Genomic DNA, 72,089 nt, shown 5'->3' with positions numbered 1-72,089 from the left:
CCATCGATGCATATGCCGAGTAGCGTCACCTTACATCTGCATCGGTGACCCTTTCCCCGCTCGGCAACTGCGTCGACATCGATGTAGATGCATAGCGACCCTTATCTTTCATCGTCGTTCTCCTCATCCACAATAGTCACCCGCGGCGTTGCCGTTTGCCACCACTGACGTTGTTTGCCATGACCAACTGGAACATTAAGAGTACATTTTTGCTCTTTATTTTTATGTTTATATCGGTAAAATTAATGGTGTATGGGTAAATTGACTTAGATGTTTCACTTTCGTAACTATAGGGATGCCAATAGTTTTCGCCTCTCTTAATTCACTAGATTCATTTTGCCTTTAGGTACAATTGCTCACACTTCAAGCAAAGACTATTTCCAAGTGACTTTAATGCCCCTAAGTCGGAGCTTAAAGATCATTTTTATCTTTATCTTTTTTGCTTTTTTTGCATGTTTCTTTCCTCTCACCTCAATTATGTGGATTGTATTATAATTATTTGAATTTATTATATTTGCACATTTAATATTTGGGATTTGCCACATGACGAAGATATGATTGAATGTTTCTGAGCCAATTAAGCTTTTACCTTATTGTTTGATGATTATACTCAGACGTCAATGATGGGAAATAATTCACATAATTGACCCTAAATAGTTGGATTATAGTGTTTTTGTTGGTATAATGTAGTTCAAATATTGATTTAATTGTGTCGAAATGTTTGTCTTGATAGCGCTAAACCATTTTGACCAAATTTCTGCATAGGACAAGTAGCACATTTAACATTAATATCCTGTGGAACTTTATTTTGTTAAGGGGAAAGGATTTTTGGTTACATGAAAACATCATGAGGTAAATCTAAAACTGATATTCCTGTAAAGTTAGGAGTTTAACAATGCAAGCATGCTACGTGGTTCTGTTCTTGGATATTTGGAATCTACATATTCATATAGCAGTAGTAAGATCTTATGATAAATTACCATTTCTGAAATTATATCTAATTAGCCCTCATTTTCCATGAGACTGGGTGTATACCCCATCAGTAGAAAGAGTTTTGGTTTGTACTCATGATATGCATGACTTTAGTTCAATTGATATCAAAGAAAGATGTAGAATGTCAAAAACTAGCAGAATGGACTATAAGATTTCTTGTGGGTTAATTTATGGGATGTTGTTTTGTTTAGACCGGTATGAGATGGGCGATGTTTAGCAGTCTCTGAATAGATACGCGGACCCCCCTTGTTTTGGGTGTTTAGATCTAACTTATTAAAAAAAAAAACTATTTATTAAATGGTTTAGAATGCGAGCCCTCTTTGCCCACGAGCTGCCTGCTATCAGTTGTCGTCGCGCATATGCTGCTCATAGTGCGCACCATGTGCCACTAATTCTGGGTATGCTTCCTCCTCTTTGCTTTCATCTTCCTTCCAGTGATTTAAAAAGCGCTAGGCGCCAAGGTCCAAAAACGCCCGAGGCGCTAGGCGCTCGTCCGAGCGAAGCGAGGGCTAAAATATAAAAATATATAATATAATTAATAAATATAATTATTTAAAATTTTAAATAAAAATATGTTATTAAATTAAGACAATCTAAGATACAAAATCACAATGTCACATTAACAAAAAGTTTTAACATTCAAAATAATAAAATTTTACATCAAAGTCATTCATCATAATCAATATTATCGTCATTTTCATACAAATAATCTTCATTAAATTCGTCTTTTTCCTCTTATCCTTCGACTTCTTCCTCTTCATCAAAATATGTTTAATTCTCTATGTCTTCAATAATAGCAGGAGCCGAGCTTGATGCTTTTGCACTCATTTTTCTCTTTGTCATATGTCTTATATATGTTTGTAATTCTCCAGCACCTGAAGCTCTTGCCACATCTCCTTATGTCAATCTATCATCTTCAAATACAAGCTCGTCTTCGGCATCTTGCAAGTTAGCACCCATTTCTCCTACCAACCACTCATTTGAATCATCAATATCTTACGATGAGATTGAATCGATTCTATTTTACAAATCATGATGAGCCTTCAAAGCTTAATTATACTTTATGTAAAAAAGATCGTGCAATCGTTGATGTCCAACCGATTTCTTCTCTTCGAGTGAATCTGTCATGTCATATAATTTAAAAATATATTAATATATCTATCTAAATAAATTAATTAATTAAAATAAAAATATTTAGTGATCCTTACATGCTCAAAGACACTCTAGTTTCGCTCACAACCCGAAGCACTACATGTCAAACTAAGTACTTTGATAGCAAATTGCTGTAAGTTCGGAGTGAAGTTTCCAAATAGACTCCACCATTCAGCTACAAAATTTATGTTATTATTAGCAATAACATAGTAACATAATATATATGAAATTAATTATATCAAATTATTAATACTTGGAGACGTAGTTGTCCTGGATCGAACGACCATTGGAATTCCAAAAAGACCTTCGGTATTTTTATATAAAGATAATTCATGAATAATCTTATCTTGAACCTCAAGGCTGGAAACTAATCTTGCAACGCACTGATATAACCGATCCAAAACTTATGCATCAAACCCAACAGATTTAATTTTATAAAAGAATTCAGGGTTCAAATAATATCCTGCTGCATGTAAGGGACGATGAAATTGATAATTCCATCTTTCATCAATTATTGTAAAAAATTTCTCATATTTTTCTTCATTTTCATTAAAAAACCTTTTAATCGTCTCCTTTGCTCTATCCATAGCCTCATAAATATATCCCATTACAGGCTTATTTTCATTATCCACCAACCGAATGACTTGAACAAAAGGGCTCATTACCTTTAATGTATAAACTACATGATTCCAAAAGGATGGCATTAAGATGATATCAGTAGCCCTCTTGCCTTTTGCTTCTTTTGCCCATTTGCTTGTCACCCATTTCTCAGAGGTAAACATGTTTCTCGGATTATGTTTTTGACGATGCACGCTTTGTAATGTCAAGAATGAAGTAGCAAATCGGGTGACACCATATCTCACTAATTCTTTATTCCCTATAAATTCTCTCATCATATTCAAAGCCCAAAAAAATCCAACAACAAAAATTGCCCTTTCTAGGGTTTTCTTGATGTCTAAGATCTTTCCAATATCCTCCAACATTAAATTAATATAATGTGCTGCACATGAAGTCCAATATAAGTGGTCTTTTTGTTTCAAGCAATTTACTTGAGACAAATGATAATAAAAATGATTAGACTTAAGAGTTTAACACATTTAATTGAAGATAAAATAATTAAAAATTTTAAAAGATTAATATTACCAGCTAATACATAGTTGCTTTCATTGTCGATTATTATTTGAACGATATTTTGTTCTCTAATTTCTTTCACGAAGTTGTCAAGTAAATCATATATCTTATCTCAAGATTTTACAAAAGATGAAGCATCTATTGACTTTACAAACATAGTCCCTGAAGAACAATTAACCATAAAATTAATTATACTCTTGCGCCTCCTGTCAATCCAAATATCTGACATAATAGAGCAACAATGTGTTGCCCATGATTCTTTATGACCCTTTAGTAAGTCATTTGTATAATTCAACTCTTTTTGCAACAATGGAACTCGCATCTCATAATATTAACTTGGAGGTTTTAATCCTGCACTATATCTTCTAATAGCTTCAATCATATCCTTAAAACTGTCTAAACGAGTTGTAATAAGGGGAAGACCAGCCTGATAGAAGAAGCGAGCAATGTGCTGAATTGTTCTTCCTCTTATTTTTTATCACAAGCATCACTTATATTTGTTTGTCTAAATTTTGAGCCTCCTACTTGGCCTTGTTGTTTCTGGGATCCTTGAAACATATATAGATCCATCGGTCCTTTTTTACCATTTTTAGTACTCAGAACTTCTTTTTCTCTTTTGTCGTATACTTTTTTTCCACTTGAGTTAATACTCATAAAATAATCTTCTTCTTCGTCCCTGAGATGTTCAACATTGTCTTCTGGTAAATTCTCATAAGATTCATTCTTTTGTGTCTTCTTTTCATTCATATAACTCAGCAACTCTTCTTTTACCTCAGGTGGACACTTTTTGCAAGCTACTGTATTCTTGAAATTTCCTACTAGGTGTTGTTTTGCACGAAAAATACCACCTCCAGTAGTCTTATCGCAGAATATGCAAGTCACTGCATTAGGATCTTTCGGATCCTTCAGATAATTATAACTCCATGCAGGATCTTTTTTTGATGCTATTGGAGACTCTATTGAGTTGCTCTGTATACTTGCCATTTATCTTGAAACCTAACAATAATTTCAAATAAATAAAAATTAATAGTATTAAAATCAAAATAATATATTATTAATCTAATAAATACAAATACTATTATTACTCTATTATTAACAGTATACAGTATACTGTTAACAGTATACAGAAGGAGAAGATGGAAGAGGAGTGTAAGGGGGTGCTGACTGAGAAAAGAGGAAGCGGCAACAGCGACAGCGGCAACGAGCAGCGGTGAGCAGCGGGAGCGGGAGTGGGAGTAGGAGCGGCGAGCAGTAGGAGCGGCGACAGCGGTAGCGGTAGCGAGCAGCGACAGCGGCGAGCAGCGAGAGCGGGAGCGGGAGCGGCAACGAGCAGGGTTAGGGTTGGGCAGCGACAACTGATATCGGTTTTAGTTGGTTTGATTGAACCAACTAAAGCACCAAGACCGAACCAGACCTAAAATCCTGGTTCGGTCGCCTGGTTTAACCCAAGCGCTGGGCGCTGGGTGCTTGGCTCGGGCGAGCGCCCAAGTAGCACCTCTTTGAAGCGCGCCGCCTGGAAGTGAAGTGAGGCTCTCGGGCCTCGCCTCGCCTCGCCCGAGCGCCTAGGTGAGCGCCCGAGCGCCTTTTTAAATCACTGCTTCCTTCACCACTTTCTCCACGTCTTTCTTGTTTCCCTTCCTCTTCCTCCACCATCTCATCTTCTTCCTTTCTCTTCCTCCTTTCTCCTTCTCTTATCCTTTTATCTTCTTCCTCTTCCTCCATCACCTCCTCTTCTTCCTACCTACTTCGTCTTCCTCCTCTTTCTCCACTGCCATCTGTGCCTTTCTTATCTCCTTTTTCCTCTTTGAGTCTTCTGTACATACTAGCGTACAATATGTCGATACACATACCAACTAGTACATATCGGTCTGGCTAGGGACCGATACCGGTGGTCATACGAGACAACAATCCTTGGGTTACTTAACAATGATGTTAATGTGAACAATTATTCTTGGGTTTCAATACAAACACATGCTTAAGAGTTAAGAAATTAAAAGCGTGAAGGATGTTGAGAATCAGGAGAGTGGAAAGATGGTCGCAATATTTTCTTTCATTGGTAATCTTTTAAAGTGCTAATAAGTAATAACTATATATTTCATGCGAGATGGTATTCTACTCTAGGATTTATTTGAAGCAAAAGTATCTTCTTTCTTCAAATCCTTGCTTGGCACTTGTATTTTTGCCAATCTAGCAACATCTTTGGAAAGAAGTTCTTAATTTATCTAGTTGTTTTGTGTCACCATTCAGTATTTTGTACTCTTTGCAGTGTGATTGTTGAAGCTTTGAAAATGGACAGTCTGCAGAAAATTTGCTCATCATTGGAGCCCATTCTTCGAAGAGTTGTAAGAGAGCTTAAAACTTATTCCACACCAGAGTTTTCTTAAAATCATTTTCCAGCATTCTATGATCTGCCAATTTAAGTTACTTAATTTCATTAAAGAATTTGCACTTGAAGAATCCACAACATGCCCATGTTATCATTTCTCACTTTGATTTTCCAGTGCGACATCTGATTATTGTATAAATACATCTTTGACACCATTATTTGAGATAATACATTTTTTAACTAGTTTGTTTGTGTACACAAGGAACTTATTCAATCAAATAATATAAGAAGATAAGCTCTATTTTTTTAATCTTGATTAGTATTTAAAGTTAAGTCATGTCGTGTTGACTTTCTATGTAAATGATGTTTGTTTGGAAGAATTTGAGTGACACCTCTAAATTACATGTGTAATATACTATAGTTAAATTGCTCATGTAGCAGATATTTCTCTCATCTTGAGATTCTATAGAGAGAAAGAGATCTGCAAAAGCGATTGCCTCTTGTTGGTGACTGACAACCAGACAACCTGAGTCCTTTCCTATTCATTGGGATGCTAAGTCTTCTCTATGAGTGGTTTTCAGTCTCTAAAAATTGCATTCGGCTAATTTGTAAATCTATCTATAGTTTGGTCAGATAATTAATGCTTAAGATTGTTTGAATCCTTTTATTCTTAAGTTAGTGTAAAGTATCTCTTTCTTTTTGTCTGATTGCTTTGGATATATGTTGTGATTTGTAAAACTTCATTTCTTTATTCCGTAATTGTGTTGTTTTCTCATTCTGTTGGATGTTGAAACATGGCCCCTAAAAATTATTCTCGATCTTTTTCTATGACATTGATAACTCACCTTCTATGAACTTTCAATTTTTTGGTCTCGAAGTTCTATATTCTGAATGGACCCTATTTATTAGTAATATCTGATGTTTCTTCTTGACAATCTGATGCTGTATGGTGCTTCATTAGGTCAGTGAAGAAGTTGAACGAGCCTTAGCAAAGCTAAGTCCTCCAAAAATTGGTGGAAGGTAAGACATATTATGACATCATACATCATGAATCAGATGGATTCTTTGAGAATGAACTTATTTTGGCTTTTTTTTCCTCTGCATGGAATTATAAGTGACTAAGATGTTATAACCAAATAATTATGTTGCCATGCTTTCTGATACAATCTTTCCGGTAAAATATCTGAAAGCATGTCAAGTTTCTTGTGAACTTGTTACAGGCTGCACAACAAGTGTTTAAATTTAATGAAATGAAGGATGGTTGAGACAGATAACAGCTGTATATTATGATTTTTAAATTGTTGTCCTAGAGTCTGATTGCTAGAATTTTAATTTATGGTCATTCTGCTTAACAGATTGTAGTCTATTTTTCAGAAGATACTATAGACATATATAGGCATGATGTTATTTTCCTACCGAGAATTTTATGTATCTTATATTAAAAGGAAAACAAAATTATTAACATTTGCTTGGTTTAGCAAAAAAAGTTGCAAAATGTCATGCAAACACACTATGATTATGATTTTCATACAATCTTTATGATTATACAAGCGGCACTGTTTCTTCATCCCTTTGTGACCAAGTAAGCTGTCTTTTTAATCTTGGACTTTTAGATTTTGTTTTGTGTGCCACTGTCAGTATCAGATTGCTTTGGGGAGACTATAGTAAATGAAGAGTGCATTACATCACAAACAGCAATATGAAGCAAAAGTCTGCAAGGTAATAAGTTATAAGAAAACAGGAACAAACTTTTCTGTTACAGCAGAAATAATGGAGTATGACGAAAGAAGTGAAACATGAGGAGAACAAAGAGTAAGTTATGACTGGGTTACCAAATTTGTTTGATGAAAATGCATTCTGTAAGAATGATCTTTGCTGCACATCTTTCTGTTTTAAGTCTAACCACATACTGTTCCTATAAAAGATAGGAGTCCTTAGGGATAAAAGTAGGTAATAAAGGTAGTTGACCAAATCGGATAAAGATCATAATCAGAAAGTGCCCAATCAATTACAAAAATTTCATAAGTGGAATACAACTAAATAAGCTCATGTCTAATGATATCTAGCTTTGTGAAGATGTTCTAAAGTTGTGATAATATTGCCTTGTAAATTGAGAATAGGCCAATTAATCTAATTAACTCAAACAAGAATTAATAGAACTCTGCACAAACCTAACTTTAAGACTTGCTTTATCATATTCAAGCCATTCAATTTCAGTCCATCTTGTTAGTCTTTGCTTGTTAGTTGTGATGTTTCCCAGTAATTGATGTGCACATCTAAGAAAGATTATTTCCTTCAGTTTGTTGCTTATTGTTTGAAGAAATATTAGCTTCATTTTTATCTTCCGATAGTAAAGAACTGATTCATCATCTAGCCTATAAGAAGTTCACCAATTCATCTTCTAGCCTATGAGAAGGTCATTGTTGCAGCATCATTTCTCTAAGGGGTAGATTTGGTAAATTTCCAGATTTAATAGTTTTAAGGGTATTCTTGGAATCATCAAATTTCAGAATTGGTACTGCAACTCAGCCCTGCCACTTGGACATATGAGTTATCCTATGCCTAATATGCATCTTTGACTATTTAGGCTTGTTTCGATTCCTGGATTAGGTGCTTTATGAATAAAGACTAGCATTATTCAAGAAGGCTTCTTGTTTTGCTTCCAAGACTAGCATTATCCTATGCCTAATATGCATCTTTGACTTTGCAAGAAAATGCTTGTTCTACATGGCTATGTCAACCAAAACCTTTAAAACACTATGCAATCATATAGAGTAGCATGATACGTGCGTGAGGCACAGAACAAATATGGAGGGATTGATGACCTACTATCTAAGCCTTCAGAGAAGCTAATAAAAAAATATGCGGATCGATGAAACAGAACTACTCAATTAGAAGCCGGTATGACTTGTAAGAAAATAATCATGTCTGTTGAAACAAGTCAAATATTTTCTCAGCATGTTCACTAGTTGGAGGATTGAACTCCAAAGCACCAAAAGCATCTATTTTCATTTTTGTTTAGATAGTATTATTTGGTCCTTTACTATCTCTTACCCATTATGCAAATTCTGCATACTAAAAGGTTAAGTCATGCTTAAAAATAATAACAACAATGGGTTACAAATCGTGGCAAGCATGTATACTATGTTGGAATATCGGATAATTGTTCAAAGTGATCGACTATGCAGTATTCCGAATAATGTTACTGTTGAAGCTATTAAATAATTGTTTAATGCCATCGACTGTAACAATCTGGTTAATTCATGCCGAATCATAACTAATACTACAAGAATTTCATTTTCTTTCCATGTTTGACTTGTATTTATCGTCACAAAATCTTTGCTGCTATCTGTTTTCAGCTAACAATTATACAACACAATCCGGAAGAGAAACTAATCACTCAAACTTGAGTACACCAAATCTGCTATTTAACTGTCCTTCCAGTGTTTTATAATCAAAGACCAACCTCAACAGTAGTATTGAGTTGTTTTTTGTTTATATCAATCATGTATTTATTTATTTATTTTGCAGAAAGTGGTGACAGCGAAACCTTGTTTGTGGAATGGAATGAAGAGACTTTGCTACTTGTTTGCTAGGAAATTTTATCCTGAAGCTCTTCACAACCTGATGCAGTTGTTCTCTAATGACACCCTCATATGAGACACATCAGCAGGAACACCATTGTTTGGTCTGGTTGTGCCTCCTGACATCACATTGTTGAGTCATTTGCTCCATGAAATCCCTGCCAATTCTTGAACTCAAGCCACCTCATTTTGACACCAAACTCCACCATGTAGCAGCAGAAGATTGTTGGAGGCAATTGGGATGACTTGAATCTATGTTTCTCTCTAAGTAGGGATGAGGTGGATACTACTTTATTTGATGGTGCACTCCACCCAGTACTGGTCTTCTCTCTGTTTTGTGTTTTCCTGGTTATTTGATCTCTTGAGCAGCAAAATTTTGTTAGTCCATTTAACTTTATAGAGTGCTCAATTCTTTTGTAGAGAGAGAGATTATAAAACACTTTCTTTGTGAAGTCTTTATGGCAAATCTCTTATTCTTTTTTTGAAAGAAAACTGAAGCACAAACAGAAGTGAATAATTTGGTTAGCAGATTCATAAAAGATGTCATTAAAAAAACTTAAACAATGGAGAACAACTTAAAAGTTCTGAACTTCTAAGATCTGATCTCAAACACAAGCTATATGGTATATTGTGAACATAGTGAATAACAATTATTATGTAATGGATGTTAATACGTACAACATACATATAATGTTATGATGTATAAATCAAATGTAATGTTCTATATCACATTAAAATATGACATAATTTATAAATCATACATAAAAATGATATAATAATGTTTAAAATAATAAAAATCTTCTTGGGTTTGGTCGGATACTATAGTAGATTTGTAGAAGACTTCAAAAATAGCAGCATCGTTGATCACACAAAAACATATATAAAGTTCATATGAAATAAAGTTCATATGAAATGATAAATGTCAACAAAGTTTTTAGGAATTGAAGAAGAAATTAACCGATGCTCTTATCTTAGTGAAGTCTCACAAGAAGAACTATCCTACTTATGACTTAGAGCTATGAGCTATCATTTTTACACTGAAAATTTGGAGGCATTATCTCTATAGACAGACTTTTAAAATCTTCACAGATCATAAGAGTCTCAAATATATTTTCGTACAGAAAGATTTAAATATGAGACAAAAAAGATGGTTGTATTTTCTAAAGAATTATGATTTTAATATCAACTATCATACTGGGAAGGCTAATGTAGTTGCTGATGCCTTAAGCAAAAATACCTATAGTCTTATAGCCTATATGAATATTTAAAGAAATTCTATGATGATGGAGTTAGCAGACTTAAAACTTAAACTTTTATCGGAGACAAATAAAGGTTTTCTTGCGTGTCTGATGACACATTCATATTTGGTGGAAAAGGTTAAATAATGTCAGAAGGAAGATACATATATTTAGATGATAATTAAGGAGATAGCTCAAGGATTTAGACCCAAATTCCTCCAAGCCGAAGATGGTTCTATTACATTCTACAATCGACTTTGTGTTTCCGAAAGCCATTTAGTAAAGATTTAATTATTGGAGGAGGCACATAGATCAAAATTTAATATCCATCCCGGGACTACTAAGATGTATCGAGATTTACGTCAAAACTATTGGTGCCGTGGTTTGAAGAGAGATATAGTAGAGTTTGTTTCTAAATGTTTGATATTCCAACAAGTGAAGATAGAACATCGAGTACCTATGGGGAAATTGCTTAGGATTTCGATTCCTGAATGGAAGTGGGAGCAAGTCATTATGGATTTTGTAACAGGATTACCCAAAACTGCGAAACGATATGACAGAATTTAGGTAGTAGTAGACAAACTTACTAAATCTGCTCACTTCCTCCCTTTTAATAAGAAGTATTCATTGGATAAACTAGCAAGCTTATATATTAAGGAAATTATTCGGGTGTCAATTAGCATTATCTCAGATAGAGATCTAAGGTTCACCTCTAAGTTTTGGGGAAGTTTACAAAAATCTTTGGTATATAGTTAAAGTTTAATACAACTTTTCACCCCCAAACTGATGGCTAATTTAAAAGGAGAATACAAACTCTTGAAGATCTCTTAAGAGCATGTACTTTGGATTTTGGTGGGAGTTAGGATATGCACTTATACCTAATTAAGATTTTTTATAATAATAGTTACCATTCTAGTATACAGATGGCTCCATTTGAAGCCCTTTATGGAAGAAAGTGTAGATCACCTATATATTGGGATGAGATAGGAGAACGGAAGCTTTTAGGACCTCAATTAATTCAAAAAGATACTGATAATGTTCGAATTATATGTCAAAGATTATTAACAGCTCAAAGTCATCAGAAAAGTTATACAGATCGAAGGCGAAGAGATCTAGAGTTTGAAGTTGGTGAGCACGTCTTCTTAAAAGTGTCGCCAACCAAGGGAGTTATGAGGTTTGGTCAAAGGGGGAAGTTAGCCCCAAGATTCATTGGCCCATTTGAGATCTTATAAAAGACCGGGTCTGTGGCGTATAGATTGGCATTGCCCCCAGCTTTGGCTAGTATCCATGATGTATTTCATGTGTGTATACTTCGAAGATATATCAGGGATCTATCACATGTCATATCTTACCAACCTCTATAATTAAGAGATGATGCTACTTTTAGAGAACGACCAACCCAGATCTTAGAAAGGAAAGAATATATTCTAAGGAATAAAATTATACCTTTGGTAAATATTTGTTGGCAACACCCAGACCAAGAGGCAATGAGGGAAAGAGAAGAAGATATGCGAGAGCAGTATCTTCATCTATTCTATTAAGGTGAGCTAAATTTGGGAACCAAATTTTTTTATAGGAGGGGAGAAATGTAATCAAATCAAATAATTAAGTTAGTAATTAATTTTTTTCCTTACTTGCCATTGTAATTTAGGAAATATTAATCTATTTCCTTATTTGTTAATACGAATTAGGAAATAACTATTAAATATTCCAAGTAGGGTGATATCATATTAGTATATTAAATAGAAATAATTTATATTAAATAAATATGAAAATAAAATAAATTTTCTTTAATGGAGACTCACCTCCTCCTATTTAAGGGGAGGGATTTCTCTCTTTTGTTTCTCTCTTAGCCAAACCTAGCAACGGTAGGAACGAGGAATTACACCCTATTGACGAGAGGTAGGTTTCTATACCTTTCTTGAAAATAAAAGTTTTAGTTTTTATTTTGATTCTTTAAATGTTGAATGTTTTGTAGTTTGAAAAATATTTATCAATTCTTTAAATATCAAAATTTTTATTATTGCATTAAAGTCTATTAACTAAAGTTTTTATAATGTTCTTTAGTTTATTTAATTTTAGATTTAAATAATTTAAAATTTTACATATTTCATGTATTAAATATATGATATTTCTTGGCATTACAACTTGCCTTTAATCTTATTTGGATTAAGATTTTTGTTAAATTAAAATATATTATTTAAAATTTTTGATATTCTTTGATCTGAAAATTCAAATTAAAATGTACTATTCTGAATTATTTAAAATTTATTTGACTAGAATATTTTAAAATTATACGTGTTAAAATTTTAATTTTTATTTGAATTTAGAAGGTTATTTTCTTGTATTAAAACTTATCTTACAATTTATCTTTTAATGAGTTATTATATTTTTTGTTTATATAGTTGTTAGTGAATATATGTTGCTGTATGAAATTTGATATGAATTGGATTGAAATTGCTCACAGGCCCAACCCATAGGTTAGGCCACAACCCACTAGTAGCCCGTAAGCCTAACACAACCCAATGGTCAGGCCTTGGCCCGTAGGCTAGCCCAGCCCAACCATCATGGGCGGTCACATGCGACGCACATGACTAGTCCATGGGCTTGGGCTAGGTCAATCTTGTGTGATGCATGTGCTAGTCATAGGTTCCCAGTAAGCCAATCACGTCAATGATGACACGTGTGACTTGACACGAAATTTTTTTTATTATTATATTTTTGGCATTTATCATTTTATATTGATTATTGCATATATGCATGTATATATTGTGATGTCCTTGGATCTGTGAAATGGGAATCGGATCGTGATGAGATCACGATAATGAGATCAATTCACCTTTAAACACAGATCCTAAATAATCTCGGTTATAGGTTACTCGAGAGAGACATCGAGATAACTAGATAGATTAGTGTACTGTATAGCCGTCCATATGATATATGTAGCTAGACTTATAGCTGCTCGTGTGGGGACACTAGGGATACAATACAAGTGCTCATTGGAAAATGAGTTCATAGATTGATCCGCTTACGGAATGCTAGATGGTTGATAATGCCTTATTGTCAGACAACGATTTTGTAGTCCTAATGGTGTATCTAGTCTTTGGACTTAAAACACCAAGAAGTCCTGTATGAGTGCTCCATTCTTTGATACCAGACTTATAGGTTTGGATGTCTCAGATCTAGTACAACCGGTCATTGGGAGTGACAATCGACCTTACGAGGTCTAGTGAGTGTCGATAGAAGATCACCCACTCTCAGCGTCATGAAAGGAATATCCCATGTGTTCTTGCTCAAGCAAATCCCTAGCCAGGGTCATTCGGATTGAGAGAAAAAGAGTTCTCCGGGAGAATCTGATTAGAATGAGACTCGAGTAGAAACCGTATGGGTTTGACAAAATCATACCCGGTATATGGTCTCTGGGATATTCAGATGGATGAGAGACTATAGTTATACGGTAACTGAGGACAGACAGGTCTAATGGATTGGATTCACATGTATCGTCTGGGGACTACGACGTAGTGGCTTAGTACGTTCGTAGTCGATGAGTCGAGTGAATTATTATGGAGATAATAATTCAATGAGCGAGAAGAAGTTCTGATAGGTATAGCTCACGGCCAGCTCAATATTGGGCCTAGAGGGTCACACACATATGGTAGGTATTACGATGAGTAGAGGATCAGATATGAGATATCCGCCAAAGCCCCTGACTTATTGGATATCTAATAAGCCCCTAAATTATTGGATCCTATGGATGAGATTCAATAAGAGCCCATAAGAGATTATTGGATAGAGATCTACTAATCTAAGAGGCTTGGATAATTGGATGCAGATTCAATACCCAATATAGGAGGATCCATTAGGGTTTGACAGGGGACTTGTATAAATAGGAGGGATTCAGTTATTCATAGGCTAGAGTCTTTGCTTGCCTCTCATATTCTCCTCCCCCTCTCCACCTCAAAGCAAGCTTGGAGTTTTGAAGAGCCTAGTCGCAGCCCTATTGTATGGATCACCGCTAGAGAGGAGGACGCTTGACTTCCTTCACCCTCTCCTAGAGATCTGCAATGATTCAGAGGTATACGATCTCTCTAGGTAACACAATCTACTATATATGCAGTTTTAAGTTTCGTGGATTTTTCAATCTTCACACGACAACGAACATCTCTTTGAGAATAGGGGATTTTGTTTTTGTTCTTCCACTGCCCATGTGATGTCGTCCTAAGATTTTCCAACAATGGTATCAGAGCCAAGTTATTCGTGCGAAAATTGGTTTTGAATGTTTGTGTAATGCTTTTGATGTCAAAATTGTTAACGCATTAGGCGAGGAAGGCCAGCAACTATTGCTGCCCTTGCTACGCTCGAAGATGGCTACCTGCTTGCTGCCATCTTCGTGTAGGCAGGTCGCCTACAGCGGTGGCCGCAAGGGCGGCGCTCGGCCACCTACGTAGCAACTGTTGATGCACGCGGTTGCAACCGTCAACTGCCGGCCACCCGTAGGCAGAGCCGCCTATGGCACGCAGACGGTGGCACCCGCAGGCGCTGCCTGTGGGCACAACGCCCGCAGCGGCGCTCGCTCACGGAGCAACTGCCTGCACGGGCGGCGGCTGCGGGAGCAGCCCCCATGGGTAGAGGCCCCTGCTCGCGAGCAAAGCCGCTAGCGAGCACACCGCCCGTAGGCAGGGGCAGCGCCCCCGCTCCCCGCCGTAGAGGGCTACCGCCGGCAAGGGTGGCGGCGCCCGCACCAAGCAAGGAGAAGAGAGGGATTGGGGCAGTCTTGGGCCAAAGATAGTTTTGCCCTTGGGAATTTAAGAAATTCCAGTTTCTGTCCTTTGTCTAAATTATGAAAATATCCCTCAAAATTCTAAAATTCTCTACATATCCCTTATTTCAGAAAATATTAATTAATTAAATGATTTAATTAATTATTATTTTTATTATTATCTAGTAGTCCTATATGATGATGATTTATACATGTGATGTATGATGTGTGGACAGATGATCATGGACCGTATGATGTGTGTACTTATGATTATTATTATTGAGGTCTAGGAGCCTCCATTATATTTCTCATTTATTATCGAGCCTGCGTGTTTATGATTAAGATGTAATCATACAAGGAGGCATAGCGGGAGCGTGGATGCGATAGCGGGACCCACGAGATGAATGATCGCAATGCATGGAGATGTATCAAGATGTCGACGGAACCGACAAGGATGAGATGGATGATCACAGGGCATGGAGATGCACCGTTGCACACATAGATCTTGATGTAAGTGATTAGGCCTATTGGCTCGGGCCTGATCACATTAGGTTGTGGTCCATGATCATCTGGTGTGATTGCTTATACACATATTAGATATGTATATATATTTGCATGCGATGTAGATATATATTAAATATGTATATGTGTGACATATCATATTAGGAAACCAAATCATAGAAACCCCTCTCTCGATAATATTAAGTCGGTAAACGTGAGGTAATTAGATTGACCCATGTGGCCCTCCATCGTTATAAGGACCGATTTCCGGTGTAGGTTGAGTTGGTCGAGTCCCTCGAGACTCACCTATATCGCGATTCGTTATCTTGCCTACGACATAGAGATGTCACCGGTGACCTGAGGACATGGTATACTTGGTCGAGTCCCTCGATGGTATATCATCGAATCAGACTTATCTTGTAACGATGGTGTTGACTTAACCGAGCATCTTGGTTGGTCGAGTCCCTCGAGACCATGGTGATTCGGAGGCCGAATAGGACGGGAATCACAAGGAGTTGTGATCGGCAATAGTTGCCTACCTTTTGGGCTTAGTGTGATTGGTCGAGTCCCTCGAGGTTACTCTAAAATGCTGATTGGATCCTGATCCCCACTAGAAGCTTGCCGGAGAATTTTGTTTCACATGCTGAGGGTGTCGCGTGACTTCCCAGTAAAATAGTGGGAGCATATTAAGATAAAAGTCCATATCTTGATTTTTTATTTCTTGCAAAATCTGTATATTATTCATTTCTGCGGCATCTTTGTTTTCAGAAAATGTCGCTTTCAAATCCCTTACGTGACATACTTAATGTCAACCACCTTACTGGTCCAAATTATATAGATTGGCTCTACAACTTGAGAATTATTCTCACAGTAGAGAAAATCGCATATGTCCTTGATACAGTGATGCCTACGCCCGAAAAATGGGCAAGCGAGGATGAAATCGCTTTCTACGTAAAGTATATTGATGACTCCACTCTTGCTTAGTGTTACATGTTAGACTCTATAACTCCTAAGTTATAGAGACAATATGAAAAGATGGATACCAGATCCATTCTCCTACATGTCCACAAATTATTTGAGGAACATGGAAGGACTCAGCGATATGAGATACCCAAGAGCCTCTTCGGCGCTAGGATGACTGTGGGGATACTAGTTCAGAACTATGTCCTAAAGATGATTGAGTGGATAGAGAAACTCACAGGTCTAGGAATGGTCCTAGAGGATAACTTGTGTGTGGGCATTGTGCTTCAGTCCTTACCAGATTCCTTTTCACATTTCATAATTAATTTTAATATGAACAAGCCTGAGATTACTCTCTTAGAGCTCCTCAATATGTTGAGGGAGGCAGAGAGTACTATAAAAAAGGAGAAGCCAGTTCTCTACACTAGTGAGACAAAAAAGAAAAGGAAAGCAGAAAAGTCCCTTAAGAAGGGCAATGGCAAGGGTAGATCAGGTAAAGCAAAGGTTGCTAAGAAAGACTCGACAAAGGACAAAGGCTAGTGCTTCCACTATGACAAAGATAGGCACTGGAAGAGGAATTATAAATAGTACCTTGTAGAGAGGGCGAAATAGAAGCTTAGAGAAGCTTCAGGTACATTCATGATCAGTCTCCATTTGTTAGACTCTTATGATAACATATGGGTATTGGATATCGATAGTGCTTATCTTATATGCAATTCGTTGCAGGTTCTGGCAAGGCCCAAGAGATTGGAGAGAGGCGAGATGAACCTCAAGATGGGCAATGGAGCAAAAGTTGCTATAGGAGCTATTGGCGAGGTCGCCCTACATCTGCTTGGTGGAGCTATTATTGCATTAGATGCATGTTATTTTATTTCTTCTATTATCAAAAACATTATTCCCATTTCATGTTTGACAGTTAGTGGATATAAATTAGTTTTTTAGAACAATGGTTGTTTGATATTATTAGATGATGAGATCATCAAGAAAGAAACATTGCATAATTATTTATTTATGCTAGACACTACTCCACATATCATGAATGTAAGTGTGTCTAAGAGGAAACAAGATGAGGTGAATAGTGGATACCTATGGCATTGTAGGCTAGGTCACATCCATGAGGGAAGGTTCAAAAGTTGCTAAAGGATGGATATCTAGATCCATTCGACTATGAGTCATATGCAATATGCTAGCCTTGCCTTCGTGGAAAATTGACCAACTCTTTAGTGGAATTGGAGAAAGAGGCACGGAGTTGTTGGAACTCATATATAGTGATGTATATGGACCCATGTCAATTGATGCCATTGGTGGTTACTCCTACTTCATTACCTTCACTGATGATTTCTTAAGGTATGGATATGTATACTTAATGAAGTATAAGTCTGAGGCCTTTGAGAAATTCAGAGAGTATAAGAATATAGTAGAAATTCGATCAAATCGAGGAGGTGAGTACTTAAGTACAGAGTTTACCCAATTCCTCAAGGACTATGGGATATTATCCCAGTGGACACATCCTTATACACCTTAGCTTAATAGTGTGTTTGAAAGGAGAAATCGTACGCTGTTAGACATGGTACGATCCATGATGAGTTTCACTGACCTACCCATCTCATTCTAGAGATATGCCCTAGAGACTACAGCTTACATTCTGAACAGAGTTCCAATTAAGTCGGTAGTGTCTATACCATCTGAGATATAGAAAGGGAAGAAACCCGATCTTAAGGTTATTAAGATTTGGGGCTGCCCTATCCACGTTAAAAGACATAACCCTGATAAGTTGGAATCGAGGACAGAGCGATGCAAGTTCATGGGATACCCCAAGGAAACTTGTGAATATTATTTCTATCATCTCGAGGACCAAAAGGTCATTGTAGCTAAGAGAGCAGTATTCGTTGAGAAGGAACACACTCTTGGCGGAGACAATTGGAGCATAATAGAGTTGATCGCGGTTGGAGAACCTAACTCAAGCACCACTCTACAGCCCAAGTCTGTTCAAGTACCTAATACACAAGTTCCAACTTTACGTAGGTCCGGTAGAGTATCCCATCCTCCGGAGAGATATGTGAGACATATTAGAGGAGAGGATGTTAAAGATATTGATCCTTAGACCTACAATGAGGCTATTATGAGTATAGACTCTAGGAAGTGGCAAGAAGCCATTAATTCTAAGATGGATTCTATGTACTCCAACAAGGTTTGGAACCTAGTTAATACGCTTGAAAGTATTGTACCCATCAATTGCAAGTGGATCTTTAAGAAAAAGATCGGAGTATATGGAAAGGTAGACTATAAAGAAAGGCTAGTGGCTAAGGGGTATCGACAAAGGCAAGGTGTTGACTATGATGAAACCTTCTCACCCGTAGTAATACTAAAATCCATCTGAATTCTATTGGCTATTGCAGCACATTATGATTATGAGATCTGACAGATGGATGTGAAAACTACATTCCTCAATGAGAACCTCGAGGAGGAGATATATATGATACAACCCGAGGGATTCGTGTCCAAGGATTGCCCAGATATGGTGTATAGGTTGCTTAGATCCATTTATGGACTAAGGTGTGGATGACATCCTGATCGTTTGGAATGATGTAGGAATGCTATCCACAGTAAAGGCTTGGTTATCTAAAAACTTCTCCATGAAGAACTTAGGGGAAGCATCCTATATCTTGGGGATTGTGATCTATATAAATAGATCCAAGATGATGCTTGACTTGTCCCAATCCAGGTACATAGAAACCATTGTTAAAAGGTTTAGCATGGAAAATTCCAAGAGAGGTCTCGTTTCGATAAGACATGGGATATCACTTTCTAGGAGTATGTCCCCAAAGACTCTTGAAGAAAGAGCGAACATGAATATGATACCATATGCCTCAGCGATAGGGTCTATCATGTATGACATGTTACGTACTAGGCTTGATATAGCGCATGCTCTGAGTGTCATGATCAAGTATTAGGAGGATCCAGCCTTGGAGCATTGAAAAGCAGTAAAGTATATCCTTAAGTACTTGAGAATGACTAAGGATCTTTTACTAGTATATGGAGGTAGTAGCCTTAAGGTTGAAGGCTACACAGACTCAAGCTTTCAGTCCGATGTCGATGATAGCAAGTCAAATTCGGGGTTTGTGTATACCCTAAATGGAGGAGTAGTATGCTAGAAGAGTTCCAAGCATGATACTACTGCTGACTCTACCATAGAGGCGGAGTACATTGCTGCAGCAGAGGCAATAAAGGAGGGAGTCTGGATGAAGAAGTATATCACAGATCTAGGAGTCGGGCTAACTAGCAAGGAGTTGATTCATTCTATTACGACAACTATGGGGCGATTACTCAAACAAGGGAACTCGGGTCTCATCAGAAGTATTTTAAGGAGGTTCCAACTTATTAGAGAGATCATGACCCGAGGAGATATAATAATGGAAAGAGTTCCATCCGAAGATAACATTACAGATCCATTGACAAAGCCGTTGTCTCAGATTGTCTTTGAGTGTCACAATGGTCTAATGGGGATCAGACACATAGGTGATTGACTTTAGGTCAAGTGGGAGATTATTAGTCATAGGTGCCTAGCAAGCTAATCACGTGAGTGATGGCACGTATAACTTGACACGGAATCTTTTTGCTTATTATATTTTGGCATGTATCACTTTATATTGACTATTGCATATATGCATGCATATATTGTGATGTTCTTGGATCTATACAATGGGAATTGAATCGTGATAAGATCATGATAATAAGATCAATTCACCTTTAAACACATATCCTAAATAATCTCGATCATAGGTTACTCGAGAGGTATATCGAGATGACCGAACAGACTGGTGTGCTATATACCCATCCATATGATAGATGCAGCTGGTCTCATAGTTGCACATGTGGGGACACTAGAGATACAGTACAGGTGCTCATTAGAGAATGAGTTCACTAATTAATCTGCTTATGAAATGCTGCATAGTTGATGATACCTTATTGTCAGACAACGATTTTGTAGTCCTAGTGGTATATCTAGTCCTTAGACTTAAGACACAAAGGATGTCCTATATGAGTGCTCCATTCTTTGATACCAAACTTGTAGGCTTGGATGTCCTAGATCTATTATAGTTGATCATTGAGAGTGACAGTCGACCTTACGAGGGCTATTGAGTGTCGAAAGAGGAGCATCTGCTAGTCATAAGTGCCCAGCAAGCCAATCACGTGAGTGATGGCACGTGTGACTTGATACAGAATCTTTTTGCTTATTATATTTTGGCGTATATCACTTTATAACTATTGCATAAATGCATATATATTGTGATGTCCTTGGATTTGTGCAATGGGAATCGGATCGTGATGAGATCACGATAATGAGATCGATTCACCTTTAAACACATATCCTAAATAATCCCGGTCATAGGTTACTCGAGAGGGACATCGTGATAACCGGATAGACTGGTGTGCTGTATACCCGTCCATATGATGGATGCAGCTGGTCTCATAGCTGCTCGTGTAGGGACACTAGGGATACAGTACAGGTGCTCATTGGAGAATGAGTTCACTGATTGATCCGCTTACGGAATGCTGGATGGTTGATGATGCCTTATTGTCAGACAACAATTCCGTAGTCCTAGTGGTGTATCTGGTTCTTAGACTTGAGACACCAAGGATGTCCTGTATGAGTGCTCCACTCTTTGATACCAGACTTATAGGTTTGGCTGTTCCCAGATCTAGTACAGCTGGTCATTGGGAGTGGTAGTCGACCTTACGAGGGCTATTGAGTGTCGATAGAGGATCATCCACTCTCGGTATCATGAGAGAAATATCCCATGTGTTCTTGCTCAGACAAATCCCTGGCCAGGGTCATTCGGGTTGAGAGAGAAAGAGTTCTCCGGGAGAATCCGATTAGAGCGAGACTCGAGTAGAAACCGTATGGGTCTGACAGCACCATGCTCGATATACGGTCTCTGGGATATTAGATGGATGAGGGACTATAGGTACATGGTAACTGAGGACAGACAGGTCCAATGGATTGGATTCCCCTGTATCGTCTGGGGACTACGGCGTAGTGGCCTAGTACTTCCGTAGTCGATGAGTCGAGTGAATTATTACAGAGATAATAATTCACTTAGTTAGAAGGAGTTCTGATAGGTATGACTCACGGCCAGCTCGATATTGGACCTAGAGGGTCACACACATATGGTAGGCATTGCGATGAGTAGAGGTTCGGATATGAGATATCCGACGGAGCCCTTGTCTTATTGGATGCAGATCCAATACCCACTAGGGAAAGGACCCATTAGGGTTTTGACACGGGATCTCTATAAATAGGAGGGATTCACAGCCTCATAGGCTAGAGTCTTTGCTTGCCCTTCCTATTCTCCTCTCCCTCTCCACCTCAAAGTAGGACTGGAGTTTTGAGGAGCGTCGTCGCAACCCTGCTGTGTGGATCACCGCTAGAGAGGAGGACGCTTGACCTCCTTCACCCTCTCCTAAGGATCTGCAAGGAAACAGGGATATACGATCTCCCTAGGTAACACAATCTCTATATGCAGTTTTATGTTTTTTGCGGATTTTGCGCACCAATCTTCGCACGACGATGAACATCTTTTTGGGAATCGGGGATTTTTGTTTTCTTGTTCTTCCGCTGCGCATATGATGTCGCCCCCCCCCCTATGATTTCCCAACAGTGGTATCAGAGCCAGGTTGTTCGTGCGAATGATTGGTTTTTGAACTGCGTGTGTTGTGTTTAGGAAGAATATTGACGTCAAAATCGTTGACGCAAAAGCAAGGAAGGGCAGCAACAGTTGCTGCCCTCGATCTGCATGCCTGCAGCCAGCCGCAGCCGCAGCCAGGCAGCACAGCGCCGGCGCATGCGCAAGCGCTGTGCCTGCAGCAGCCGGCCGGCGGTCTGCTTGCAGCAGGCTTGCGGCCGGCGGGGCTGGGAGCCCGCTCGGTAGAAGCGCCTGCGGCCACTGAGCCCGCGGGCAGAGGCGCCGCGAGGCAGCAGCGCGGGCTGAGGCACCGCAGGGCAGCGGCGCCTGTGGCCGCTGCTCCCACGGGCAAAAACCCCGCAGGGGCGGCCGCCAGCGAGACAGCACCACCTGCGGGCGCTGACTCGCGGGCAGAACCGCCCGCGAAGGCGGCGGCGCCCGCGGGGGCGCCCACCTGCAGCGGCAGCGACCCCAGCGGGCGTGCCACCTGCAGGCGAGGGCAGTGCCCTCGCCCTCGCCGCACAGGCCGCCGCCAGCAGGGTGGCGGCGGCGACGGCGCAGCAGCGAAAAGGGGAAAGGGTATTAGGGTTTTCTGCGCAAAAGATAGTTTTGCCCCTCGGAATTTGAGAAATTCCAGTTTCTGTCTTTTGTCCAAATTATGAAAATACCCTTAGGAATTGAGAAATTCCCTATATATCCCTGATTTCAGAAAATATTAATTAATTAAAAGGTTTAGTTGATTATTATTTTTATTATTATCTAGTAGTCCTACATGATGATGATTATTTATACATGTGATGTATGATGAGTGGACGGATGATCATGGACCGTGTGATGTGTGTACTTGTGATTATTATTATTGAGGTCTGCGAACCTCCATTATATTTCTCGTTTATTGTCGGGCCTGCGTGCCTATGATTAAGTTGTAATCACATGAGGAGGCGCAGCGGGAGCGTGGAAGCCATAGCGGGACCCACGAGACGGACGATCGTGATGCATGAAGATGCATCAAGATGTCGACGGAACCAACGAGGACGAGATGGACGATCACAAGGCATGGAGATGCACCGTTGCACACATAGATCTTGATGTGAGTGATTAGGCCTACTGGCTCGGGCCTAATCATATTAGGTTGTGGTCCATGATCATCTGGTGTGATTGCTTATACACATACTAGATATGTATATATATTTGCATGCGATGTAGATATATATTAAATATGTATATGTGTGACATGTCATATTAGGAGACCAAATCATAGAAACATCTCTCGATAATATTAAGTTGGTAAACGTGAGGCAATTAGATTGACCCACGTGGCCTTCCATCGTTATGAGTAGGAACCGAATCCCGGTGTAGGTTGAGTTGGTCGAGTCCCTCGAGACTCACCTATATCGCGATTCGCTATCTTGCTTACGACATAGAGATGTCACCGGTGACCTGAGGGCATGATATGCTTGGTCGAGTCCCTCGAGGGTATATCATCAAATCAGACTCATCTTGTAACGAAGGTGTTGACTTAACCGAGCATCATGGTTGGTCGAGTCCCTCGAGGCCATGGTGATTCGGAGGCCGAACAGGACGGGAATCACAAGGAGTTGTGATCGGCAAGAGTTGTCTACCTTTTAGGCTTAGTGTGATTGGTCGAGTCCCTCGAGGTTACACTAAGACGCTGATTGGATCCTGATCCCCACTAGAAGTCTGCCGGAGACTTCCGTTTCACGTGCTGAGGGTGTCGCGTGACTCGTTAGTAAAATAGTGGGAGCATATTAAGATAGAAGTCCATATCTTGATAGTTTATTTCTTGCAAAATCTGCATGTTATTCATTTTTGCTACATCTTTATTTTCAGAAAATGTCGTTTTCAAATCCCTTACGTGGCATACTTGATGTCAACCGCCTCACTGGTCCAAATTATACGGATTGGCTCCGTAACTTGAGAATTGTTCTCACAGCGGAGAAAATTGTGTACGTCCTTGATACAGTGATGCCTACGCCCGAAGAAGGGGCAAGCGAGGATGAGATCGCTCGCTACGTGAAGTACATTGATGACTCCACTCTTGCTCAGTGCTATATGTTGGGCTCTATGACTCCAGAGTTACAGAGACAACATGAAAAGATGGATGCCAGATCCATTCTCCTACATATCCGTAAATTGTTTGAGGAACAGGGAAGGACTCAACGATATGAGATATCCAAGAGCCTTTTCCGCGCTAGGATGACTGAGGGGACACCGGTTCAGAACCATGTCCTAAAGATGATTGAGTGGATAGAGAAACTCACAGGTCTAGGAATGGTCCTAGAGGATAACTTGTGTGTGGACATTGTGCTTCAGTCCCTACCAGATTCCTTTTTACAGTTCATAATGAACTTTAATATGAACAAGCTTGAGGTGACTCTCCCAGAGCTCCTCAATATGTTGAGGGAGGCAGAGAGTACTATTAAGAAAGAGAAGCCAGTTCTCTACACTGGTGAGACCAGAAAGAAAAGGAAAGCAGAAAGGTCCCTTAAGAAGGGAAAGGGCAAGGGCAAACAAGGTAAAGCAAAGGTTGCTAAGAAAGACCCAACAAAGGACAAAGGCCAGTGCTTCCACTATGGTAAAGATGGGCACTGGAAGAGAAACTGCAAAGAGTACCTTGCAGAAAGGGCGAAACAAAAGCTTGATGAAGCTTCAGGTACATTCATGATCAGTCTCCATTTGTCAGACTCTTATGATAACACATGGGTATTAGATACCGGTAGTGCTTATCATATATGTAATTCGTTGCAGGTTCTGGCAAGGCCTAGGAGACTAGAGAGAGGCGAGATGGACCTCAAGATGGGTAATGGAGCAAAAGTTGCTGTATTAGCTGTTGGCGAGGTCGCCCTACATCTGCCTAGTGGAGCTTTTATTGCATTAGATGCATGTTATTTTGTTCCTTCTATTATCAAAAACATTATCTCCATTTCATGTTTAACAGTTAGTGGATATAAATTTGTTTTTGAGAACAATGGTTGTTCGATATTATTAGATGATAAGATCATCACGAAAGGAACATTGCATAATGGTTTATTTATGTTAGACACCACTCCACATATCATGAATATAAATGTGTCCAAAAGGAAACGAGATGAGTTGAACAGTGCATACCTGTGGCATTGTAGGCTAGGTCACATCCATGAAAGAAGGATTCAAAAGTTGCTAAATGATGGATATCTAGATCCATTCGACTATGTGTCATATGCAACTTGTGAGCCTTGCATTCGTGGAAAACTGACCAACTCTCCATTTAGTGGAACTGGAGAGAGAGCCACTGAGTTGTTGGAACTCATACATAGTGATGTATGTGGACCCATGTCAACTCATGCCATTGGAGGTTACTCCTACTTCATTACATTTACTGATGATTTCTCAAGGTATGGATATGTGTACTTAATGAAGTACAAGTCCGAGGCCTTTGAGAAATTCAGAGAGTATAAGAATGAGGTGGAGAACCAGACTGGAAAGAGTATCAAAACTCTTCGATCAGATCGAGGAGGTGAGTACTTAAGTACAGAGTTTACTCACTTCCTCAAGGACCATGGGATATTATCCCAATGGACACCTCCTTATACACCTCAGCTCAATGGTGTCTCTGAAAGGAGAAATCGTACATTATTAGATATGGTACGGTCCATGATGAGTTTCGCTGACCTACCCATCTCATTCTGGGGATATGCCCTAGAAACCGCAGCTTACCTTCTGAACAGAGTTCCAACTAAGTCGGTGGTGTCTACACCATATGAGATATGGAAAGGGAAGAAGCCTGATCTTAAAGTAGTTAAGATTTGGGGCTGTTCTGCCCATGTTAAAAGACACAACCCCGATAAGTTAGAATCAAGGACAGGGCGATGTAAATTTGTGGGATACCCCAAGGAAACTTGTGGGTATTACTTCTATCATCTCGAGGACCAAAAGGTCTTTGTAGCTAAGAGAGCAGTGTTCCTTGAGAAGGAACACATTCTTGACGGAGACAGTGGGAGAATGATAGAATTGAGCGAGGTTGGAGAACCAAGCTCAAGCACCACTCTACAGCCCGAGTCTGTTCAGGTATCTAATACACAAGTTTCAACTTTACGCAGGTCTGATAGAGTATCCCATCCTCCTGAGAGATATGTGGGACATATTAGAGCAGAGGATGTAGAGGATATTGATCCTCAGACCTACGAGGAGGCTATTATGAGTATAGACTCCGGGAAGTGGAAAGAAGCCATGAATTCTGAGATGGATTCTATGTACTCCAATAAGGTTTGGAACCTAGTTGATGCACCCGAAGGTATTGTACCCATCGGTTGTAAGTGGATCTTTAAGAAAAAGATCGGAGTAGATGGAAAGGTAGAGACCTATAAAGCAAGGCTAGTGGCTAAGGGGTATCGTCAAAGGCAAGGTGTTGACTACGACGAAACTTTCTCACCCGTAGCAATGCTAAAATCCATCAGAATTCTATTGGCTATTGCAGCACACTATGATTATGAGATCTGGCAGATGGATGTGAAAACCGCATTCCTCAACGGGAACCTGGAGGAGGAGGTGTATATGATGCAACCTGAGGGATTCGTGTCCAAGAACTGCCCAGATAAGGTGTGTAGGTTGCTTAGATCCATTTATGGACTAAAGCAAGCTTCCCGAAGTTGGAACATAAGATTTGATGAGGCAATCAGATCTTATGACTTCGTTAAGAACGAAGATGAGCCTTGTGTATACAGAAAGGTAAGTGGGAGCGCTATTAGCTTTTTGGTGTTATATGTGGATGACATCCTCATCATTGGGAATGACATAGGAATGCTATCCACAATAAAGGCTTGGTTATCTAGACACTTCTCCATGAAGGACTTAGGAGAAGCATCTTATATCTTGGGGATTAGAATCTATAGAGATAGATCCAAAAGGATGCTTGGCTTGTCCCAGTCCAGGTACATAGAAACTATTGTCAAAAGGTTTGGCATGGAAAATTCCAAAAGAGGTCTCATACCGATGAGACATGGGATATCGCTTTCTACGAGTATGTCCCCAAAGACTCCAAAAGAAAGGGCGAACATGGATATGATACCTTATGCCTCAGCAATAGGGTCTATCATGTATGTCATGCTATGTACTAGGCCTGATATAACGCATGCTCTGAGTGTCACGAGCAGGTATCAGGCGGATCCAGGCTTGGAGCACTGGAAAGCAGTAAAGTGTATCCTTAAGTACTTGAGAAGGACTAAGGATCTTTTACTAGTATATGGAGGTAATAGCCTTAAGGTTGAAGGCTACACTGACTCAAGTTTTCAGTCTGATGTCGATGATAGCAAGTCGAATTCAGGGTATGTGTACACCTTGAATGGAGGAGCAGTGTGCTGGAAGAGTTCCAAGCAAGATACCACTGCTGACTCGACCATAGAGGCGGAGTACATTGCTGCATCAGATGCAGCAAAGGAGGGAGTCTGGTTGAAGAAGTTCATCACAGATTTGGGAGTCGTGCCGGATAGTGAGGAGCCGATTTCCCTATATTGCGACAACAACGGGGCAATTGCTCAAGCGAAGGAACCTAGGTCTCATCAGAAATCTAAGCATGTTCTGAGGAGGTTCCACCTTATCAGAGAGATCGTGACCCGAGGAGATGTAGCAGTGGAAAGAGTTCCATCCGAAGATAACATTGCAGATCCACTAACAAAGCCATTGTCTCAGATTGTCTTTGAGCGTCACAGGGGTCTGATGGGGATCAGACACATAGGTGATTGGCTTTAGGTCAAGTGGGAGATTGCTAGTCATAAGTGCCCAGCAAGCCAATCACGTGAGTGATGGCACGTGTGACTTGATACAGAATCTTTTTGCTTATTATATTTTGGCGTATATCACTTTATAACTATTGCATAAATGCATATATATTGTGATGTCCTTGGATTTGTGCAATGGGAATCGGATCGTGATGAGATCACGATAATGAGATCGATTCACCTTTAAACACATATCCTAAATAATCCCGGTCATAGGTTACTCGAGAGGGACATCGTGATAACCGGATAGACTGGTGTGCTGTATACCCATCCATATGATGGATGCAGCTGGTCTCATAGCTGCTCGTGTAGGGACACTAGGGATACAGTACAGGTGCTCATTGGAGAATGAGTTCACTGATTGATCCGCTTACGGAATGTTGGATGGTTGATGATGCCTTATTGTCAGACAACAATTCCGTAGTCCTAGTGGTGTATCTGGTTCTTAGACTTGAGACACCAAGGATGTCCTGTATGAGTGCTCCACTCTTTGATACCAGACTTATAGGTTTGGCTATTCCCAGATCTAGTACAGCTGGTCATTGGGAGTGGTAGTCGACCTTACGAGGGCTATTGAGTGTCGATAGAGGATCATCCACTCTCGGTATCATGAGAGGAATATCCCATGTGTTCTTGCTCAGACAAATCCCTGGCCAGGGTCATTCGGGTTGAGAGAGAAAGAGTTCTCCGGGAGAATCCGATTAGAGCGAGACTCGAGTAGAAACCGTATGGGTCTGATAGCACCATGCTCGATATACGGTCTCTGGGATATTAGATGGATGAGGGACTATAGGTACATGGTAACTGAGGACAGACAGGTCCAATGGATTGGATTCCCCTGTATCGTCTGGGGACTACGGCGTAGTGGCCTAGTACTTCCGTAGTCGATGAGTCGAGTGAATTATTACAGAGATAATAATTCACTTAGTTAGAAGGAGTTCTGACAGGTATGACTCACGGCCAGCTCGATATTGGGCCTAGAGGGTCACACACATATGGTAGGCATTGCGATGAGTAGAGGTTCGGATATGAGATATCCGACGGAGCCCTTGTCTTATTGGATGCAGATCCAATACCCACTAGGGAAAGGACCCATTAGGGTTTTGACACGGGATCTCTATAAATAGGAGGGATTCACAGCCTCATAGGCTAGAGTCTTTGCTTGCCCTTCCTATTCTCCTCTCCCTCTCCACCTCAGAGTAGGCCTGGAGTTTTGAGGAGCGTCGTCGCAACCCTGCTGTGTGGATCACCGCTAGAGAGGAGGACGCTTGACCTCCTTCACCCTCTCCTAAGGATCTGCAAGGAAACAGGGATATACGATCTCCCTAGGTAACACAATCTCTATACGTAGTTTTGTGTTTTTTGCGGATTTTGCGCACCAATCTTCGCACGACGATGAACATCTTTTTGGGAATCGGGGATTTTTGTTTTCTTGTTCTTCCGCTGCGCATATGATGTCGCCCCCCCCCTATGATTTCCCAACAGCATCCACTTTCGGCGTCATGAAAGGAATATTCCATGTGTGCTTTGTCAAACAAATCCCTGGCCAGGGTCATTCGAATTGAGAGAGAAAAAGTTCTCCGGGAGAATCCGACTAGAGCGAGACTCGAGTAGAAACCATATGGGTCTAACAGCACCATACCCGGTATATGGACTTTGGGATATTAGATAAATGAGAGACTATAGGTACATTATAATTGAGGATAGACATGTCCAATGGATTGGATTCCCTTGTAATATCTGGGACTACGGCGTAGTGGCCTAGTACGTCCGTAGTCGATAAGTTGAGTAAATTGTTATGGAGATAATAATTTACTAAGCTAGAAGGAGTTATAACAGGTATGACTCACGGCCAGCTCGATATTGGGCATAGAGGGTCACACATATATGGTATGCATTGCGATGAGTAGAGGTTCGGATATGAGATATCCGTCGGAGCCCCTGAATTATTGAATCCTATGGATGAGATTCAATAAGAGCCCATAAGAGATTATTAGATAGAGATCCACTAATCTAAGAGACTTTGGTAATTGGATGCAGATCCAATACCCAATAGGGGAGGATCTATTAGGGTTTGACAGGGGACCTCTATAAATAGGAGGGATTCAGTGGTTCATAGGCTAGAGCATTTACTTGCCTCTCCTATTCTCCTCTCCCTCTCTAGCTCAGAGCAGGCCTAGAGTTTTGAGGAGTGTCGTCATAGCCCTGTTGTGTGGATCACCGCTAGAGAGGAGGACGCTTGACCTCATTCACCCTCTCCTAGAGATCTACAAGGATTCAGGGATACAATCTCTCTAGGTAACATAATCTACTCTATATGCAATTTTAAGTTTCGCGAATTTTTACGCATCAATCTTTGCATGACATCGAATATCTCTTTGAGAATAGGGGATTTTGTTTTTGTTCTTCAACTGCGAATGTGATGTCGCCCCCAGATTTCCCAATAGCATGCCTAGTCATGTGTAATGCACATGACCAATAGATGAGTTGGCCCAATCTAGCCTAATATTGTTATTCGATTTGAGCTCAAATATTGATTGAACTAAACTAGGCTTAATTAGTCTAGATCAATTCAGGGTGATTCCGAATCGATTGACTTATTTAAGTCAGTTTTACCTAAATTGAACCTAATCTAGTCCAAATTATACTAGGCTAGGGTGGTTCTAGACCAGTTAAATAAGGATTAAAGATCGGTTCGGTTAGGTTCTGGTAAATTGAGTTCAATTGGATTGATTGAACTAGGGTTCAAGTCAATTACGGACTAATTTGTATTATTTGATATTGATAATATTTGAAAGAGATGTTTTAAATGTGTTATTTCATCCCGATATGGACATGACAAGTGTGATATTATGTTAGTTCCCTACAAAGAGTAGGTAGGGCGATTCCCTTCGGGGATTAGCGGGCCGTCAGACGTGACGGTTGGACGGTTCCTCCATCTGTTGTTGGGAGGAACGTGTCCCCACTTTGGCTGGTGAGGGATACCACTTCATCCGCTGTTGGGAGTGCGATATGAGATTGCCTCCATCCGTTATTGGGAGAACACAAACTCATCCCATAGGATAAAGCCTCTCCATCCGTTATTAGGGGAGTGCTCCTTCGGGTATTTGATATACACCAATGGGATGATTAAATTTTGATCATGTATTCATTTTGAGTTGACTTTTAGGGTTCCTACTCAGTATTGTTGAATTTTCTTTGTTTTTAATTTTCAGAGTAACCTCCCTCTAGTACTAAATTGGATTCCAGTGGAGAGCAGACCTTCCTCTACCACTAAGTAGAGCCACTTGTATGATTTTTGAAGTTAACATCACTATGTTTATTTTTCTACTTGTGATTTGATGAATAAATGAATTATAATAAATATTTATAAATGATGAATAAAGTGATGTTTATCTACTTGACTCTGTATAAAAAAATATGGAAAAAAAAAATTCACCATTGACTATTGCATCTCATCATCAAGACCCCTAGTTTCTAAATTTGGTGGTATTCAATAGTTACAAAATTCATTTAAATATAGATCGACATAATATTTGGGAACTTTAAGACCAGAAGGGTAGATGAAGAACTCATTTATACATAATATCCTTATAAGTGCACTAATAAGGTAAAACTGAAGCTATGCTTTCAGTGAAACCAAGTTATAATTAAGTGTACTACCTCATCTCCGTTCTAAACGAAAGGGATTCCAGAGGAGTGTAACTCGGTTTATGTGATAAACTTGAAAAATATCTCGGGGATATAAATAAACAAACTATTCTACTGTCATTGCTGTTTGCTAATGATAAGCTTTCAATCCCTCCCTTATCAGAACAAGTATAATTGTGCTAAGAGTTGGTTTCTAAGAAGGAGTGATGTCTAGAGCAGAGAAAATTGGCTCAACATGGTCTCCAAAGATCATTACACGATCGAGGTAACTGAGGCCAACCTTTTGAGGTATTGGATCTTCTATTTATAATACGAAGAGATTTGTATGCATATCTTGAGTAACAATGAAGCTTATGTGTTGCAATAGAGATGCACTAAACTATTTCTTAAACATTAGTTCAAAATATCAAGTTTATAGGTACATTAAAGAGCTTATTTATCCTATTTCACTCTGATCACATGGTTTAATACTTTTAGGTTCTTAATATCGTGTCCAAATGTTGGTATGACTTTTTCATATTCAATTACCAAAGATTACTATTTTAAATGTTTTTGCTGGCTTTTCCTTTGAACTATAATTTTTGTCTTAACATCAAGTTTGCATTTCTTGTCGTTTGACTAGTATCATTTTCAATTTAGGCTTTTCATGGTTGCTAATTTTTGGCATCTAGAATTGATAATAGTAATTAAATTTAGTCAATGAGATTAACTACAATAACATATATGTGTTAAGTATTTGTATTTCAAATTTAGAAGGGCTCATACGAAAAAACCATCAACATTGAAAAATCTGCATGCAATTTCCCAAATAAATAGAAACATAATTTAAACTTTTTAAATAAAATTAAGAAATCAAAAATTTACATCTACAAAAAGGGAATTATATTTTTGGGATTTTTTGTTCAATGAGTTTTTGAGAGGGATAAGAGGATCACACTAGAATATGACATAATATAAAAAATAAGCAAAAAGTTATCAATTAAACCATTGACCTTCCAAATCTAATTTCATGAACAAAAACTTGAATTTTCTTCAGCCACAAGGAGAAACTCCTGAAGGTATGATCTTAAATTCTTAATCATGGATAATTTTGTGGTGTCCATAATTGTATAAGGAAGACTTACCGAGTGGAAAGCATGATTTGCAGATATAACTACAGTTGAAGGTTACACAGATATAATTGTTTTAAAACACTTCAAAAGTGGAGTTGCTAGATGGCAGCTTCTACAGCCAATATTCTTTTTTATAAAAGCTGGGATGATCAAGGACAGCATCCAACACAGGTAAAAGGAATAGTATCTCAAGTTATCTTGTTCAGGAAGGATGATAAAAACAGAAAAACACAACTGGAGGTTTTTATGCTGCATTTGCTCTCTGATGATTCTGATGTATGCATGATATGTAGACAGTCAGGTTTTCTATGTAGGGAAGTTTGCTTCACCATTAGAACTACATGTGAAAAAATACTTGAAACCTCAATGAATTATGATGACATAATTGTTCTTACTTGTCATATTAGGAAGTACATTACTTCATCAGAAAATATTCCTTAAGGTTGCTGTGAATTCTTTGAGGTCACCATAGGGAAATAGAAGTCAACCAGTTCATGATGCTAGTTGTAATAGAAAAATCAGATATTGGTATGAATTGCTAGCCTCAGTGTATAAGTACTATCGAGAGATATTTCACAAGCTGATAAGCACCACAATAATGCATTAATTTTCTTGGCATGTACATTGTGAACAAAGCTCTAGTTTTCTAGACATGGCTTCGAGGAGTGATGTTGCCTATCAAGCTCGCAAGTGCATTGTGGAAAAAGAGGTGTTAGATGTGCTTCCTAAGCATCGTGCTTTCATGCAAATCCTCACCCAAGACCTGAACATGTCTGAAACCATTTCTTTCGTAGTATGTGGAACAAAAGATCCATCGTCTCAGCAACCAACACTTCATTTTCACAAAGATAATTGCTAAAGAAATACAAGGTTTACTTTAATTTGAGATTTTCTTTTTTTTCTTTTCAAATACTGCAATCTCTATTTGTATTTGGACCTCGTAAATAAAATCACTTGATATCTCTTAAGCAACCATTCATTGCGAAGTGACTAAAACTTGGTTAATGTTATGCAACAAAGGATCAAAATTTAAAATTTATGAAATTGCATGGATGGTGATCCTAGAGCTGCATATTTCAAACAAGCCAAGAATGGTTTTTATGTTTGAATCACTCCATCGATGTTGTTGCTGCTTTGCTGGTAAGTATCGATACAAACTATGTCTTTTATTTGTTTTACGTAATTCGATAGGCCATTTTGACATTGTTCGTTGTTACATAATTATTTTTTCTACTTCTATGTCCAAAAAATAAGTAGCATAATTTCATCAAAAGATTGTTGAGCTAATGTTATAAAGAGATTAGGTTGACTGATACTGTTTCTTAAAGATGTGATATGATCAACAAAAGCACAAAGGAGTATGAAAATTTAATACCATTTTGCCTATCTCATCTTGATGAGAAACACTAATTGTATTTATGCTCTAAATAATTGCTTGCTTGTTTCTTGTAAGATTAACTGTGTATTTATTTATTTATTTTATGTATTTTGGATGGGATCCCTTCTAAAATTTGGCTTTGATTGTAATAATATTATTCTACGTAGTAAATGTCAAATGAGTTTTATTTATCATAATGGAGTAATGTGGCGAAACAATAAAGAGAGAAAAAAAACATCATGATGATTAAGGTCAAGAATTTAAGTCTTGATCTAAATAATTGGCTATATTATATTTGAATAAAAATAATTAAATTTTAATATAACATATGTGTTTTATTATTCTAATATAAAATTTTCATATGGCATCCCTAATAATTGGAATCATGTGTTATCTGTATTTTTAATAAGTCGTAATGCCTCAACTATTTAAGGTGGATAAATTCTTTTTATATCTAGTCTATTTTATATCATTCACATGACTTATTTATTTTGTGAATATTTTATATATATTTTTAGTTTAATCTACTATTACAGTCATGTCTAGTCCCATACATAATATAACTTAAATATATTTTAAAATAAAAATAATTTTTAAAGTATTCATATCAGGTAAGATTGATGTAAATTATAATTTTAAGTGTTAAATGTAACTTAAATATATTTAAAATAAAATTTGATTATTTAAGAATTGTTGTCATATAATATAGAATGTTGATATAAATTAAAATCTTAAGAATTAAATAGATGGTGATTGGAGGGTACCTTAAAATTATAATGCTAATAACTATATTTAGACTCGTGTATTTGCAATTTTGTGTCACTGTGAAGGCAAATAAGAATTGAGATCGGCTTCTCCTTTTATCGTCTCTCTTTCGAAGCCAAACCTTCTATGCTTACTTTCGATCTCGAGCTCTCTCGGTGGTACTCCACAAAACCCTAGGTTCCATGGGCCAGGGAACCCCCGGAGGCATGGGGAACTAGGGGCACCCCGGCGATCAGAAGCACGATGGCGACAAGAAGGATAAAAAGATTGAGTTGGCAGCATCGCCGTCCCAAGTCAAACAGAAGCAATGCAGGCAGAAGGGTTCTGAGGTTGTTGCTTGGCTCCCCACCATCACCTTGCTCTCTAAGTGCCGCCTCCACATCCTCAAGGTCGAGCTCGTCAAAGACTACCTCCTCATGGAGGTGGCGTTCGCCGCCAACCAGGAGCGCCTTTGTCCCTACGAGGAGAAGAACGAGGAGGATTGCTCCAAGTTCGATGATCTTCGGGAGTCGCCGATAAGTGTCAGAAACCTGGACGAGCTCATCGATGAGAACCATGTCATCGTTTCGTCGTCGATTAGAATGAAGTACTACGTTACGATCCTATCTTTTGTCGACAAGGATCAACTGGTATTGGACTATGCTATTTTTATGCACAACAAGGTCAGTTTTGCTGGTTTAATGATTTATGGTTTTAGTCGCATGATCTCGGATTGGTGAAGATTTTTAGTGTTTAGGGTGCGAATTGGTTGTGGTTTTCTTGATATACCTAATTTGCTAGCATTCTAATAAAAATAACTTAAAATATTATGTGTATTTACATAGATCACTGGTATTTAGGCTCGACGAACTTGGTTAACTGGAGATTTAGGGTTCGAGTGTTTTGTGGTCAATTTTTATGAGTGAGCATTGTGAAGCATTTGTAGGCATCATACGTTTGCCCATATAATTTCTATTGCTGGGGGTACCTTAAATCTCCAAAAGTTAAGAAGATAACAAAATAATTGAAATCCATAAGGTAAATGGAGCCCCATTTTGCTAGGATACATAGTAATATGTTAGATTCATGGGTTGGACTGTAGGAGATCCAAGTTCTGATGCATAATGTCTGCTTAATAATCATCAAGTTTTTTTCTTTTTAGGCACTTTGTTTCTTTTGAATGTATCTAAAAGTTTATGTGTTGAATCACTCAATGGTTGCTCCCTCAGATTGATTAACCAGCAATACCGATTGCTATTTTTGCCCATTTCTTGACCTCAGTCAGGTTTTGATAGTCGCAACTGCTATGCTGATGAACACTATCTTCCGACTCTGTCGAGTGTAAGTACATTAGATCATTTTGCATTTTGGCTTTCCTGAGTAATGGCTTATCTGGAAATTTAATAGTATCACTAACTAGACAGGACATTTCGACATCCTGTAGATAGTGGATCCTATTGGAAGTGCCAATTGGTCTGTGATGCGTGTTGATTGGTCTGAAAGAAAGTGGCATCCAAAAGCATATTGAGCACAAGATGTCACTTTTGAGCTCCCGAAGAATATTTCTGTAAGCATTCTCTCTTTCAAAAATTCATACTTTAGGATGTCCATATGCCTCTAAATTCTTGTTGACTGATATGGGTTTTGTTGACAGTCTATTGATGAGAGTTATCATGTCACCATTGATGAAAAGGTAAATCTTTTAGAACTTGTGTTCATATATGCTGATTCTTTCCTTTTTCTGGTTCACCTATTCCTGATTTACTTTCGTTAGTGTTGTCACAATCACCGAAAGCACATCAGATTAGGCAAAAGTAACTTAATCTTTGCAAGCTGACTGCCAAGTTCTATAGTTTTTCTTTTCCTCTGAGCTACTTCAGTGTATTCATGTGCTTAGGTTTAATGAAGCATATAAAAGGAAATTGGAATATGTTGCAGATATCCATCTAAAATTCTTGCATTTTTGTCATAGATAGTGATAAGTGGTAGGACTTTGCAAGAAAATGCTTGTTCTACATGACTACGTCAACCAAAACCTTTGAGACATTATGCAATCATACAGAGTAGCACGATAGGCACAGTACAAATTCGAAGGGATTGATGACCCTTAATCTGAGCCTTTAGAGAAATAAATAAAATAATAATCCGATGGATGAAATTGAATTATTCAATTAGAAGCCGATATGACTTGTAAGAAAATAATGTCATATGTGAAAAGAAGTCAAATATTTTCTCAGCATGTTCACTATTTGGAGGATTGAACTCCAAAGCACCAAAAGCATCTATTTTCATTTTTGTTTAGATAGTATTATTTGATCCTTTACTATCTCTTACCCATTATGCAAATTCTGCATACTAAAATATTTATTCATGCTTAAAAATAATAACAACAATGGGTTACAAATCATGACAAGCATGTAAACTACATTGGAATATCGGATAATTGTTCAAAGTGATCGACTATGCAGTGTTCCGAATACTGTTACTGTTGAAGCTATCAAATAATTGTTTAATGCCATCGACTGTAACAAATCTGGTTAGTTCATGCCGAATCATAACTAATACTAGAAGAATTTCATTTTCTTTCCATGTTTGACTTGTATTTATCATCACAAAATCATTGCTGCTATCTGTTTTCAGCTAACAATTATACAACACAATCTGGAAGAGAAACTAATCACTCAAACTTGAGTACACCAAATCTGCTATTTAACTGTCCTTCCAGTGTTTTATAATCAAAGACCAACCTCAGCAATCATGTATTTATTTATTTATTTTGCAGAAAGTGGTGACAGTGAAACCTTGTTTGTGGAATGGAATGAAGAGACTTTGCTACTTGTTTGCTAGGAAATTTTATCCTGAAGCTCTTCACAACCTGATGCAGTTGTTCTCTAATGACACCCTCATATGAGACACATCAGCAGGAACACCATTGTTTGGTCTGGTTGTGCCTCCTGACATCACATTGTTGAGTCAATTGCTCCATGAAATCCATGCCAATTCTTGAACTCAAGCCACCTCATTTTGACACCAAACTCCACCATGTAGCAGCAGAAGATTGTTGGAGGCAATTGGGATGATTTGAATCTATGTTTCTCTTTAAGTAGGGATGAGGTGGATACTACTTTATTTGATGGTGCACTCCACCAAGTACTGGTCGTCTCTCTGTTTTGTGTTTTCCTGGTTATTTGATCTCTTGAGCAGCAAAATTTTGTTAGTCCATTTAACTTTATAGAGTGCTCAATTCTTTTGTAGAGAGAGAGAGAGAGAGAGAGAGAGAGAGAGATTATAAAACACTTTCTTTGTGAAGTCTTTATGGCAAATCTCTTTTTTTTTTTTGAAAGAAAACTGAAGCACAAAAAGAAGTGAATAATTTGGTTAGCAGATTCATAAAAGATGTCATTAAAAAAACTTAAAACAATAGAGAACAACTTAAAAGTTCTGAACAACTTAACTACTTTAACTCAATGAACATTGCCAAATTATTTCTCGATATAATATTGCCCATGTTAATGGATAAGGAACCAAACATATGCTTTATTTCTCTGACTGAACTTGCCAATTAATTAAGCATTATCATTCGAGTGCTAAACATTGACTTATAGTTTAATGAAAAGGATTAATGGAGGTGAAGTCCTATGATATTGATGTGAAAAATGAGATCATGGGAAAATGGAAAGCTTATTTGCATTATCTATAGCAATATGAATCAGTGAAATCTAAAAATGCACTTTGTTAAGGATCATTTTTCCAGTGGTTTGGACTGACCATTGACTGATGCATATCATCATCAAGACTCCCAGTTTCTAATTTTGGTGATATTCAACAGTTGCAAAATTTATTTAAATATAGATCGACATAATATTTAGGAACTTTAAGACCAGAAGGGTGGATGAAAAACTCATTCACACATAATATCCTTATAAGTGCACTAATAAGATGCATAAAGCAAACTTGCACTATAATTTCTTCATTCATATTCCTTATGGCAGATAAATTGATGAGTTTCTTTAAGCTAAGGCAAAATTGAGGTTATGCATTCTATGAAACCAAGTTATAATTAAGTATACTATCTCATTTCCATTCTATACTATAAGAATTCCAGAGGAGTGTAATTGGGTTTATGTGATAAACTTGAAAATTTTCCCAAGGATATAAATAAACAAACTGTTCTACTGTTGTCGTTGGTGTTTGCTAATGATAGGTTTTCAATCTCTCCCTTATTAGAACAAGTATAATTTTGCTGAGTATTGGTTGCCAATGAAGAGTGATGTCTGGAGTAGAGAAAATTAGCTCAACATGGTCTCCAAAGATCTTTCCACGGTAGAGGTAACTGAGGCCAACCTTTTGAGGTATTGGATCTTCTATTTATAATATGAAGAGATTTGTTTGCATATCTTGAGTAACAATGAAGCTTATGTGTTGCAATAGAGATGCATTAAACTATTTCTTAAACATTAGTTCAAAATATCAAGTTTATATAGACATTAAAGAGCTTATTTATCCTATTTCACTCTGATCATATGGTTTAATTATTTTTGGTTCTGAATATCGTGTCTAAATGCTAGTATGTCTTTTTCATATTCAATTATCAAAAATCACTATTTTGAATGTTTATGCTGGCTTTTACTTTGAACTATAACTTTTGTCTTAACATCATGTTTGCATTTCCTGTAGTTTGACTAGTATCATTTTCAATTTTAGGCTTTTCATGGTTGCTAATTTTTGGCATCTAGAATTGATAGTAGTAATAAAATTTAGTTAATGAGATTAACTACAATAACATATATGTGTTAAGTATTTGTATTTCAAATTTAGAAGGGCTCATACGAAAAAACCATCAACATTGCAAAAATCTGCATGCAATTTCCCAAATAAATAGAAACATAATTTAAACTTTTTAAATAAAATTAAGAAATCAGAAACTTACATCTACAAAAAGGGAATTATATTTTGGATTTTTTTGTTCAATGAGTTTTTAAGAGGGATCAGAGGATCACACTGGAATATGACATAATATAAAAAATTAGTAAAAAGTTATCAATTAAACCATTGACCTTCCAAATCTAATTTCATGAACAAAAACTTGAAAAAAAGGTAATATTTCAGTTCAGATTGAATCTCATGAATCAAACTTGGCCAATCTACTATTACTGTTTTACTTGTGATTAATTGAGATTATTGGAGTTATAAGAAAGAGTGGAAAAAAAAGGGAAAGATGATGGCCTCAACTTCAACTGTCCCTAACATGCAACACTCCCCTGGCCGTGCTATCATGGCCCAAGCATGACTCACCACAAATCCTTTTAATACTTATAGTAGAAAAAGTTCCTTGTACAAACAAATGATTTGCATAACTAAAATGATGAATTTCTCGTATCTCATTTATATATATTGTTGTTCATGTTACCACCAATTCTTTTTCTTTCTCCTCTAACTATCAAAATGAATGGCAAATTAACACTGTTTAGGATGTTGGTTTCATGTTAATTAGTTCTCACATTAGTTCTGTGCTTGTAGTTAATCTATGTTTGTTCAGTTCTTCCCCTTTAATTAACTTCTGATTTCTATTATGATATAGTTTTTGTATAATACATTCTTTTTATCACTTAATTTTTCTTATACTCCTCAAATTTGTCTGAAGAAATGATTTTGCGTTGTTTTAGTTGCCTCTTAATCTGCAATGGCTTTGTTCACTCCATCAGTTCTTGTAATGCAGAAGGATTTGCTGACTTCAAGCGATCGCTCAACGAGATGCCATCAAGCATCTATCTTTTCTCATTCAACTAGCAGTGTTGAGAACTTGCTCTTTCTCAGAGCACATCCTGTCTCCACCAATCTACTATGCAAACCATCATCTTTGACAAGACACCCTGAAGGAGGCCATTTTTAGATTTACCCATGAGTGGCAGCTAGTGCTATTTATTTGATTCTTAGAAGTTTTCAGCTTCATGTGGCAACAAGTCCTAGCTTGATGATGTCAGTGAATCTCAACAGTTTGTTCCAGATATTTTGAATGGAATATTTGAAATAGCAATTGAGATGGAAAAGATTGAGAAGAATTCATTGAGAAGCAAAATGCTGGAGGGGTATCTTATGGTAGCTCTGTTTGTGCCATCAACATCAACCAGACTTTCCTTTGAGCCAGCTATAAAAAGGTTCGGAGGAGAAGTTTTTGATTACAGAAGAAGCACGTGAATTTTCTTCAGCCATGAAGAGAAACTCCTGAAGGTATGATCTTAATTATGGATAATTTTGTGGTGTCCAGAATTGTATAAGGAAGACTTAACGAGTGGAAAGCATGATTTGCAGATATAACTACAGTTGAAGGTTACACAGATATAATTGTTTTAAAACATTTCAAAAGTGAGTTGCTAGATGGCAGCTTCAACAGCCAATATTCTTTTTTATAAAAGCTGGGATGATCAAGGACAGCATCCAACACAGGTAAAAGGAATAGTATCCCAATGTTATCTTGTTCAGGAAGGATGATAAAAACAGAAGAAGACAACAGGAGGTTTTTATGCTGCATTTTCTCTCAGATGATTCTGATGTATGCATGATTTGTTGACAGCCAGGTTTTCTATGTATGGAAGTTTGCTTCACCATTAGAACTACATGGGAAAAAATACTTGAAACCTCAATGAATTATGATGACATAATTGTTCTTACTTGTCAGATTAGGAAGTACATTACTTCATCAGAAAATGTTCCTTAAGGTTGCTGTGAATTCTTTGAGGTCATCATAAGGAAATAGAAGTCAACCGGTTCATGATGCTAGTTGTAATAGAAAAATCAGATATTGGTATGAATTGCTAGCCTCAATGTATAGGTACTATCGAGAGATATTTCACAAGCTGATAAGCACCACAATAATGCATTAATTTTCTTGGCATGTACATTGTGAACAAAGCTCTGGTTTTCTAGAAGTGGCTTCGAGGAGTGATGTTGCCTTATCAAGCTTGCGTTCAGAAAGAATGATTTGGTGAGAATATGCATAGACCTTTATAAAGAAATTGCATTGTGGACAAAGAGGTGTTAGATGTGCTTCCTAAGCATCCTCACCCAAGACTTGATGAGGTACGTGAACATGTCTGGAACCATTTCTTTCTTAGTATGTAGAACAAAAGATCCATTGTCTCAGCAACCAACACTTAATTTTCACAAAGATAATTGCCGAAGAAATGCAAGGTTTACTTTTATTTGAGACTTCCTTTTTTTTCTTTTCTAAATACTACATCCTCTATTTGTGTCAGTGATTTAAAAAGCGCTAAGCGTCAAGGTTCATAAACGCCTAAGGCGCTAGGCGCTCGCCTGAGCGAAGCGAGTCACTAAAATATAAAAATATATAATATAATTATTTAAAATTTTAAATATAATTATTTAAATATAATAAATTTAAATAAATAAAAAATAATTGTATTAAAATCAAAATAATATATTATTAATCTAATAAATATAAATACTATTATTAATATATTGTTAATAGTATACTGTATACTGTTAACAATATACTGAAGGAGAAGAAGGAAGAGGTGTGTTAGGGAGTGCTGATTGAGAAAAGAGGAAGCGGGAGCGGGAGCGGGAGCGGAAGCGAGAGCGACGAGCGGCAGTAGCAGCGAGCAGCGGCAACGGGAGTGGGAGCAATGTCTGTTGTTTTCTGTTGTTTTTTCCTTCTCTTATTTGAATATTTTCAAAGTGGCTCAAAACATTTCTTGAAAATAAAGGAGAAATGTCTTATTTAGCTTGTCTACCTCTTGTTTTGGACTTCTCCTAGGAGTAAAAACAAGTGTTCGGTGCAATCCTTATTGAAGAGACAGCTGCAGAGATTGAAATATAGTTTTCTTGAAAAGCTTTCTTACAGCTGGTTGATACTTATTTTGTCTCCTCTGCAGTGTAACCTACACTGAATGGTCTGGAATATTTTTTTTGGTTGAATCAATATGCAACTTGACTTGTTTATAGGTGTGGGTGAAGAAACCGGTCAAGCTACATCTAGCTCTGGATTTTTCCAATCCAATTTTGCAGAATTATTATGTACCTGTATGTTATTCAACTGAAGTGTAAAATAATTATTGGTCTTTGTCCTTTTTATCTTAGCCTGTGCTTTAGATGTTTCTAATCCTTACCTTTTATGCATCTTCACATGACATGATACATAATGATATGCTTTTTACTTGGCGGCTTTTGTTCACATAATTGTTAAATTCTGAAGTATTATATCAAGATATGTTGTTATTGAGTGGATAAATGGGTGATTAGATTAAAATGTATTTTGCAGATCTTGTCTGTTGTTGGGCTTCTTCAGGATGAACTTGATCCTATGGTTTCTGTCATGAAAGTTGAAAAAGCTCCTTTGGAATCTTACGCTGATATTGGTGGCTTAGATGCACAAATTCAATAAATTAAAGAAGCTGTTGACTTCCTTTTACTCATCCTGAGCTGTATGAAGATATTGGAATTAGGCTTCCCAAGGGAGTTATACCATATGGGGAGCCAAGGTGAGAGTGTAGCATGTGAAGTTCCATAACATGGACTTTACAACTTTGCCCCACACATTCTTTACCCTCCCTCTTCTCTATTCTCTCGATCTCTATTTAGTTACATTTATATTTTGTGTTTATGTGTGCTATTTATTGGCTCTAACTCTAGCGACAACACTTTATTGATTTGTATAGTTTAGTATATCTATCAGCATTTATTATGAGTAAATAGAGAAGAGAAATGAGAAAGGATGTTTTTATTGCCTATGTACTTCTTCTTTACCAATGGATGTCTTTTTTTAAAAAAAATTGACCTTCTATTATTGCAAATTTACAATCTAGATGGTGGTGGCCAATTAAAAAAAAAAGCTTAACTGAGTTTCACTTTAGAATTGGAATTATCTTTCTCTTGTGGGTTTGCGACCTAAAAGGTTTTTGCTATACAATTTGTGTTGCATGGTGATCTGAATGCTGTGGTATCTGCATTGGTTATTGCAAAGTCCTTATTTTCGTACTATTTATGAATGCTTAATTTCAGGCTGTGGCAAACTCAACTTCAGCAACTTTCTTGCATGTTTTTGGAAGTGAGTTGATTCAGAAATATTTGGGTGATGGCCCAAAACTTGTTAGAGAACTGTTTAGAGTGGCAGATGAACTTTCTCCTTCGATAGTCTTTATTGATGAGATAGAAGCAGTTGGCACCAAAAGGTCAGTCGATGAGAAATAAAAGTCCCACTTTTTTCTTTCTCTTGTATGTAAATCATAGTTAAAATTATCAGACTATTCTATCTGACCAATTTTAGATATGATGCTCATTCGGGTGGTGAGCGTGAAATACAGAGAACGATGTTGGAGTTGTTGAACCAGTTAGATGGTTTTGACTCAAGGGGGGATGTTAAGGTCTTGCAACCAACAGAATTGAAAGCCTTGATCCAGCCTTGCTTCGGCCTGGTCGTATTGATGGGAAGATTGAATTCCCGCTACCAGACATTAAAACTAGATATCGTATTTTTCAGGTTTGTTATGCTTCATGAACAAATACAGGATGCTTACAGAACACCAGTGCATGTTTTTGTACACTTTGCGGGTTCTTGCTAAATTCTTATTTTCATGTTAATTTCTTTAGATACATACCTCTAGAATGACGCCGGCCAATAATGTCAACCTGGAAGAATTTGTCATGACGAAGGATGAGTTCTCTGGAGCTGATATCAAGACAATCTATACTGAATCTGGCTTGCTTGCTTTAAGAGAGCGTAGGATGAAGGTGTGTCACATATTTACATGTAAAATTGTATTCTTTTATATAGAAGGTCATTGTTAGATAAAGCTTTTGTTATTACACTAATATTATCAGCAATTGTTATTGTGGTTTTATATACCTTTTGTTTGGGATATATACATGCTTTTTAAAATGGATATTGACTTTTGAATGCCAATTGTCCATACCCTAGGGATTTTATGAATTTTTCCTATGTTCCTATTAATGTTCAGAAATTGATCACTTAAAAAGTTAACCACTAAAAGAGAGGAGAACTTTTTATATTACCTCTCCTATTCTATAAAGGTAACTCATTTCTTTATAATTTAAATGTGATGGTTCATGTAAGTTGTATTTAGTCTATGTTCTCCATTAGATTGCTTTTCAGATTCATATTATAAAGCTATATTGTCCAGATGACTTCTTCTGACCCCAGTTATAGTTCCTGGTATGTATTTATAAAGCCACTAATTTACCCGAATGAGGGTTCCTTGTTGATTCAAGTTTTTATTACTTCTCTTTCTTGGGGCAAGAGGAGCATGACCATTTGAGGAAGCATCAATCTTTATTAGTGTATCATTGCTCTGGATAAAACTTGTTATAAGAAGTAGAATAAAGAACTAGAAACGATCATTCTTTGGGCTAGATGTAATAAAGTTATTTACCTGTTGAGGGAGATTTACTTACAAAAGCATATTGGAAATTTGTTCAGGTGACATTTTTGGTGATCTCTGAACACTCAAGTCTATGCTTCGTGTTTTCAAGTCTAAAGGTCTACAACCAGGTTTAGAAGCTCGGTCGACCTCTGGTCTTGACACCTTGTTGCATTGGTATCTCACCAGTTTATCGGGCAATATTCCAACCTTTTTCACACATTATCAGTAAAAGATAATACAAAAACAACACCATTTGATACTGAACCATATGATCCATACAGGTCCTTACTCAGGCTAATTAAGGTTTGTTATAGGCTCTAAACCTCCACCAATGTGTCTTAACAGTGGTTGACCACTGAAATAGTTTGTCATGCTGCTAGAATAGAGATCCTCTTCTTCCTCCAAAAATAGAAAATGGAAAGGAAAGATGCTACTTATCTATTTTGTTCCCATTTCTTATGACAGCTTATCTCTCGTATAGAGAAGTGATGTGGTGATGCCTTGGCTCTTGGAAATGTCTTGATCTCGTCTTAATTTCTGATTCTCTGTTCTTTGTTTTTCTTTTCCCAATTCTCTTCTATAGCCTTGAGAAGTGAGACAATTTGGGAGAGAATCATTCAAGGCCCTAAATAATGAAATAAAGAAAAATTCAACTTAAAAAGTAAAATATAAACTGAATAAGATCAGTTCAACGTAAAAGAATATGGTTTGGCTTATAAGTAAAATTCTTGCTCTTGGGCACATGTTGGATCATATAGTTGATAAGAAACAATACGAATAATTCAAAACTAATATTGTTGATATGGATTCTGATGGTTTTCAAATGTTTGTTTTAATCAAAAGTTTTTCAAACAAGATCATCAAATACTTGAATATTATCCTTGGTTTGGTGCATATTAAGTTTGACAAATCTGATATGGTAGGGACATACCCAACAAATGGAATATTAACTAGTCTTCTTTGAAGAGACACTCTCACTTGACTAGTTTGAGTTGGACTACACGTCTTTAGTGGTTGGATCGGCTAGTTGAATTTGACTTGCATTGGATTAAGAGTTTAAACTAATACCCATTTGCTTTATCTTGCATTCCCAAAGTGCCCTAAGTTACATATCTCAGTAATTTATAGCTACATCATCTTACGCTCAGGTAACTCATGTAGACTTCAAGAAGGCCAAGGAGAAGGTGACCTTTAAGAAGAAGGGGTGCCTAAGGGACTCTACATGTGAGTTATTAATTCGCTTGCCTCATAACATGAAGGTTTGTCTCATATGTCGCTTTTGATTATCGTGATTCTCAATATATTATTTTTAGATGTTTGTTTGTGGACCTTGATGATCGCAAATTGGATAACAAAAATGGTTCAACATAAATAATCTTTTGAGAAATATTGTGCATCTTCATGCCCAAGTTGTAATCACATACCTTTTATATAAATGTGTTGTGTTTATATGTCTTAAGAAATCAAAGAACTAATTACAGAATACCCCTTGTATTTAACTACCTTGAGCATCTCGGTCCTTATGTTTTAAAAAGTTTCATTGGCATCCCTATAATTATGAAGGTAAAACATTTAGGTCTATTTACCATAATGTTGTTCGTTTTATCAACGGAAATTCAAAAACAAAAAAAAGGTAATTTAGCATTCTAGTTGACGGTAGTGGATGACGTCGGTGGTGGCGGATGGTGGCATTGTTGGGGGTTGCAGGTGGCTATTGTGGATGAGGAGAGTAGCGGTGAGAGGTAAGAGTGCCTCTGCTTCGGCGTCAGCGTCGGCATCGTTGCCATTGTTGAGTGGTGAAAGGGCTGCTCGGCATCTGCATTGGTGGCTCTTTCGTCGCTTGGCAATTGCATCAACGTTGATGTAGATGCAAAGCGGTGTCGCTCTGCATCTGCGTAGGCGCCGACGCAAACGTAGAGCGACTGATGTAGTTGCCGAGTGACGTCGCTCTGTATCTGCGACGACGTCGATGCAGTTGCCGAGTGACGTTGCTTTACATTTACATTTACATTTACGATGCCGAGTGACTTTGTATCTACGTCGGCGCGACGTAGTTGCCAAGCAAAAGGGCCATTGATGCATATGCCAAGTAGCGTCGCTTTACATCTGCATCGGTGACCCTTTCCCCGCTCGGCAACTGCATCGATGTCGATGTAGATGCATAGCAACCCTTATCTTTCGTCGTCGCTCTCCTCATCCACAACAGTCACCCGTGGCGTTGTCGGTTGCCACCACTGACGTTGTTTGCCATCATTAACTGGAACATTAAGGGTACCTTTTTGCTCTTTATTTTCATGTTTCTATCGGTAAAATTAATGGTGTAAGGGTAAATTGACTTAGATGTTTCATTTTCGTAACTATAGGGATGCCAATGTAAATTTCTGAAGTGTAGGGATCGAGATGCTAAAGGAAGCTAATTATGGGGGGTAATATGTAATTAGTTTGAAATCAAAAGTATATGCTAAATTGTTTCATGTTGGAACATGTCTTTTTAAGGAAATACGAAAGATAAACTAGAATGGCAATTCAGTAGGTGGGACTTCAACTTGTCACAAATGAAAATTGAAATGGGACAAAATATACATTGATTCACTGTGTTGGCACATGACATTTCGGTCAGGATTCATGCTGACTAAGTTGAACTATTGATCTTTTGGGTTTTGGCTAAAGCATAAAGAAGGATCACTGATTCACTCACAGTTTTTCTCGGAATGTTTAATTGCCGCATGAACAAGTGGTCTCAGGTATTTGTTATTGTCACTGATATTATTGTCTAAACCGTTTCATGTCTGATATTAAACAAGTTTTAGACATCAAAAAGATAAATCAGTTTATTCTTGATGAAACTTGTAGGTTGTGTTAATTCCATTGAGTTTTAGACCACTAGTCTTTGTTTTTGCCGGCCTTATTTCATTTGGTTATTTGGCAAATCTTTACACAAGTGTTTTGGTCTCTCTTTATTGATCTATGTTGTTGAGTAGTTTTCTGTCTCCCTTAATTCACCATATTCATTCTGCCTTCAAGTATAATTGCTCACACTTCAAGCAAAGACTATTTCCCGGTGATCGACTATGCAGTGTTCCGAATACTGTTTCTGTTGAAGCTATTAAATAATTGTTTAATGCCATCGCAACACAATCGGGAAGAGAAACTAATCGCTCAAACTTGAGTACACCAAATCTGCTATTTAACTGTCCTTCCAGTGTTTTATAATCAAAGACCAACCTCAACAGTAGTATTGAGTTCTTTTTTGTTTATATCAATCATGTATTTATTTATTTATTTTGCAGAAAGTGGTGACTGTGAAACTTTGTTTGTGGAATGGAATGAAGAGACTTTGCTACTTGTTTGCTAGGAAATTTTATCCTGAAGCTCTTCACAACCTGATGCAGTTCTCTAATTACACCCTCATACGAGACACATCAGCATGAACACCATTGTTTGGTCTGGTTGTGCCTCCTGACATCACATTGTTGAGTCATTTGCTCCATGAAATCCCTGCCAATTCTTGAACTCAAGCCACCTCATTTTGACACCAAACTCCACCATGTAGCAGCAGACGATTGTTGGAGGCAATTGGGATGATTTGAATCTATGTTTCTCACTAAGTAAGGATGAGGTGGATACTACTTTATTTGATGGTGCACTCCACCCAGTACTGGCCTTCTCTCTGTTTTGTGTTTTCCTGGTTATTTGATCTCTTGAGCAGCAAAATTTTGTTAGTCCATTTTACTTTATAGAGTGCTCAATTCTTTTGTAGAGAGAGAGAGAGAGTGAGAGACATTATAAAACACTTTCTTTGTGAAGTCTTTATGGAAAATCTCTTATTCTTTATTTTGAAAGAAAACAGAAGCACAAAAAGAAATGAATAATTTGGTTAGCAGTTTCATAAAAAATGTCATTAAAAAAACTTAAACAATAGAGAACAACTTAAAGTTCTGAACTTCTAAGATCTGATCTCAAACACATGCTATATGGTATATTGTGAACATATTGAATGACAATTATTATCTAATGGATGTTAATATGTACAACATACTTGTAATGTTATGATGTATAAATCAAATGTAATGTTCTAAATCTCATTAAAATCTGATATAATTTCTAAATTATACATAGAAATGATATAATAATATTTCAAATAATAAAAGCCTATCTATTGTGAGGAGGAAGAACAACTTCATGGCTTGCTCAGCTCTTTCACAGGATAATTGATATCAAAATTAGTTGCCCGTGATGTTTAGAGAGAGAGAGATTATCTTCTTCTCCTTTGCTTTAAAAATTATATACATATATATATATAAATATATATATTATTGGTGAGAATTCTGAAAACATTTTATGCTAATTATTAAATCATTATAGAGATCATTTTTTGGCTAAATACTGAAGACAGCATTTTATTGTGTTTGTAATGAATAAGCACACCGCAACCTTTTTTCTCTCCCGTACGACTACTCAGCACGTGAATCGCACATGTTTCGGATCCGTTTCGAGTGGATGTCGCATCGCACATGCTTCGGACCCGCTTCACTAGAAGATCCGATTCCAGTTGAACTTAACGCGGCCTATATATACATATATCCTCAGTCTCCACCCCCATCCCACTCCCGCTCTCGCTCTCTCTTCTCTTCCTCCTTCGATCTCTCTCCCTCTCTTCGTGTTTGGCTTCGCCGTCCTTGGTCAATCCTCCGCCGTGCCCTCCTCTCTCTCTGTCTCTCTTCGGGCGAAGATGAAGCGGCCGGTGAAGTTCATCGCCGACCCTAGGGCACGGCGCACCGCGTTCAAGAAGAGGAGGGCCTGCTTCCTCAAGAAGGCCTATGAGCTCTCCACCCTCACCGCCACCGACGTCGCCGCCATCTCCTTCGCTCCACATGATGCACCTCCCGGCGCCGTCCCCGACCTCCTCACCTGGCCTCAGGACCGGAAAGAGGTGGTCCGCATTATCCGCCGCCTCCCTAAGTACGGCGACGGCGCCGGTCCCGGCATCAATAAAACGCCGAAAATCAAGCCCCCGGAGGAGGTTGCCGTCGACCAGGCGTGGGACGACCAGGGGGCGCTTTGGACCATCGTGAGGTCCCTGCTGGAACCAGAGATCCTGGCCCTGAGAAATAGCGGAACTAAGTTACCGGAGGAACCGGAGTGCTCGAGCTCCCATCACATCCTAGGGCTTCAAGATCCTCTTCCTCCTCCTCCTCCTCTCGCGGCGGCGATCGTCGACGATGCCTCCGACCCCACTGCCATGAGGATTCACGAGCTCCTGAGTATGCCCGATACCTTCTACGGGAACGATGAGGCCTCCTTCGCTGAGTTGCTGCACCTGATGCAACAAGAGTAGACCAGCAACATCTGCGATAACTTCTTCAGCTACAAGGAAAATGGGTATTTTTTTTCTTTTTATTGCGAAGTTGGATACACAGTCAAAATCTGTCCTCTGATTCCACGAGCAATAAAATCAGCTTCTTTTTAAACAAAAATCGTGCAAAATTTTACTGGTAACATCTATTCAGCAACCAGAGTGCCAAATAGATGACTTGCATACACCATTGTTTCATACTTGTTTACCTCTCAGTACTTCTTTACATTTAGATTAGCTCAAGAAATAATAAGATTTTCTTATGCATTTTGTCTTTCCGACTTGACAGCAGTATCCAATTTTAGGCTTTTAGCCAATGATCTAACACTAGCGAGTTAAGAACTGCTTTCATATTTTATCCTTTCTCAATCAGTGCCATCTTGTGTTTCAATGGGTCATAGAGGAACTCTCAATTGTTCATCTCCTTATAAGTACATTTATAAGAGATGAATTATCCTACTTTGCTTTGATCATATGTTTTAATTGTTTATTTTTGGGGTTTTAAGTATGCTGTCTGCAGTCCTATCACAATCACTTTTGCCTCGAGTGCAGGTATGTCTTTGGCAGGCATATTCATCTACCAAGTTAGCTGTTTTTAAATGTTTATGCTTGCCTTTACTCTGAACTATAACCTACATTGTCTTACATTATCTTGGCATTTACTGTAGTTTAACAAGTATCATTTTCAGTTTAGGCTTTTATTCATGATTATTCAATTTTGGCACCTAATTCATGATTGTTCCATTATACTAATACATCCACCGTGTCCCCATTTTTTCTATTGGACATCATGTCTCGTAGTCAGCCTTAACAACATTAACTCAATGAACATTGCCAAATTATTTCTCGATATAATATTGTCCATGCTAATGGATAAGGAAACCAAACATATGCTTTATTTCTCTGGCTGAACTTGCCAATTAATTAAGTATTATCATTCGAGTGCTGAACATTGACTTATAGTTTAATGAAAAGGATTAATGGTGGTGAAGTCCTATAATATTGATGTGAAAAATGAGACCATGGGAAAATGGAAAGCTTATTTGAATTATCTGTAGCAATATGAATCAGTGAAATCTAAAAATGCTCTTTATTAAGGATCATTTTTCCAGTGGTTTGGACTGACCATTGACTGATGCATCTCATCATCAAGACTCTCAGTTTCTAATTTTGGTGGTATTCAACAGTTGCAAAATTCATTTAAATATAGATCGACATAATATTTAGGAACTTTAAGACTAGAAGGGTGGATGAAGAACTCATTCATACATAATATCCTTATAAGTGCACTAATAAGATGCATAAAGCAGACTCGCACTATAATTTCTTCATTCATATTGCTTATGGCAGATAAATTGATGAGTTTCTTTAAGCTAAGGCAAAACTGAGGCTATGCATTCTATGAAACCAAGTTATAATTAAGTGTACTATCTCATTTCCGTTCTATACTATAAGAATTTCAGAGGAGTGTAACTGGGTTTATGTGATAAACTTGAAAAATGTCCCAGGGATATAAATAAACAAACTGTTCTACTGTCGTTGGTGTTTGCCAATGATAGGTTTTCAATCTCTCCCTTATCAGAACAAGTATAATTTTGCTGAGCGTTGGTTGCTAATGAAGAGTGATGTCTGGAGCAGAGAAAATTGGCTCAACATGGTCTCCAAAGATCTTTACATGGTAGAGGTAACTGAGGCCAACCTTTTGAGGTCTTGGATCTTCTATTTATAATATGAAGAGATTTGTTTGCATATCTTGAGTAACAATGAAGCTTATGTGTTGCAATTGAGATGCACTAAACTATTTCTTAAACATTAGTTCAAAATATCAAGTTTATAGAGACATTAAAGAGCTTATTTATCCTATTTCACTCTGATCATATGGTTTATTTCTTTTCGGTTCTGAATACCGTGTCTAAATGCTGGTATGTCTTTTTCATATTCAATTACCAAAGATCACTATTTTGAATGTTTATGCTGGCTTTTACTTTGAACTATAACTTTTGTCGTAACATCATGTTTGCATTTCCTGTAGTTTGACTAGTATCATTTTCAATTTAGGCTTTTCATGGTTGCTAATTTTTGGCATCTAGAATTGGTAGTAGTAATTAAATTTAGTTAATGAGATTAACTACAATAACATATATGTGTTAAGTATTTGTATTTCAAATTTAGAAGGGCTCATACAAAAAAACCATCAACATTGCAAAAATCTGCATGCAATTTCCCAAATAAATAGAAACATAATTTAAACTTTTTAAATAAAATTAAGAAATAAAAAACTTACATCTACAAAAAGGGAATTATATTTTGGGATTTTTTGTTCAAAGAGTGTTTGAGAGGGATCAGAGGATCACATTGGAATATGACATAATATAAAAAATTAGCAAAAAGTTATCAATTAAACCATTGACCTTCCAAATCTAATTTCATTAACAAAAACTTGAAAAAAGGTAATATTTCAGTTCAGATTGACTCTCATGAATCAAACTTGGCCAATCTACTATTACTGTTTTACTTGTGATTAATTGAGATTATTGGAGTTATAAGAAAGAGTGGAAAAAAAAGGGAAAGATGATGGCCTCAACTTCAACTGTCCCTAACATGCAACACTCCCCTGGCCGTGCTGTCATGGCCCAAGCATGACTCACCACAAATCCTTCTAATACTTACAGTAGAAAAAGTTCCTTGTACAAACAAATGATTTGCATAACTAAAATGATGAATTTCTCGTATCTCATTTATATATATTGTTGTTCATGTTACCACCAATTCTTTTTCTTTCTCCTCTAACTATCAAAATGAATGGCAAATTAACACTGTTTAGGATGTTGGTTTCATGTTAATTAGTTCTCACATTAGTTCTGTGCTTGTAGTTAATCTATGTTTGTTCTGTTCTTCCCCTTTAATTAACTTCTGATTTCTATTATGATATAGTTTTTGTATCATACATTCTTTTTGTCACTTAATTTTTCTTATACTCCTCAAATTTGTCTGAAGAAATGATATTGCGTTGTTTTAGTTGCCTCTTAATCTGCAATGGCTTTGTTCACTCCATTAGGTCTTGTAATGCAGAAGGATTTGCTGACTTCAAGCGATCGCTCAACGAGATGCCATCAAGCATCTATCTTTTCTTATTCAACTAGCAGTGTTGAGAACTTGCTCTTTCTCAGAGCACATCCTGTCTCCACCAATCTACTATGCAAACCATCATCTTTGACAAGACACCCTGAAGGAGGCCATTTTTAGATTTACCCATGAGTGGCAGCAAGTGCTATTTATTTGATTCTTAGAAGTTTTCAGCTTCATGTGGCAACAAGTTCTAGCTTGATGATGTCAGTGAATCTCAACAGTTTGTTCCAGATATTTTGAATGGAATAATTGAAATGGCAATTGAGATGGAAAAGATTGAGAAGATTCATTGAGAAGCAAAATGCTGGAGGGGTATCTTATGGTAGCTTTGTTTGAGTCATCAACATCAACCAGACTTTCCTTTGAGCCAGCTATAAAAAGGTTAGGAGGAGAAGTTTTTGATTACAGAAGAAGCACGTGAATTTTCTTCAGCCACGAGGAGAAACTCCTGAAGGTATGATCTTAATTATGGATAATTTTGTGGTGTCCAGAATTGTATAAGGAAGACTTAACGAGTGGAAAGCATGATTTGCAGATATAACTACAGTTGAAGGTTACACAGATATAATTGTTTTAAAACATTTCAAAAGTGGAGTTGCTAGATGGTAGCTTCAACAGCCAATATTCTTTTTTATAAAAGCTGGGATGATCAAGGACAGCATCCAACACAGGTAAAAGGAATAGTATCCCAATGTTATCTTGTTCAGGAAGGATGATAAAAACAGAAGAAGACAACTGGAGGTTTTTATGCTGCATTTTCTCTCAGATGATTCTGATGTATGCATGATTTGTTGACAGCCAGGTTTTCTATGTACGGAAGTTTGCTTCACCATTAGAACTACAGGGGAAAAAATACTTGAAACCTCAATGAATTATGATGACATAATTGTTCTTACTTGTCAGATTAGGAAGTACATTACTTCATCAGAAAACATTCCTTAAGGTTGTTGTGAATTCTTTGAGGTCATCACAAGGAAATAGAAGTCAACCGGTTCATGATGCTAGTTGTAATAGAAAAATCAGATATTGGTATGAATTGCTAGCCTCAGTGTATAGGTACTATCGAGAGATATTTCACAAGCTGATAAGCACCACAATAATGCATTAATTTTCTTGGCATGTACATTGTGAACAAAGCTCTGGTTTTCTAGAAGTGGCTTCGAGGAGTGATGTTGCCTTATCAAGCTTGCGTTCAGAAAGAAAGATTTGGTGAGATTATGCATAGACCTTTATAAAGAAATTCATGGCAAGTGCATTGTGGACAAAGAGGTGTTAGATGTGCTTCCTAAGCATCCTCACCCAAGACTTGATGAGGTACGTGAACATGTCTGGAACCATTTCTTTCTTAGTATGTAGAACAAAAGATCCATTGTCTCAGCAACCAACACTTAATTTTCACAAAGATAATTGCCGAAGAAATGCAAGGTTTACTTTTATTTGAGACTTCCTTTTTTTTCTTTTCTAAATACTGCATCCTCTATTTGTGTTTTGCCCCCCATAAACAAAATCACCTGATATCTCTTAAATAACCATTCATGGCGAAGTGACTAAAACTTGATTAATGTTATGCAACAAAGGACCAAAATTTATGAAATTGCAAGGATGATGATCCTTGAGCTGTATATTTCAAACAAGCCAAGAATGGTCTTTATGTTTGAATCACTCCATTGATGCTGCTGCTGCTTTGCTGGTAAGTATCGATACAAACTATTTCTTTTATTTGTTTTACGTAATTCGATAGGCCATTTTGACATTGTCCATTGTTACAGAATTCTTTTTTCTGCTTCTGTGTCCATTGTTAATGGCTGAAAAACAAGTATCTTAATTTCGTCAAAAGATTGCTAAGCTAATGTTATAAAGAGATTAGATTGACTGATTCTGTTTCTTAAAGATGTGATGTGATTAACAGAAGCAGAAAGGAGTATGAAAATTTAATGCTATTTTGCCCATCTCATCATGATGAGAAACACTAATTGTATTTATGCTCTGAATACTTGCTTGCTTGTTTCTTATAAGATTAACTGTGTATTTATTTATTAATTTTATATATTTTGGATGGAATCCCTTCTAAAATCTAGCTTTGATTGCAATCATATTATTCCACATAGTAAGTGTCAAATGAGTTTTATTTACCGTAATGGAGTAATGTGGTGAATCATTAAATAGAGAAAAAAAAACATCCTGATTATTAAAGTTAAGAATTTAAGTCTTGCTCTAAATAATTGGCTATATTATATTTGAATGAAAATAATTAAATTTTAATATAACATATGTGTTTTATTATTTTAATACAAATTTTTCATAAGGCATCCCTAATAATTGGAATAATGTGTTATCTCTTCCACGGTATTTCTAATAAGTCGTAATGCCTCAATTATTAGGATTGATGAATTCTTTTTATGTCTGGTCTATTTTTATATCATTCACATTGACTTGTTTGTTTTTTGAATATTTTATATAATTTTTTTAGTTTATTCTTCTATTGCAGTCATGCCTAATCCCATATATAATATTACTTAAATATATTTAAAATAAAACTAATTTTTAAAGTATTCCAATCAGATAAGATTGATGTAAATTATAATTTTAAGAGTTAAATGTAACTTAAATATATTTAAAATAAAATTTAATTTTTTAAGCATTCTTGTCATATAATATAGAATGTTGATGTAAGTTAGAATCTTAAGAATTAAATAGATGGTGATTGGAGGGTACCTTAAAATTAGAAGGATAATAACTATATTTAGAGGGGTGTATTTGTAATTTTGTGTCACTTTGAAGGCAAATGAAAACTGAGATCGGCTTCTCTTTTTCCGCCTCTTTTCCAAAGCCAAATCCCCAAGCCTTACTCTCGATCTCGAGCTCTCATGGTGGTACTCCTCGAAACCCTAGGATCCATGGGCCAGGGAACCCCCGGAGGCATGGGAAACTAGTGGTGCCTCGACGATAGGAAGCACGATAGCGACAAAAAGGACAAAAAGTTCGAGTACTACGTTAGGATCCCGTCTTTTGTCGACAAGGATCAACTAGAACTGGACTTTGCCATTCTTATGCCCAATAAGGTCAGTTTTGCTGGTTTAATGATTATGGTTTGGTCGCATGATCTCGGATTGGTGAAGATTTTTAGTGTTTAGGGTGCAAATTTGATGTGGTTTTATTGATATACCTAATTTGCTAGTTTTCTATGGAAAATAACTTGCAATATTATGTGCATTTGCATAGATCACTGGTATTTAGGCTCGACGAACTTGGTTAGCTGAAGATCTGGGGTTCGAGTGATTTGTGGTCAATTTTTATGGGAGAGAATTTCTTGCATTATGAAGCCTTTGTGGGCATCATACGTTTGCCAACATAATTTCTATGGCCGGGGGTATCTTAAATGTCCAAAAGTTAAGAATATAACGAAAGAATTGAAGTCTAGAAGGTAAATTGAGCCCCATTTTGCTAGGATACATGGTAATATATTAGATTCATGGGCTGGACTGTAGGAGATCCAAGTTCTGTTGCATATGCCTGCTTAAGAATCATCATGTTCTTTTCTTCTTAGGAACTTTGTTTCTTTTGAATGTATCTAAATGTTTGTGTGTTGAGTCACTCAATCTAGGAAACCTATGTTGGATAGCTAGAGCATTGATTTTGTTTTTACAAATTATATTATCTACTCTGTTTGATTTGAATTCTAATCCTTTAAGATTGTTTCATTTATTTTCAGTGGTTATTTAATTCTATGAGTTAGTCAAAGTCTTTGATAAAGTGACAGTTTGGGTTCATTTTTTATCTATATGTTTGAATAATTAGATATTATTCAAATGGTGGCCTCATTAGCTTCTTAATAGATGGGTTGTGTACTTGCTTTCAACAATCGTAGAAATTCTAAATGTGAGAAGATTTTTGGGTCACCCACTCCTGTATGTCTTGCCTCCATCTCCACCTCCACCTCCACCTCCACCTCTTCCTTTTGTTTTCTGTTGTTTTTTCCTTCTTCTCTTATTTGAATATTTTCGAAGTGACTCAAAACATTTCTTGAAAATAAATGAGAAATGTCTAATTTAGCTTGTCTACCTCTTGTTTTGGACTTCTCCTAGGAGTAGAAACAAGTGTTCGGTCCAATCCTTATTGAAGAGACAGCTGCAGAGATTGAAATATAGTTTTCTTGAAAAGCTTTCTTACAGTTGGTTGACACTTATTTTGTCTCCTCTGCAGTGTAACCTACACTGAATGGGCTGGAATATTTTTATTGGTTGAATCAATATACAACTTGACTTGTTTATAGGTGTGGGTGAAGAAACCGGTCAAGCTACATCTAACTCTGGATTTTTCCAATCCAGAAGATTTTGCAGAATTATTATGTACCTGTATCTTATTCAACTGAAGTGTAAAATAATTATTGGTCTTTGTCCTTTTTATTTTAGCCTGTGCTTTAGATGTTTCTAATCCTTACCTTTTATGCATCTTCACATGACATGATACATAATGATATGCTTCTTACTTGGTGGCTTTTGTTCACATAATTGTTAAATTCTGAAATATTATATCAGGATATGTTGTTATTAAGTGGATAAATGGGTGATTAGATTAAAATGTATTTTGCAGATCTTGTCTGTTGTTGGGCTTCTTCAGGATGAACTTGATCCTATGGTTTCTGTCATGAAAGTTGAAAAAGCTCCTTTGGAATCTTATGCTGATATTGGTGGCTTAGATGCACAAATTCAATAAATTAAAGAAGCTGTTGAAATTCCTCTTACTCATTCTGAGCTGTATGAAGATATTGGAATTAGGCTTCCCAAGGGAGTTATACCATATGGGGAGCCTGGAACTGGGAAAACTTTACTTGCCAAGGTGAGTGTAGCATGTGAATTTCCATAACATGGACTTTACAACTTTGCCCCACACATTAGTATATCTACCAGCATTTATTATGAGTAAATAGAGAAGAGAAATGAGAAAGGATGTTTTTATTGCCTGTGCACTTCTTCTTTACCAATGGATGTCTTTTTTTTAAAAAAATTGACCTTCTATTATTACAAATTTACAATCTAGATGGTGGTGGCCAATTAAAAAAAAAAAGCTTAACTGAGTTTCATTTTAGAATTGGAATTATCTTTCTCTTGTGGGTTTGCGACCTAAAAGGTTTTTGCCATCCAATTTGTGTTGCATGGTGATCTGAATGCTGTGGTATCTGCATTGGTTATTGCAAAGTCCTAATTTTTGTACTATTTATGAATGCTTAATTTCAGGCTGTGGCTAACTCAACTTAAGCAACTTTCTTGCATGTTTTTGGAAGTGAGTTGATTCAGAAATATTTGGGTGATGGCCCAAAACTTGTTAGAGAACTGTTTAGAGTGGCAGATGAACCTTCTCCTTCGATAGTCTTTATTGATGAGATAGAAGCAGTTGGCACCAAAAGGTCTGTCGATGAGAAATAAAATTATCAGACTATTCTATCTGACCAATTTTAGATATGATGCTCATTCTGGTGGTGAGCATGAAATACAGAGAACCATGTTGGAATTGCTGAACCAGTTAGATGGTTTGGACTCAAGGGGGGATGTTAAGGTCTTGCAACCAACAGAATTGAAAGCCTTGATCCAGCCTTGCTTCGGCCTGGTCGTATTGATGGGAAGATTGAATTCCCGCTGCCAGACATTAAACATCGTATTTTTCAGGTTTGTTATGTTTCATGAACAAATATAGGATACTTATAGAACACCGGTGCATGTTTTTGTACACTTTGCGGGTTCTTGCTAAATTCTTATTTTCATGTTAATTTCTTTAGATACATACCTCTAGAATGACGCTAGCCAATAATGTCAACCTGGAAGAATTTGTCATGACAAAGGACGAGTTCTCTGGAGCTGATATCAAGACAATCTGTACTGAATCTGGCTTCCTTGCTTTAAGAGAGCGTAGGATGAAGGTGTGTCACATATTTACATGTAAAATTGTATTCTTTTATATAGAAGGTCATTGTTAGATAAAGCTTTTGTTATTACACTAATATTATCAGCAATTGTTATTGTGGTCTTATATACCTTTTGTTTGGGATGTATACATGCTTTTTTAAATGGATATTGACTTTTGAATGCCAGTTGTCCATACCCTAGGGATTTTATGAATTTTTCCTATGTTCCTATTAAATGTTCAGAAATTGATCACTTAAAAAGATAACCACTAAAAGACAGGAGAACTTTTCATATTACCTCTCCTATTCTATAAAGGTAACTCATTTCTTTATAATTTAAATGTGATGGTTCATGTAAGCTGTATTTAGTCTACGTTCTCCATTAGATTGCTTTTCAGATTCATATTATAAAGCTGTATTGTCCAGATGACTTCTTTTGACCCCAATTATAGTTTCTGGTTTGTATTTTATAAAGCCACTAATTTACCCGAATGGGGGTTCCTTGATGATTCAAGTTCTTATTACTTCTCTTTCTTGGGCCAAGAGGATCATGACCATTTTAGGAAGCTAAATTTTGCATCAATCTTTATTAGTGTATCATTGCTTTGGATAAAACTTGTTATAAGAAGTAGAATAAAGAACCGGAAACGATCATTCTTTGGGCTGGATGTAATAAAGTTATTTACATGTTGAGGGAGATTTACTTACAAAAGCATATTGGAAATTTGTTCAAGTGACATTTTTGGTGATCTCTGAACACTCAAGTCTATGCTTCATGTTTTCAAGTCTAAAGGTCTACAACCAGGTTTAGAAGCTCGGTCGACTTCTGGTCTTGACACCTTGTTGCATTGGTATCTCACCAGTTTATCGGGCAATATTCCAACCTTTTTCACACATTATCAGTAAAAGATAATACAAAAACAACACCATTTGGTATTAAACCATATGATCCATATAGGTCCTTACTCAGGCTAATTAAGGTTTGTCATAGGCTCTAAACCTCCACCAATGTGTCTTAACAGTGGTTGACCGCTGAAACAGTTTGTCATGCTGCTAGAATAGAGATCCTCTTCTTCCTCCGAAAATAAAAAATGGAAAGGAAAGATACTACTTATCTATTTTGTTCCCATTTCTTATTACAGCTTATCTCTGGTATAAAGAAGTGATGTGGTGATGCCTTGGCTCTTGGAAATGTCATGATCTCGTCTTAATTTCTGATTCTCTGTTTTTTGTTTTTCTTTTCCCCATTCTCTTTCATAGTCCTGAGAAGTGAGACAATTTGGGAGAGAATCATTCAAGGCCCTACATAATGAATTAAAGAAAAATTCAACTTAAAAAGTAAAATATAAACTAAATAAGATCAGTTCAACGTAAAAGAATATGGTTTGGCTTATAAGTAAAATTCTTGCTCTTGGGCACATGTTGGATCATATAGTTGATAAGAAAAAATACGAATAATTCAAAACTAATATTGTTGATATGGATTATGATGGTTTTCAAACGTTTGTTTTAATCAAAGGTTTTTCAAACAAGATCATCAAATACTTGAATATTTTCCTTGGCTTGGTGCATATTAAGTTTGACAAATCTGATATGGTAGGGACATACCCAACAAATGGAACATTAACTAGTCTTCTTTGAAGAGACACTCTCACTTGACTAGTTTGAGTTGGACTACACGTCTTTAGTGGTTGGATTGGCTAGTTGAATTTGACCTGCATTGGATTGAGAGTTTAATACCCATTTGCTTTATCTTGCATTCCCAAAGTGCCCTCAGTTACATATCAAAGTAATTTGTAGCTATATCATCTTACGCTCAGCTAACTCTTGCAGACTTCAAGAAGGCCAAGGAGAAGGTGACGTTTAAGAAGAAGGAAGGGGTGCCTAAGGGACTACATGTGAGCTATTAATTTGCTTGCCTCATAACATGAAGGTTTGTCTCATTTGTCGCTTTTGATTATCGTGATTCTCAATATATTATTTTTAGATGTTTGTTTGTGGACCTTGATAATCGCAAATTGGATAACAAAAATGGTTCAGCATAAATAATCTTTTGAGAAATATTGTGCATCTTCATGCCCAAGTTGTAATCATATACCTTTTATATAAATGTGTTGTGTTTATATGCTTTAAGAAATCAAAGAACTAATTAAAGAATACCCCTTGTATTTAACTACCTTTAGCATCTCGGTCCTTATGCTTTAAAAAGTTTCATTGGCATCCCTATAATTACGAAAATAAACATTTAGGTCTATTTACCATAACGTTGTTTGTTTTATCGACGGAAATACAAAAACAAAAGACAAAAAGGTAATTTTAGCATTCTAGTTGACGATGGTGGATGACGTCGGTGGTGGCGGATGGTGGCATTGTTTGGAGTTGCGAGTGGCTATTGTGGATGAGGAGAGTAGCAGTGAGAGGTAAGAGTGCCTCTGCATCGGCATCGGCGTCGGCGTCGTTGGCATTGTCGAGTGGCTAAAGGGCTGCTCAGCATCTGCATTGGTGGCTCTTTCTTCACTTGGCAATTGCATCAGCGTTGATGTAGATGCAAAGCGGTGTCTCTCTGCATCTGCGTAGGCGTCGATGCAAATGCAGAGCGACCGACGTAGTTGCCGAGTGATGTCGCTCTGTATTTGTGTCGACGTCGATGCAGTTGCCGAGTGACGTTGCTTTACATTTACGTCGACATTGATGTAGTTGCCTAGCGACATCACTTTGCATCTGCAAGGGTCGTCGATGCAGATGCTGAGTGATGCCACTTTGCATCTACGTCGGCGCGACGTAGTTGCCGAGCAAAAGGGCCATCGATGCATATGCCGAGTAGCGTCACCTTACATCTGCATCGGTGACCCTTTCCCCGCTCGGCAACTGCGTCGACGTCGATGTAGATGCATAGCGACCCTTATCTTTCATCGTCGTTCTCCTCATCCACAATAGTCACCCGCGGCGTTGCCGTTTGCCACCACTGACGTTGTTTGCCATGACCAACTGGAACATTAAGAGTACATTTTTGCTCTTTATTTTTATGTTTATATCGGTAAAATTAATGGTGTATGGGTAAATTGACTTAGATGTTTCACTTTCGTAACTATAGGGATGCCAATAGTTTTCGCCTCTCTTAATTCACTAGATTCATTTTGCCTTTAGGTACAATTGCTCACACTTCAAGCAAAGACTATTTCCAGGTGACTTTAATGCCCCTAAGTCGGAGCTTAAAGATCATTTTTATCTTTATCTTTTTTGCTTTTTTTGCATGTTTCTTTCCTCTCACCTCAATTATGTGGATTGTATTATAATTATTTGAATTTATTATATTTGCACATTTAATATTTGGGATTTGCCACATGACGAAGATATGATTGAATGTTTCTGAGCCAATTAAGCTTTTACCTTATTGTTTGATGATTATACTCAGACGTCAATGATGGGAAATAATTCACATAATTGACCCTAAATAGTTGGATTATAGTGTTTTTGTTGGTATAATGTAGTTCAAATATTGATTTAATTGTGTCGAAATGTTTGTCTTGATAGCGCTAAACCATTTTGACCAAATTTCTGCATAGGACAAGTAGCACATTTAACATTAATATCCTGTGGAACTTTATTTTGTTAAGGGGAAAGGATTTTTGGTTACATGAAAACATCATGAGGTAAATCTAAAACTGATATTCCTGTAAAGTTAGGAGTTTAACAATGCAAGCATGCTACGTGGTTCTGTTCTTGGATATTTGGAATCTACATATTCATATAGCAGTAGTAAGATCTTATGATAAATTACCATTTCTGAAATTATATCTAATTAGCCCTCATTTTCCATGAGACTGGGTGTATACCCCATCAGTAGAAAGAGTTTTGGTTTGTACTCATGATATGCATGACTTTAGTTCAATTGATATCAAAGAAAGATGTAGAATGTCAAAAACTAGCAGAATGGACTATAAGATTTCTTGTGGGTTAATTTATGGGATGTTGTTTTGTTTAGACCGGTATGAGATGGGCGATGTTTAGCAGTCTCTGAATAGATACGCGGACCCCCCTTGTTTTGGGTGTTTAGATCTAACTTATTAAAAAAAAAAACTATTTATTAAATGGTTTAGAATGCGAGCCCTCTTTGCCCACGAGCTGCCTGCTATCAGTTGTCGTCGCGCATATGCTGCTCATAGTGCGCACCATGTGCCACTAATTCTGGGTATGCTTCCTCCTCTTTGCTTTCATCTTCCTTCCAGTGATTTAAAAAGCGCTAGGCGCCAAGGTCCAAAAACGCCCGAGGCGCTAGGCGCTCGTCCGAGCGAAGCGAGGGCTAAAATATAAAAATATATAATATAATTAATAAATATAATTATTTAAAATTTTAAATAAAAATATGCTATTAAATTAAGAAAATCTAAGATACAAAATCACAATGTCACATTAACAAAAAGTTTTAACATTCAAAATAATAAAATTTTACATCAAAGTCATTCATCATAATCAATATTATCGTCATTTTCATACAAATAATCTTCATTAAATTCGTCTTTTTCCTCTTATCCTTCGACTTCTTCCTCTTCATCAAAATATGTTTAATTCTCTATGTCTTCAATAATAGCAGGAGCCGAGCTTGATGCTTTTGCACTCATTTTTCTCTTTGTCATATGTCTTATATATGTTTGTAATTCTCCAGCACCTGAAGCTCTTGCCACATCTCCTTATGTCAATCTATCATCTTCAAATACAAGCTCGTCTTCGGCATCTTGCAAGTTAGCACCCATTTCTCCTACCAACCACTCATTTGAATCATCAATATCTTACGATGAGATTGAATCGATTCTATTTTACAAATCATGATGAGCCTTCAAAGCTTAATTATACTTTATGTAAAAAAGATTGTGCAATCGTTGATGTTCCAACCGATTTCTTCTCTTCGAGTGAATCTGTCATGTCATATAATTTAAAAATATATTAATATATCTATCTAAATAAATTAATTAATTAAAATAAAAATATTTAGTGATCCTTACATGCTCAAAGACACTCTAGTTTCGCTCACAACCCGAAGCACTACATGTCAAACTAAGTACTTTGATAGCAAATTGCTGTAAGTTCGGAGTGAAGTTTCCAAATAGACTCCACCATTCAGCTACAAAATTTATGTTATTATTAGCAATAACATAGTAACATAATATATATGAAATTAATTATATCAAATTATTAATACTTGGAGACGTAGTTGTCCTGGATCGAACGACCATTGGAATTCCAAAAAGACCTTCGGTATTTTTATATAAAGATAATTCATGAATAATCTTATCTTGAACCTCAAGGCTGGAAACTAATCTTGCAACGCACTGATATAACCGATCCAAAACTTATGCATCAAACCCAACAGATTTAATTTTATAAAAGAATTCAGGGTTCAAATAATATCCTGCTGCATGTAAGGGACGATGAAATTGATAATTCCATCTTTCATCAATTATTGTAAAAAATTTCTCATATTTTTCTTTATTTTCATTAAAAAACCTTTTAATCGTCTCCTTTGCTCTATCCATAGCCTCATAAATATATCCCATTACAGGCTTATTTTCATTATCCACCAACCGAATGACTTGAACAAAAGGGCTCATTACCTTTAATGTATAAACTACATGATTCCAAAAGGATGGCATTAAGATGATATCAGTAGCCCTCTTGCCTTTTGCTTCTTTTGCCCATTTGCTTGTCACCCATTTCTCAGAGGTAAACATGTTTCTCGGATTATGTTTTTGACGATGCACGCTCTGTAATGTCAAGAATGAAGTAGCAAATCGGGTGACACCATATCTCACTAATTCTTTATTCCCTATAAATTCTCTCATCATATTCAAAGCCCAAAAAAATCCAACAACAAAAATTGCCCTTTCTAGGGTTTTCTTGATGTCTAAGATCTTTCCAATATCCTCCAACATTAAATTAATACAATGTGCTGCACATGAAGTCCAATATAAGTGGTCTTTTTGTTTCAAGCAATTTACTTGAGACAAATGATAATAAAAATGATTAGACTTAAGAGTTTAACACATTTAATTGAAGATAAAATAATTAAAAATTTTAAAAGATTAATATTACCAGCTAATACATAGTTGCTTTCATTGTCGATTATTATTTGAACGATATTTTGTTCTCTAATTTCTTTCACGAAGTTGTCAAGTAAATCATATATCTTATCTCAAGATTTTACAAAAGATGAAGCATCTATTGACTTTACAAACATAGTCCCTGAAGAACAATTAACCATAAAATTAATTATACTCTTGCGCCTCCTGTCAATCCAAATATCTGACATAATAGAGCAACAATGTGTTGCCCATGATTCTTTATGACCCTTTAGTAAGTCATTTGTATAATTCAACTCTTTTTGCAACAATGGAACTCGCATCTCATAATATTAACTTGGAGGTTTTAATCCTGCACTATATCTTCCAATAGCTTCAATCATATCCTTAAAACTGTCTAAACGAGTTGTAATAAGGGGAAGACCAGCCTGATAGAAGAAGCGAGCAATGTGCTGAATTGTTCTTCTTCTTATTTTTTATCACAAGCATCACTTATATTTGTTTGTTTAAATTTTGAGCCTCCTACTTGGCCTTGTTGTTTTTGGGATCCTTGAAACATATATAGATCCATCGGTCCTTTTTTACCATTTTTAGTACTCAGAACTTCTTTTTCTCTTTTGTCGTATACTTTTTTTTCACTTGAGTTAATACTCATAAAATAATCTTCTTCTTCGTCCCTGAGATGTTCAACATTGTCTTCTGGTAAATTCTCATAAGATTCATTCTTTTGTGTCTTCTTTTCATTCATATAACTCAGCAACTCTTCTTTTACCTCAGGTGGACACTTTTTGCAAGCTACTGTATTCTTAAAATTTCCTACTAGGTGTTGTTTTGCACGAAAAATACCACCTCCAGTAGTCTTATCGCAGAATATGCAAGTCACTGCATTAGGATCTTTCGGATCCTTCAGATAATTATAACTCCATGCAGGATCTTTTTTTGATGCTATTGGAGACTCTATTGAGTTGCTCTGTATACTTGCCATTTATCTTGAAACCTAACAATAATTTCAAATAAATAAAAATTAATAGTATTAAAATCAAAATAATATATTATTAATCTAATAAATATAAATACTATTATTACTCTATTATTAACAGTATACAGTATACTGTTAACAGTATACAGAAAGAGAAGATGGAAGAGGAGTGTAAGGGGGTGCTGACTGAGAAAAGAGGAAGCGGCAACAGCGACAGCGGCAACGAGCAGCGGTGAGCAGCGGGAGCGGGAGTGGGAGTAGGAGCGGCGAGCAGTAGGAGCGGCGACAGCGGTAGCGGTAGCGAGCAGCGACAGCGGCGAGCAGCGGGAGCGGGAGCGGGAGCGGGAGCGGCAACGAGCAGGGTTAGGGTTGGGCAGCGACAACTGATATCGGTTTTAGTTGGTTTGATTGAACCAACTAAAGCACCAAGACCGAACCAGACCTAAAATCCTGGTTCGGTCGCCTGGTTTAACCCAAGCGCTGGGCGCTGGGTGCTTGGCTCGGGCGAGCGCCCAAGTAGCACCTCTTTGAAGCGCGCCGCCTGGAAGTGAAGTGAGGCTCTCGGGCCTCGCCTCGCCTCGCCCGAGCGCCTAGGTGAGCGCCCGAGCGCCTTTTTAAATCACTGCTTCCTTCACCACTTTCTCCACGTCTTTCTTGTTTCCCTTCCTCTTCCTCCACCATCTCATCTTCTTCCTTTCTCTTCCTCCTTTCTCCTTCTCTTATCCTTTTATCTTCTTCCTCTTCCTCCATCACCTCCTCTTCTTCCTACCTACTTTGTCTTCCTCCTCTTTCTCCACTGCCATCTGTGCCTTTCTTATCTCCTTTTTCCTCTTTGAGTCTTCTGTACATACTAGCGTACAATATGTCGATACACATACCAACTAGTACATATCGGTCTGGCTAGGGACCGATACCGGTGGTCATACGAGACAACAATCCTTGGGTTACTTAACAATGATGTTAATGTGAACAATTATTCTTGGGTTTCAATACAAACACATGCTTAAGAGTTAAGAAATTAAAAGCGTGAAGGATGTTGAGAATCAGGAGAGTGGAAAGATGGTCGCAATATTTTCTTTCATTGGTAATCTTTTAAAGTGCTAATAAGTAATAACTATATATTTCATGCGAGATGGTATTCTACTCTAGGATTTATTTGAAGCAAAAGTATCTTCTTTCTTCAAATCCTTGCTTGGCACTTGTATTTTTGCCAATCTAGCAACATCTTTGGAAAGAAGTTCTTAATTTATCTAGTTGTTTTGTGTCACCATTCAGTATTTTGTACTCTTTGCAGTGTGATTGTTGAAGCTTTGAAAATGGACAGTCTGCAGAAAATTTGCTCATCATTGGAGCCCATTCTTCGAAGAGTTGTAAGAGAGCTTAAAACTTATTCCACACCAGAGTTTTCTTAAAATCATTTTCCAGCATTCTATGATCTGCCAATTTAAGTTACTTAATTTCATTAAAGAATTTGCACTTGAAGAATCCACAACATGCCCATGTTATCATTTCTCACTTTGATTTTCCAGTGCGACATCTGATTATTGTATAAATACATCTTTGACACCATTATTTGAGATAATACATTTTTTAACTAGTTTGTTTGTGTACACAAGGAACTTATTCAATCAAATAATATAAGAAGATAAGCTCTATTTTTTTAATCTTGATTAGTATTTAAAGTTAAGTCATGTCGTGTTGACTTTCTATGTAAATGATGTTTGTTTGGAAGAATTTGAGTGACACCTCTAAATTACATGTGTAATATACTATAGTTAAATTGCTCATGTAGCAGATATTTCTCTCATCTTGAGATTCTATAGAGAGAAAGAGATCTGCAAAAGCGATTGCCTCTTGTTGGTGACTGACAACCAGACAACCTGAGTCCTTTCCTATTCATTGGGATGCTAAGTCTTCTCTATGAGTGGTTTTCAGTCTCTAAAAATTGCATTCGGCTAATTTGTAAATCTATCTATAGTTTGGTCAGATAATTAATGCTTAAGATTGTTTGAATCCTTTTATTCTTAAGTTAGTGTAAAGTATCTCTTTCTTTTTGTCTGATTGCTTTGGATATATGTTGTGATTTGTAAAACTTCATTTCTTTATTCCGTAATTGTGTTGTTTTCTCATTCTGTTGGATGTTGAAACATGGCCCCTAAAAATTATTCTCGATCTTTTTCTATGACATTGATAACTCACCTTCTATGAACTTTCAATTTTTTGGTCTCGAAGTTCTATATTCTGAATGGACCCTATTTATTAGTAATATCTGATGTTTCTTCTTGACAATCTGATGCTGTATGGTGCTTCATTAGGTCAGTGAAGAAGTTGAACGAGCCTTAGCAAAGCTAAGTCCTCCAAAAATTGGTGGAAGGTAAGACATATTATGACATCATACATCATGAATCAGATGGATTCTTTGAGAATGAACTTATTTTGGATTTTTTTTCCTCTGCATGGAATTATAAGTGACTAAGATGTTATAACCAAATAGTTATGTTGCCATGCTTTCTGATACAATCTTTCCGGTAAAATATCTGAAAGCATGTCAAGTTTCTTGTGAACTTGTTACAGGCTGCACAACAAGTGTTTAAATTTAATGAAATGAAGGATGGTTGAGACAGATAACAGCTGTATATTATGATTTTTAAATTGTTGTCCTAGAGTCTGATTGCTAGAATTTTAATTTATGGTCATTCTGCTTAACAGATTGTAGTCTATTTTTCAGAAGCTACTATAGACATATATAGGCATGATGTTATTTTCCTACCGAGAATTTTATGTATCTTATATTAAAAGGAAAACAAAATTATTAACATTTGCTTGGTTTAGCAAAAAAAGCTGCAAAAAGTCATGCAAACACACTATGATTATGATTTTCATACAATCTTTATGATTATACAAGCGGCACTGTTTCTTCATCCCTTTGTGACCAAGTAAGCTGTCTTTTTAATCTTGGACTTTTAGATTTTGTTTTGTGTGCCACTGTCAGTATCAGATTGCTTTGGGGAGACTATAGTAAATGAAGAGTGCATTACATCACAAACAGCAATATGAAGCAAAAGTCTGCAAGGTAATAAGTTATAAGAAAACAGGAACAAACTTTTCTGTTACAGCAGAAATAATGGAGTATGACGAAAGAAGTGAAACATGAGGAGAACAAAGAGTAAGTTATGACTGGGTTACCAAATTTGTTTGATGAAAATGCATTCTGTAAGAATGATCTTTGCTGCACATCTTTCTGTTTTAAGTCTAACCACATACTGTTCCTATAAAAGATAGGAGTCCTTAGGGATAAAAGTAGGTAATAAAGGTAGTTGACCAAATCGGATAAAGATCATAATCAGAAAGTACCCAATCAATTACAAAAATTTCATAAGTGGAATACAACTAAATAAGCTCATGTCTAATGATATCTAGCTTTGTGAAGATGTTCTAAAGTTGTGATAATATTGCCTTGTAAATTGAGAATAGGCCAATTAATCTAATTAACTCAAACAAGAATTAATAGAACTCTGCACAAACCTAACTTTAAGACTTGCTTTATCATATTCAAGCCATTCAATTTCAGTCCATCTTGTTAGTCTTTGCTTGTTAGTTGTGATGTTTCCCAGTAATTGATGTGCACATCTAAGAAAGATTATTTCCTTCAGTTTGTTGCTTATTGTTTGAAGAAATATTAGCTTCATTTTTATCTTCCGATAGTAAAGAACTGATTCATCATCTAGCCTATAAGAAGTTCACCAATTCATCTTCTAGCCTATGAGAAGTTCATTGTCGCAGCATCATTTCTCTGAGGGGTAGATTTGGTAATTTTCCAGATTTAATAGTTTTAAGGGTATTCTTGGAATCATCAAATTTCAGAATTGGTCCTGCAACTCAGCTCTTCCACTTGGACATATGAGTTATCCTATGCCTAATATGCATCTTTGACTATTTATGCTTGTTTCGATTCCTGGATTAGGTGCTTTATGAATAAAGACTAGCATTATTGCTTGTTGTTTTGCTTCAATCTTCTTGTTCTCCAATTCATATGCAAAACTAGAAGTTGTAGTCCTTGAGGGTGATTTTAGCAATGAAGACAATGATGATTGGACAGAAGAAGAGTTTGACAGTCATGTAGTGAAAGAACGCGAAGGAAAAAGGCCTCTTTTGATTGGAGACTTATACGTCTCATGGAAAGAAGGTATAGGAACCCTTGGAGAGCTCACATTTCCAGACAATTCTAGTTGGATACGGAGTAGGAAATTTAGGCTTGGACTGAAGATTGCTTCAGGTTTTTGTGATGGTATTCGAGTCCGTGAAGCGAAAACAGAAGCTTTCACTGAAAGGACCACAGAGGGGAATGTAGGTTAGCTTTGCACTATCTTTGGTTTCTTTTTCTCCATTTACTTAAGTTTTCTTTTTGATGTTTATAGTGGACAAGAAACACTATCCACCTGAATTGAAAGATGAAGTCTGGAGATTGGAAAAGATTGGTAAGGATGGTTCATTCCACAAGAGGTTGAATAAATATGGACTCTTTACAGTTGAAGACTTTCTCAGACTTGTTGTTAGGGATCCCCAGAAACTCCGCAAGGTAAGTTTTTGGTTTTCTTGTTTGCTGTAATGAGTCTCTTATTACCTCCACTGTTTGTGGATCTAATTTACTTCACAATGTAGGTTCTTGGAACTGCTATGCTGATGAACACTATCGCAACTGCTATGCTGATGAACACTATCTTCTTGACCTTAACCAGGTTTTGATAGTCGCAACTGCAATGCTGATGAACACTATCTTCCAACTCTATTGAATGTAAGTACATTAGATCATTTTGCATTTTGGCTTTCCTGAGTAATAGCTTATCTGGGAATTTAATAGTATCAATAACCAGACAGGACATTTCGACATCCTGTAGATGGTGGATCCTATTGGAATTGCCAATTGGTCCGTAATACATGTTGATTGGTCTGAAGGAAAGTGGCATCCAAAAGCATATCGAGCACAAGATGTCACTTTTGAGCTCCTGAAGAACATTTCAGTAAGCATTCTCTCTTTCAAAAATTCATACTTTAGAATGTCCAGATGCCTCTAAATTCTTATTGGCTGATATGGGTTTTGTTGACAGTCTATTGATGAGAGTTACCATTTCACCAATGATGAGAAGGTAAATCTTTTAGAACTTGTGTTCGTATATGCTGATTCTTTCCTCGTTCACCTTTTCCTGATTTGCTTTCTCTATAGTTGTCACAATCACCGAAAGAACATCAGAT

General features: G+C 37.1%; 1 long non-coding RNA gene and 1 pseudogene across 2 annotated transcripts; both read left to right on the top strand.

Annotated features, from left to right (window-relative positions):
- Positions 1-35,196: 35,196 nt before the first annotated feature.
- LOC135629264 (26S proteasome regulatory subunit 4 homolog) lies at positions 35,197-46,621 on the top strand (annotated as a pseudogene).
- A 14,987-nt stretch (positions 46,622-61,608) lies between these two features.
- Positions 61,609-71,632, top strand: LOC135628874 (uncharacterized). 2 transcript variants are annotated; one of them, XR_010493051.1, is made up of 5 exons: positions 61,609-61,713; positions 68,131-68,206; positions 69,152-71,183; positions 71,255-71,415; positions 71,499-71,632. It is a non-coding gene; the product is annotated as an uncharacterized LOC135628874 (long non-coding RNA). The 2 variants fall into 2 exon arrangements; XR_010493050.1 differs by having other exon boundaries at positions 68,131-71,183.
- Positions 71,633-72,089: the final 457 nt, after the last annotated feature.

Source organism: Musa acuminata, chromosome BXJ3-1 (assembly GCF_036884655.1).
Source record: "Musa acuminata AAA Group cultivar baxijiao chromosome BXJ3-1, Cavendish_Baxijiao_AAA, whole genome shotgun sequence".
Taxonomy (NCBI): Eukaryota; Viridiplantae; Streptophyta; class Magnoliopsida; order Zingiberales; family Musaceae; genus Musa; species Musa acuminata.
Note: the sequence above shows the minus strand (reverse complement) of the source record. Positions and strands in the feature narration are given on the sequence as shown.